At 51.6% G+C, this 70,611-nt stretch overlaps 2 protein-coding genes across 7 annotated transcripts in view; one reads left to right on the top strand and one right to left on the bottom strand.

The window, feature by feature from the left end:
* Positions 1-22,891: 22,891 nt before the first annotated feature.
* LOC127587246 (myeloid cell surface antigen CD33-like) lies at positions 22,892-53,456 on the bottom strand. 6 transcript variants are annotated; one of them, XM_052045520.1, is made up of 7 exons: positions 53,243-53,456; positions 40,960-41,041; positions 38,271-38,633; positions 32,435-32,728; positions 29,399-29,495; positions 26,448-26,520; positions 22,892-23,513 (listed from the first exon to the last, which is right to left on the bottom strand). In XM_052045520.1, the coding sequence occupies exons 2-7, from the start codon at positions 40,997-40,999 to the stop codon at positions 23,334-23,336; spliced, it is 1,047 nt and encodes a 348-aa protein (XP_051901480.1). In that variant the 5' UTR covers positions 41,000-41,041; positions 53,243-53,456; the 3' UTR covers positions 22,892-23,333. The 6 variants fall into 6 exon arrangements, with proteins under 6 accessions (XP_051901480.1, XP_051901481.1, XP_051901479.1 ...); XM_052045521.1 differs by lacking the exon at positions 53,243-53,456 and adding an exon at positions 51,487-51,605; XM_052045519.1 differs by lacking the exon at positions 53,243-53,456 and adding an exon at positions 46,070-46,394.
* A 3,900-nt stretch (positions 53,457-57,356) lies between these two features.
* LOC127587159 (serine/threonine-protein phosphatase 2A 65 kDa regulatory subunit A alpha isoform-like) overlaps positions 57,357-70,611 on the top strand; it is a 20,643-nt gene continuing 7,388 nt past the window's right edge. The window contains exons 1-6 of the mRNA XM_052045353.1: positions 57,357-57,472; positions 60,254-60,344; positions 61,629-61,729; positions 64,194-64,426; positions 65,342-65,489; positions 67,982-68,137. Coding sequence (XP_051901313.1) covers positions 57,389-57,472; positions 60,254-60,344; positions 61,629-61,729; positions 64,194-64,426; positions 65,342-65,489; positions 67,982-68,137 — 813 coding nt within the window. The 5' untranslated portion in view covers positions 57,357-57,388. The remainder of the gene's footprint in view (positions 57,473-60,253; positions 60,345-61,628; positions 61,730-64,193; positions 64,427-65,341; positions 65,490-67,981; positions 68,138-70,611) is intronic.

Genomic DNA, 70,611 nt, shown 5'->3' on the forward strand with positions numbered 1-70,611 from the left:
TACACAGAAACAAACATAGGAACATGTGCTCACCCCGTACTCAACACTGACACACACTTGCACACTGACAAAATACTCACAAAAATCACACTCACACATGTAGAAACACTGGCATCACACCCACCACCGTGTTCATCCTCAACAGTACAATCAGGATCGACCCTGCAGCCACACATTGTCTCCTCAGTGCTGTTCTCCTTGTCGTGCTACACTGCATCGATCCAGCCAAGCCCTCAATGCGCCGCTCCCACGTCAATACACTGCTGACAGTGTGGAAACCATCAGAGCTGCCACCTTGAGAGTGGCACTCCCTCAGCGCTGCCCCTCTGAGAGTGGTGTCCCCTCAGTGCTGCCCCTCTGAGTGCGGGCCACTCCCTCAGCGCTGCCCCTCTGAGAGTGGGCACTCCCTCAGCGCTGCCTGTCTGAGTGCGGGCCACTCCCTCAGCGCTGCCCCTCTGAGAGTGGGCACTCCCTCAGCGCTGCCTGTCTGAGAGTGGGCACTCCCTCAGCGCTGCCTGTCTGAGTGCGGGCCACTCCCTCAGCGCTGCCCCTCTCGCACTGCTGTGCTCCATCCCCACTGTCCCTTCTGACAGTGATGCGCCTCCTTCGCAATGCCCCTCCCCTTGTCCACAGTCACCCGGTGCTGGCACAGGGTTGGTTTGATCTTGTGCTGGGGCCTCTGCAGTGGGACTTGAACTACAGTCTGCTGACTCAGAGCCTTCCCGCTGTGCCACAGCTGACTCTGCACCAGCCCGGGACACCGGCTGGAGTGAAGCTCCATTGCACCGGCACAGATACGTTTGTGCAGTGCAGGGTCCCAGAAACATCACTGTCAGATGTTTTCCATTTGTGATTCTCTCTGAAGGACAATTACTGGCTTCCAGTGCAGTGGGAGAGACCTCCCCTCACAGGCCTGAGTGAGGGTGAAGAACACTAACCTTGTTTGCCTGTGTCCCCTTAAACTGAAGGACCAGGTGTCCAGTCTGACCCTTCCACTGATCGGACGCTGGCACCGCCCAGTGATTGAGACTGTAGATGGTCCACTCTGCTACCCATTATGTGTGTTCAGCCCTGAACCTACCTGAGTCAGGTAAAACCAGCCAAAGCCCAGAGAACAATTTACAACATTGAAACTAATAAGCACTACTACTAATCTGGGGTAAGTATCCACAGATCCCTGAAAGGTGCCTCACAGGTGGATAGTGTAGTTAAGAAAGCTTATATGATGCTAGCTTTCATAAGTCGAGGGATCGAGTTTAAGAGCCGCGAGGTAATGATGCAGCTCTACAAAACTCTGGTTAGACCGCACTTGGAGCACTGTGTCCAGTTCTGGTCGCCTCATTATAGGAAGGATGTGGAGGCGTTGGAAATGGTGCAGAGGAGATTTACCAGGATGCTGCCTGGTTTAGAGAGGATGCATTATGAGGAGAGACTAAGGGAGCTGGGGCTTTACTCTTTGGAGAGGAGGAGGATGAGAGGAGACATGATAGAGGTGTACAAAATATTAAGAGGAATAGATAGAGTGGACAGCCAGCGCCTCTTTCCCAGGGCACCAATGCTCAATACAAGAGGACATGGCTTTAAAGTAATGGGTGGGAAGTTCAAGGGAGGTTTTTTACCCAGAGAGTGGTTGGGGCATGGAATGCGCTGCCTGGGACGGTGCTGGAGGCAGGTACATTGGTCAAATTCAGGAGATTACTAGATAAGCATATGGAGGAATTTAAAATAGAGGGATATGTGGGAGGAAGGGGTTAGACAGTCTTAGGCGAGGTTTAAAGGTCGGCACAACATTGTGGGCCGAAGGGCCTGTATGGTGCTGTACTGTTCTATGTTCCATGTTCTAATATCATGTAAAATACAACAAGCAATGTCACATGAAATATTACAAGCAGCGAGAGAAGACTTGCACGATGTAGGTTTCCATGGTGGACACCCACGCGGACACGGGGAGAACGTACAAACGCCTGACAGACAGCGGCTGGGATTGAACCCGGGTCGCTGGCGCTGTAATAGCGTTACGCTAACGGCTGTACCACCGTGCCTGCATTCTACCGTGATTCCATTTTCAAGTCCTGATGGAGGGTCTAGATCTGAAACGTCGACCATCCTTCTGCCTCCACAGATGCTGCCCGACCCGCTGAGTTCCTCCAGTAATTTGTTGTATACTCCAGATTACAGTCTCTTGTGCCTCCAGTTATTCAGTCTGTCTATAAACCAACCTCTACCAACGTATTGCCATTTCAATACTGTTCTGAACAGTAAGGACGTGGCGACTGTTTTATAGTTCCAGTGTATCAACGAACCAGAAAATCCTTTGTGCTGACTTTCAGAGATAATTGCATCTTGGAGCAACTTTCAGTGCCGTTCTTTACAAATACTGCTGTAGTCAGTGTAACAATCCTCGTTCTGGGTGCAGTCATCAGAACACCAACAACAATTTTCTCTTAAGCGCTTCTCTCCACAGTGAAAACGACTACACGTCCAGGAGTCATCTGGTCTAAAATGACATGATCGGAGCCCAAGTCCAAGACCCAATCCAAAGAGTAGAATTAACAACAATGCCAACAGCACATAGTTTGTTCAAAACAGGTGCACGATTCTTCCACTTAAAAAAAGAATCACCTCGAAATCTGTCCAGTGAAAGCAAGATGACAGGAGGCTGAGTAAACCCTGCTGGACAGTGGGGTGTGGCAACACCTTCACTATCTTCCTGAAGCCAGGGCTATTCACAGCGCCAGCAATCCGGGTCCAATACCAGCTGCTGTCTGTAAGGAGTTTGTACATTCTCGCCGTGACCGCGTGGTGCTCCGGTTTCCTCCCACATTCCAAAGACGTATGGGTCAGTAGGTTGAAAACAATAGAACCATAGAACAGTACAGCACAATACAGGCCCTTTGGCCCACAATGTTGTGCCGACCTTTAAACCTCGCCGAAGACTATCTAACCCCTTCCTCCCACATATCCCTCTATTTTAAATTCCTCCATATGCTGATCTAGCAATCTCTTGAATTTGACCAATGTACCTGCCTCCACCACCGTCCCAGGCAGCGCATTCCACGCCCCAACCACTCTCTGGGTAAAAAACCTCCCTTGAACTTCCCACCCATTACTTTAAAGCCATGCCCTCTTGTATTGAGCGTTGGTGCCCTGGGAAAGAGGCGCTGGCTGTCCACTCTATCTATTCCTCTTAATATTTTGTACACCTCTATCATGTCTCCCCTCATCCTCCTCCTCTCCAAAGAGTGAAGCCCCAGCTCCCTTAGTCTCTCCTCATAATGCATCCTCTCTAAACCAGGCAGCATCCTGGTAAATCTCCTCTGCACCCTTTCCAACACCTCCACATCCTTCCTATAATGAGGCGACCGGAACTGGACACAGTGCTCCAAGTGTGGTCTAACCAGAGTTTTGTAGAGCTGCATCATTACTTCGCGGCTCTTACACTCGATCCCTCGACTTACGAATGCTAACATCTCGTAAGCTTTCTTAACTACCCTATCCACCTGTGGGTGTAATTGAGCAACGCGGGCTCATTGGGCCGGAAGGGCCTGTTACCGTGCTGAACAAAGAAAGTTTAAAGTTTACTTCCTCTGGCAGCTCGTTCCATGAAGAAGTTGGCCCTCTGGTCTGCTTTTTCCCCTCTCACCTTAAATCTATGCCCTCTAGTTTTGGACTCCCTTACCCTGAGGAAAAGACTGTGGCTCTTCATTTAATCCATACTCCTCATGAATTTATAAGGTCACCTCTCAACCTCCCTCACATCAGGAAAAACTGTCCTGTCTTCTAACTTAAGCCTTCCAGTCACGGCAACATCCCTGTGAACCTTTTCCGCATCTCTGCAGCTTATGCCCTCCAGTTTTTGATTGCCTTTCCCTCAGAAGAAGATTGTGTGCACTCACCCGATCTGCGTCCCTCGATTTATGACTCTTATGTAATTACCCCTAAGTCCGATTCCAGTTGAAACTCACCCTAGTCCCATCTGTACATGTTGATTGGACCCGTCTGCAGTTTCTCTGCAGAAAACGTCCAGATCCCCCTGTTAAAATACAAAAAGATCACAGCCATGACAATCAACTGACAGAGAGCCCTCTGTTTGGGACTGTCCCTTCCGTGCCCAGCTGGCAACTCCATGCACCCAACCCATTTTTTTCCTGTGTCATCAATTTTCAGTGAAGGATTGGAGGCGCGAGAGACTGCAGATGCAGATGCAGAGTAAACTGTTGGAGCAACTCGGCGGGTCTTGACTTGGTTGCCTCATTATAGGAAGGATGTGGAGGTGTTGGAAAGGGCGCAGAGGAGATTTACCAGGATGCTGCCTGGTTTAGAGAGGATGCATTATGAGGAGAGACTAAGGGATCTGGGGCTTCACTCTTTGGAGAGGAGGAGGATGAGAGGAGACATGATAGAGGTGTACAAAATGTTATGAGGAATAGATAGAGTGGACAGCCAGCGCCTCTTTCCCAGGGCACCAATGCTCAATACAAGAGGGCATGGTTTAAAGTAATGGGTGGGAAGTTCAAGGGAGATATCAGAGGAAGGTTTTTTACCCAGAGAGTGGTTGGGGCGTGGAATGCGCTGCCTGGGACGGTGCTGGAGGCAGGTACATTGGTCAAATTCAAGGGATTACTAGATAAGCATATGGAGGAATTTGATATAGAGGGATATGTGGGAGGAAGGGGTTAGATAGTCTTAGGCGAGGTTTAAAGGTCGGCACAACATTGTGGGCCGAAGGGCCTGTATTGTGCTGTACTGTTCTATGATTCTTTGAAACGTCGACCATCCCTTTGCCTTCTCAGTTGCTGCTTGACCCGCTGAGTCCCTTCAGCAGTTTATTCTTTGCTTCAATGAAGGGTTGTTAAGGCCAGAAAGAACACGGAATGTATTGGCACCTGGACAAAATGTTGCTCCTCCATGAACAGTTACAGAATCAGACTGTAACTACCTTTATGGGGAAAATAGATGTTGTGTTTTTATTAATTGTCCTTGTTTTTGAAAGTGAAAACACTTTTCCCCATTTCTTATTTAATTTACACTCTAATTTTATTTGAAGTTTCTCATCTCTCATGGCATGCTGGGTAGCTATTTGGTCAATGTGTGAAAGTCGATCCACACTGTAATAAAGCAAACAACAGTAGAACCAGGGAGCGTAGAATTAATGCTTTGTTAGTTTAACGCTGGCGGGAGTGAGGGATACAGAGAAAGAGTAAACACTGTAACCCGAGCTCTGTACTGATTCCCACTCGGAGATTTACTGGTCAGTGTCCCTCCTTTTATACCCACTTCATGGCAGACCTCCGTGGGAAGTTGCACTCACTAAGGCAGTTGCTTACAGCAAGCTTGTAGCAACACAAAATATGTCTTAAACATTTCTTTGTTTCTCATCAACACTCGCAAACTTGTAGCCTTGACTATAGTCACCCCATGGTGGTTGAAGCAATGTCACACCATGGGAAGATTAGCTGCACACCATTAACCCTTATATTTCCAGTTGTTAACCCTTACATTCCCAGTTATCTTTTACAAATGTTGGTCAATTAAATGCACGTCTTCCAGAAGGATGCTGCCAAAGAGGGGTGGGTCTTTTTCAGGATGAGCCTGCGCTTTATGGAACGGTGAACACCATCGCTAATAACCATCTCTTTGATCTTAGGGCAAAGTTTAATAGTCACCCCATTGACAGCTGCTGCAGTTGTTGTGTTCCTGATCATTGCATCGGCTGTGATTGGCGTCATTGTCATGACCCGACGGAGAATGGGCAGGTGGGTGCCCGAACAATGTCCCAGTCACTGTGACCTCAAGTCCCAGCGAACCTCTTCTCTCCTTCAATTCCAGCTTCTCCATTGTGAACAGCTATTCAATTCTCCATCATTGGTGACTCTGCCTTCAGCATCATAAATCCCATCCGGATCACTGAAGCTCTTCATGGAAGAAAATCACCTGTCCTTTCCCAGTCTGTGAAGGTATCTAACTCCAGGTCCACAGTGTGGTCGTCTCTGAACTGCCTCATCATTTCGGGGGCAATTAGGGATGAACACAGGTGCTGCCAGTAACGTCCACATCCCCTGAGCAAACAAAGATATCTGCCCCCAACAATTCCTCATGTGACTCAGAGATAAATTTGCTTCATTGACATTCCTGTGAAGTTCCTGGAGATGTTTTACTGCATAAGTGGTGTGTATAAGTTCAAGTCGTTGTTGAAATATGAGCCCAGACAACAAAGAACATCGAGCCTGTGAAAGGCGCTCAGGGTCTGCACTCTACGTCCTTGATAATTAAAATTGGACACAGGAACTTCCTTGTAACTGTGTGTGAGAACGTTGCCTCCTTCTCTGCTCTCAGACCCCCAGAGGACGCATCAAGACCTGCCTCAGAGGAGGAATCTACAATGGTGTCATGGAGAACAAGACAGAAGCAGGTGACTGTTATAAAACCCACCACACACAGTCCGAAACAGTCCAGGCAACAACTGTCTGTGTCACAATTATTCCTTTCTCACTGGTCAGTCAAACACAAACTAAAGCAAGGCGGACAAGGGTACAGCAGCGTTCGCACTCTTCTGGATACAGTTCCAGTGACCACACATTAAAGGATCACAATCACACCAACACAGCCTGGGATCAACAGCCCATCCAGCAGTGTGCACACCCTCAGTAATGCCCCTGCCACACAGCAGCAGTCCCTCAGTACTGCACTGGGAGAATTGCCTTGTCTTTTGCGCTTAGGACAAGGCAGGTGGGTCTTGAACCAAGGCACCCCTCTCTGAGGGCCGGGAGTGTGCTCCCCTGTGAGGCCAGCTGTCACCCACAGTCTGGTATCATATCCTCAAACCCACCCCTGATTAATAATCAACAGTATCAATAGTGGGCAGAATTTTCTCCTGGGTCGCAAACCAAATCCTGATTAGTATTGGTTTGTTATTGTCACTTGTACCGAGGTCCAGTGAAAAACTTGTCTTGCAAACCGATCGTACAGGTCAATTCATTACACAGTGCAGTTACATTGAGTTAGTACAGAGTGCATTGAGGTAGTACAGGTAAAAACAATAACAATACAGAGTAAAGTGTCACAGCTACAGAGAGAGTGCAGTGCAATAAGGTGCAAGGTCACAACAAGGTAGATCGTGAGGTCAGAGTCCATCTCATCGTATAAGGGAACCGTTCAATAGTCTTATCACAGTGGGGTAGAAGCTGTCCTTAAGTCTGGTGGTACGTGCCCTCAGGCTCCTGTATCTTCTACTTGATGGAAGAGGCGAGAAGAGAGAATGTTCCGGGTGGGTGGGATCTTTGATTATGCCGGCTGCTTCACCAAGACAGCAAGACTCTTAAGGAGAGGAGGCAGGTTTCCGTGACGCACTGGGCTGTGTCCACAACTCTCTGCAGTTTCTTGTGGTCCCGGGCAGAACAGTTGCCGTAGCAAGCTGGGATACATCCAGATAGGATGCTTCTGTGGTGCATCAGTAAAAGTTGGTGAGAGTCAAAGGGGACATACCAAATCTCTTTAGCCTCCTGAGGAATTAGAGGCGCTGGTGAGCTTTCTTGGCCGTGGCATCTACATGATTTGACCAGGACAGGCTGTTGGTGATGTTCACTCCCAGGAACTTGAAACTCTCAACCCTTTTGACCTCTAATTGTCCTGCTAGTTGTCACTCTGTTAATTTCCATTCCTATTACAGGGGAAAGGACAGAAGTATCCAGAACCCACATCCAATATGACTCAATCTCAAGATAATGATACTTATGTAAACTGCCAGCCTGATGAGAATTCCATATATGCAAATGTATAATCAGATGAGGAATGGACCATACACACTCTGGGAAGAGCACAGGACAGGAATGCTTGAAATTCCAATTTATGTTCTCAGAAACCACAGGAATTCACCCCCCAAATCGATTTCAAAATCTCCTTGACAGAAGCTGAGGCCCATCCCCAAAGCTCACCTTATGGAGTGATGATCTGGGCCAAACTCATTCTCACTGTGTTTAATTTCATTCGTCTGGCTTCAGGACTGTCCCTCACTGTTGGAAACAACCTCCTCTCGTGCCCAGTCATTAGTGTCTGCAGGTATCATTGGATTGTCCAGCAGGTCAGACCACCAGCGTATATTGCTGTGTGTGTGTGTGTGTGTGTGTGTGTGTGTGTGTGTGTGTGTGTGTGTGTGTGTGTGTGTGTGTGTGTGTGTGTGTGTGTGTGTGTGTGTGTGTGTGTGTGTGTGTGTGTGAGGGGTTTGAGTCAACTTTCATTTTGTAATTCACGTTGCAGTCTCTGAACATTTACGGATTGGTCATTGAGTCCAGACATCAGGAGAAGGAGGGTTAGAGGACAAGTGGACTAGGGGAGATGGCGATAATTTGCTTGATGGGTTACATACTGACAGTGTCCAGCATATTTCCATGTAAAATTCTTTGTTTATCCAGCCAAATTGCACTGGATTCAGCCCTTGTCTCGAGTTCTCACGGATGCCCATGGTTGCACTTTCTGTAGCCACCCAGCTCCCGATATCCCGCTGCAGTCACTCCATGAGGAGGGTCTATGAGTGGGATGAGGCTACAGGTGGGAAATAAGGCCCCACTCACAGCCTTAACGACCTTCTGACAGCTGAAAGACCTATTCACTTGTCTCCAAATGTCTCTGATTCATCAGAGCTTCAGAAGAACATTTCAATGAACAAAAAACATAAATACATCTATAATAAAGCCTCTTAAAACCAGATTCAACTCAGATAAATTATATTAAATTATCAATAAGAATTAAAGTGAAAAACCAAACTACTGACCTGAACTTACCATTTTAATGGAGGTTGATGATCCCATTCATTGAACTTGGCTGCACCAGCATAGCTGAGATAGAAAGTAGTGTGGCAGTGTAGGGGAGCCGAGGGATCTGGGGGGTTCATATCCACAGATCCCTGAAAGTTGCCTCACAGGTGGATAGGGTTGTTAAGAAAGCTTATGAGATGTTAGCTTTCATAAGTCGTGGGATTGAGTTTAAGAGCCACGAGGTAATGATGCAGCTCTACAAAACTCTGGTTAGACCACACTTGGAGTGTTGTGTCCAGTTCTGGTCGCCTCATTATAGGAAGGATGTGGAGGCGTTGGAAAGGGCGCAGATTTACCAGGATGCTGCCTGGTTTAGAGAGGATGGATTATGAGGAGAGACTAAGGGAGCTGGGGCTTTACTCTTTGGAGAGGAGGAGGATGAGAGGAGACATGATAGAGGTGTACAAAATATTAAGAGGAATAGATAGAGTGGACAGCCAGCGCCTCTTTCCCAGGGCACCAATGCTCAATACAAGAGGGCATGGCTTTAAAGTAATGGGTGGGAAGTTCAAGGGGGATATCAGAGGGAGGTTTTTTACCCAGAGAGTGGTTGGGGCATGGAATGCGCTGCCTGGGGTGGTGCTGGAGGCAGGTACATTGGTCAAATTCAAGAGATTACTAGATAAGCATATGGAGGAATTTAAAATAGAGGGATATGTGGAAGGAAGGGGTTAGGTAGTCTTCGGCGAGGTTTAAAGGTCGGCACAACATTGTGGGCTGAAGGGCCTGTATTGTGCTGTACTGTTCTATGTTCTGAAGTCTATCTGCCTTTCGGGTCAGTACATCATAGAACACCTCCAGACCATTGGGATGTACACACAGTCTTTGAAAGAGAAGAGCTTGGGCCCATTGTGAGTGTGTACAGCTCGAGTGAATGGAAAGGATTTGGGTCCACTGGGATTGCGTGGAGATGTTATGGGAGGGGACTGGATCTGGTGGCAAGTTCAGGAATAGAATGGAAGGTCAGATGTGCCGAAGCAGTTACACAGGTGCACATCCAGATTGTGCTGTCATGCGCACTTCCGTTGATCGGGAAAACTTGACTGAACAGCCAGCAATTAGCTCTTTATCATAGATGGATTGGGTTGGGGAGCATGCCTCATCAAAACAGGTTGAGTGAACTTGGCTTTTTCTCCTTGGAGCAACGGAGGATGAGGGGGGCCTGATAGAGGTGTATAAGATGATGAGAGGCATTGATCGTGTGGATAGTCAGAGGCTTTTCCCCAGGGCTGAAATGGTGGCCACAAGAGGACACAGGTTTAAGGTGCTGGGGAGTAGGTACAGAGGAGATGTCAGGGGTAAGTTTTTTACTCAGAGAGTGGCGAGTGCGGGGAATGGGCTGCCGGCAACGGTGCTGGAGGCGGATATGATAGGGTCTTTGAAGAGACTTTTGGATAGGTACATGGAGCTGAGAAAAATATGGGTAAGCCTAGTAATTTCTAAGGTAGGGACATGTTCGGCACAGCTTTGTGGGCCAAAGGTCCTGAATTGTGCTGTAGGTTTTCTATGCTTCTATGATGGCAAATTAACAGTGGGCTGGGGAGTTGGGATACAGATTGGGTCGGCGCACCCTATGAACTCATGGGATAGTTAAGAATCAAACAGATTGGTGGGTCTGGAGTCATACATAGGGCAGACCAGATAAGGATGGCAGATTTCTTTACATGAGGGATATTAGTGAACTGTGGGGCTTTTCACAATTCACCAGATGCTAATGTCCTAGCTCCCTTAGTCTCTCATAATACATAGTCTCTAAGCCAGGCAGCATCCCGGTAAATCTCCTCTGCACCCTTTCCAACACCTTCACATCCTTCCTATAATGATGGTACAGTTCTCGTAAATGCTGTGATTGCTTCTAGTTTAGGCGGTCAGTCTGACAACACACAGAGAAGATGATCTCATCTCCAGCAATGGCCTGCACTCCAGCACTGACCGGGGGGCAGCCCTGAGTCAAACATCACCGAGAGGCCATAACACTCACACTAGCTACCTGGCCCCAGCCCTGCAGGCAGGCCGAGGGTCACTCTGGACCGAGCCATGTGCCAAATGCCCATTCCCACCGCAGCTAACTTTTATAGATAACAGGAAGTTCACTTGACCACACTTGGATCAAGTCAGAAGAGGGAAATAAGATAAGTATCACTTCTGCAAAGTGGTGTCTAAATTAGGAGAGCTGTCCCACATGTGATTCAAGCAGCAGCTAGACATAATCATCCTCGGAGCCTTCCAGGCAACATGCCAGACTCCTCCAACCCTGAGTATCTCCCCTCTCACAGCTCTGCACTGAGTGGATGGCACAGTGGTGCCAGGGAGTAGTCCTCAGAATCCTCACTATTGGCTGCAGATCTCGTGGAAGCTCATGGCATTCTCAAATACAGGCAATAACCATTGACCAACTCCGCTGACGAATTAGTGCTCCTCCCTGTGGACATTCAGGAATGGGTTAGTAAATGGCAAGTGACATTTGTGTCACTGGAGTGCCGGTGATCATCACCACCAAAAGAGTCTTACCATTCACTCTTTGCAAACAGCAGAGTCAGCGTGAAATAGACAGCTAAGCAATCTCACAACCAAGAGATCAGATCAAGGCATTGGAGACCTGCCTCATCCAGTTGTTAATGGTGGTGGACAATTAAACAGCCAACAGGGAGGACGCCAACACAGTCAGCACAGCCAATACAGACTCCAAGATCATCTCCAACCTCAGTGATGGCTGGCACTATATTTGAGTGCTAAACTGTTACGAGCCAGGTTGTTATTTGGTGAATGTCCCTTTAAGGCACCTGGACAGTAGGGTAGTTGTGTGTGTGTGTGTGTGTGTGTGTGTGTGTGTGTGTGTGTGTGTGTGTGTGTGTGTGTGTGTGTGTGTGTGTGTGTGTATGTGGTGTTATCAAGACAGCAAGGTAACAACGTGCTGGCTGTTTTGCTCAGTGAGTCGAAGTGAGTCGAAGAGAGAGAGAGAGAGAGAGAGACATTGCCGGTCTGTATCGATGGATGAAGAACAATAGTTGTGTCTGTCACTACAATCCACGTGTGGATTTTTGGAGCAAACAAGTGGAGTCCACTTTGTCGTTAACCTGTAGTGGGAAACAGGTATTTCTGTGGGTGGCCATGTCTCGAATGCCTTCGGGGCGGCAGATACATCAGAACAAAGCAGTGGAGGTCATCGGTGATTGAGGTGTCGTGTGGGTTCCATCGTGGATTTTGTCATTTCTCTCTGCATTCTCTCTACATTTCCTCTTCAGTCAGTGGTGGATTTTGCAAAAGCCTTTGCTCACGTTTCACCTGATGACTTGCTGAACTGAATTTCGTGAACTATTCCTGGGCTTGGAGTTTGGGAGTCTGCCACACACACACTTTGAGTTTATTAGATTTGGGGTTAATGTTTGACATCTAACATTCTTGCTTTTCTTATTATTGCAAGTAGTCACCAATAAAACAGGTTCTAACACTTATACATGACTCGGTGTGTTTCTATAGTTGCCGGTACGTAACAAAACACATTTGTAATCACATTCAGCCATCTCACACAGTTCGGCTCTGCCCAGAGTTTCCCATCATTTCAAACCAGTTTTCAGCCAAATGGATTCACTCCACATGTTACCCAGATGTGGATGAGAACACTGGATGCAGTGAAGTCTATGGGACCAGAAAACATCCTGTATAGTGTTGGAGACACACTCCAGAACAAGCTCCATCCCTCGCCAAGCTGATGGATGAGGTTTCAAATTCTTTTTGATGAAGGCGCCAGCTGCCCATCCTGGTGAATGTACAAAAAATGCTGAGAACATTCCTTCAAAAAAGAGCAAGGGGTTCTCACCGGTCCTGCAATTTTCCTTCAGTTGGGAGTTTGTTGTATGTAAATTGGACCATGCTTTTCTACATTGCAATACTGACCAACTTCATCCTGTGTCCAGTTCTGGGCGCCTCATTATAGGAAGGATGTGGAGGCGTTCGAAAGGGTGCAGAGGAGATTTACCAGGATGCTGCCTGGTTTAGAGAGGATGCATTATGAGGAGGGACTAAGGGAGCTGGGGCTTTACTCTTTGGGGAGAAGGAGGATGAGAGGAGACATGATAGAGGTGTACAAAATATTAAGAGGAATAGATAGAGTGGACAGCCAGCGCCTCTTTCCCAGGGCACCAATGCTCAATACAAGAGGGCATGGCTTTAAAGTAATGGGTGGGAAGTTCAAGGGAGATGTCAGAGGAAGGTTTTTCACCCAGAGAGTGGTTGGGGCATGGAATGTGCTGCCTGGGGCAGTGGTGGAGGCAGGTACATTGGTCAAATTCAAGAGATTACTGGATAAGCATATGGAGGAACTTAAAATAGAGGGATATGTGGGAGGAAGGGGTTAGATAGTCTTAGGCGAGGTTTAAAGGTCGGCACAACATGGTGGGCCGAAGGGCCTGTATTGTGCTGTACTGTTCTACGTTCATTGGATGCAGTGTTTTGGAATGTCCAGAAAAGGATGCAAAAGGAGGTATCTTCAAGCATCCAATCGTACCCAGAGGGCTCACTTGAAGATGAGAGATCGCCATGGGAGTGTAGAGATGGTCTTACATGAAGGCAGCAGAAGCAGGAGGTGAAGGTTTCAGCTGCTGGTGAGCTGAGGCAAAGCCAGGCTCAGGTTAAATGACAGATGGGGAGCAGGTGGATGACGAAGCAGGGACAGTGGGTTGAAGCTCAGCTCGTGGTCTGATAGGACTCTAAATGATGGCAGAATATAGTATTAATGGTAGGACTCTCGGCAGTGCGGAGGATCAGAGGGATCTTGGGGTCCGAGTCCATAGGACGCTCAAAGCAGCTGCACAGGTTGACCCTGTGGTGAAGAAGGCATATGGTGTATTGTCCTTCATCAATCGGGGATATAATTTAGGAGCCGAGAGGTATTGTTGCAGCTACATAGGTCCCTGGTCAGACCCCACTTGGAGTACTGTGCTCAGTTCTGGTCGCATCACTACAGGAAGGATGTGGAAGCCATAGAGAGGGTGCAGAGGAGATTTACAAGGATGTTGCCTGGATTGGGGAGCATGCCTTATGAGAACAGGTCGAGGGAACTCGGCCTTTTCTCCTTGGAGCAATGGAGGATGAGGGGGGACCTGATAGAGGTGTATGAGATGATGAGAGGCATTGATCGTGTGGATAGTCAGAGGCTTTTCCCCAGGGCTGAAATGGTGGCCACAAGAGGACACAGGTTTAAGGTGCTGGCGAGCAGGTACAGAGGAGATGTCAGGGGTAAGTTTTTTACTCAGAGAGTGGTGAGTGCGGGGAACGGGCTGCCGGCAACGGTGGTGGAGGCGGATACGATAGAGTCTTTTAAGAGACTGTTGGATAGGTACAGGGAGCAGAGAAAAATAGAGGGCTATGGGTAAGCCTAGTAATTTCCAGGGTAGGGACATGTTCAGCACAGCTTTGTGGGCCGAATGGCCTGTATTGTGCTGTAGGTTTTCTATGTTTCTATGACAACCACAGAGGGAATAACCTTTACAGGTTACAGACCTGGGAGGGCTCACAGTCCTGCTGAACTTTGAGCACAGTGACAGCAACAGTGCCCAAGGTCAGGCTGCAGAGGCAGCTCAAGCAGTGAGACAACGGGTGTGAGCTGCAGAGATCTACGCAGCTGGCCCATCTCAGCAAATCATTATCAGCTGGGCTGCAGTCTCCTGCAGTTAGGGTTAGCACAGAGGGCAGAGCCAGTGTGTTGATCGGTTTGAGAGCCATAGACTCTTCATATGGGAAAGTGCTTGACCCACAAGAACTGATTTACAGTCTCGGTCAGTGACTCTTGGAAAGTTTGCTACGTGTGTCTGTGCAGCGGGGAGACAGAAATAGTCTGTGATTGAAAAAAAACAGCTTCCACAATCTTTCAACAGATGGGCAGCCGCTGTACTAAATAAGGGCAAAGAAACATCACCTCAAAGTTATCCATTTCCCACTTCAACCCACACCCGGATTCAGAACCCCTCAAACACAGATCAGCAATGTTCTTCAGTATCCCCTCACGACTGACTACAGTCGAAAGGGAAAAGCTGGTTGCATGTAATCCTGTTCAAATCAACACCACCCAAATGAGAACCACACCCCGGAGGGGAACGACCAACTGCTCGTCCGGCAATTCTCCTGGGATTCTCCAGTCAGTAGAAAAGGGATGGATTCATTGATGGCACTGTCCTTGGTTCTGAAATATATTCCTGCATCGGTGAGAACGTGCGTGAGAAGGTGTGTGAGATAGAGAGAGATAGAGAGAGTGAGAGAGAGATAGAGAGAGAGACTGACAGTTGTTAGTGAGGTGTGTGTGTGTGTGTGTGTGTGTGTGTGTGTGTGTGTGTGTGTGTGTGTGTGTGTGTGTGTGTGTGTGAGTGAGAGGGACGTTGTGGCTTGGATCAGCAATCTTCCAGCGAATATGTTTGTGGATGTGAATGAGTAGAGCACAGAGCTGGTGTTGCAGAAGACAATCGGGGTTTTTGTTTGGAGACACAGGAGGCTCCTGATGCAGACATCGACAATGTTCTGCAACTTGCAGCCTGCAGGGGAGGTGGAAACAGAACCGTTCAGACCTTCAAAGGGGACTTCCATAGACACTTGGGAAGTAGGAAGATCTATAGGAATCCAGCACAGACTTGATGGGCTGAATGGTTTCCTTCTCTGCTGTAACATTTCTACAATATTTATATTTGTTTACGGTTCCCAAGTGTTTTTGGATGCTTGAGGATGTCAGAGACATCTTTGACAGTCAGTGGGTGTGGGGGGCTCCCCACCTGTCAAAACCACTGTGAGTGCATGAAGTCACTGAACACTGGGAGAGGCACTGGGATGTCCCGGGACACTGAGCTGTGAGCCGGCCTCCCAGATGGAGACTGCACCCAGGACAACTCTGGAAGACAGAGCAGGGTCCAACCCCAGACAGCTGCAGTCTCAGTGTCAGTGGGAGATTGGCCCCACTGTCCAACAGCAGCTTGAATCTCTCAAGAGCTGCCCGGCAGGAGGAGAGGTCTCATTAACTCTTCTCTCTTTCAGACCCAGAGAGCAGGAAACCGACAGAACATCTGGGATCAGACAATGATCGGGAAATTGTACTTCTTTCTATCACTTCTCCAAGGTATGTCAGCAGCAGCCTGGACATATTTACTACTGGCAGTCTGTGTACAAGATCATTCTCAGTGAGCTCTGATGGGGACTGAATTCAGCAGAGACCCAGTGAACTAACTCACACCATCCCTGCTCCATCATGGGATGTATGGTATGGGATCCAGGGAAACTTGGATGTGTGGATTCAGCATTGGCTCGCCCATAGAAGACAGAGGGTGGTGGTAGATGGAGCGTATTCTGCCTGGAGGTCGGTGACCAGTGGTGTTCTGCAGGGATCTGTTCTGGGACCCTTGTTCTTAGTGATTTTTATAAATGACTTGGATGAAGATGTGGAAGGGTGGGTTAGTAAGTTTGCTGATGATACAAAGGTTGGATGGTGTAGAAGGTTGCTGTAGATTACAACAAGATATTGATAGGATGCAGAGCTGGGCTGAGAAGTGGCAGATGGAGTTCAACTCGGATAAGTGTGAAGTGATACACTTCGGGTGATCGAATTTGGCAGAATACAAGGTTAATGGCAGGACTCGGCAGTGTGGAGGAACAAAGGGATCTTGGGGTCCACGTGCATAGATCCCTCAAGGTGGCAGCGCAGGTCGATAGGTTTGTTAAGAAGGCACATGGTGTGTTGGCCTTCATTAGTCAGGGGATTGAGTTCGAGAGCCATGAGGTGACGTTGCAGCTCTATAGAACTCTGGTCAGACCACACTTGGAGTATTGTGTTCAGCTCTGGTCATCTCATTATAGGAAGGATGTGGAAGCTTTAGAGAGGGTGCAGAGGAGATTTACCAGGATGCTGCCTGGATTGGAGAGCATGTCTTATGAGGATAGGTTGAGTGAGCTGGGGCTTTTCTCTTTGGAGAGAAGGAGGGTGAGAGGTGACTTGATAGAGGTGTACAAGATGATAAGAGGCATAGATCGAGTGGATGGTCAGAGACTTCTTCATAGGGCAACAATGGCTAACATGAGGGGACATAATTTGAAGGTGATTGGAGGAAGGTATAAGGGGGATGTCAGGGGTAAGTTCTTTACACAGGGAGTGGTGGGTGTGTGGAATGCACTGCCAGCAGAGGTTGTGGGGACAGATACGTTAAGGATATTTAAGAGATTCTTAGAGAGACACATGAATGATAGAGAAATGAGGGGCTATGTGGGAGGGGAGGGTTAGATAGATCGTAGAGCAGGATAAAATGTCGGCACAACATTGTGGGCTGAAGGGCCTGTACTGTGCGTAGTGTCCTATGTTCTGTGTTCTAAAGCCTAGTATCAGCTGACGCAGTGAGTGACACAGGATCTGCCCATCGTGAAATGTGAAGATTGGGTCCTAATACTATGAAAGGGGAGTGAACCATGATATGGATATATAAAAGCAAGGTCAGCCTAATTCCACAGTTTTCTTTTTCTGTGACATCCAATCTGGTGGTAGCTCCATACACAGCGTAGACAATGCCCGGGTTCCAATTCCTACAGAACTGAGTCCAGGGATACCAGAACCTACAGTCTCGTGTCTTCAGAGCCACACATTGTTCCTTCTCTCCTCAGCTGTCGTGTCGGAAGAGTGGGGAGCTGACACTCCACCAGACGTGACGGCGCGGAGGGGTCTGTGCGCCCGGATTCTGTGCCACTGCACCTATCCATCACATCTGGACAATAATCCACGGGTTGGACTCTGGATTAATGATGAGAATCACAACCTTCAGTCTATAGCCTTTCACTCCAGGGATCGCAGTCAGGAATCTCAGAGGTTTCACCGTCGAACCCAGCTGTCTGGAGACCTCAAAGACGGCAACTGTTCCCTGGTAATAAATGGCATCACGCAGGAAGATGAAGGCCCTTACTATTTCAGGATTGAATCCAACAACAGGGAGCCATCCTGTAACACAGCTCCACATTTCTGGTAAGTGCACTGTACAATAACTGAGGTTCAGCAGGGAAATAAGATAAACCTGTGCTGGGTATCTGTCCGAACGAACCACAGATTAGTGTTACACTGGGTCTGACTATCAAAGCCTGGCTTTTGACACCATGGCAGTGCCTCCCAATCCAATCACACTGAAACATCTGATATTCCTCTCTTTATCATTGATCACATTGACCACATTCCCGGAACGTTTCAGGTTACCAGCCCCGAAATATCTCACTAATCATACTTCAGTGCCACGTATGTGAAAGGCGACCCGCGCTGTAATAAATCAGACAACAGCAGAACCAAGGAACTTACGATTAGTGCTTTATTATTTTAATACTAGCGGGAGTGAGGGATACAGAGGAAGATTAAACAGTGTAACCCGAGCTCTGTACTGATCCCGACTCGGAGATTTACTGGTTAGTGTCCTGGCTTGGTACGGCAACTGCTCTACCCAGGACCGCAAGAAACTGCAGAGAGTTGTGGACACAGCCCAGTGCATCACGGACACCAGACTCCCCTCCTTGGACTCTGTCTTTACCTCTCGTTGTCTTGGTGAAGCAACCAGCATAATCAAGGACCCCACCCACCCAGGACATTCTTCTCTCCTCTTCCATCAGGCAGAAGATACAGGAGCCTGAGGGCACGTACCACCAGACTTAAGGCAGCTTCTACCCCACTGTGATAAGACTATTGAACGGTTCCCTTATACAATGAGATGGACTCTGACCTCACGATCTACCTTGTTGTGACCTTGCACCTTATTGCACTGCACTTTCTCTGTAGCTGTGACACTTTACTCTGTACTGTTATTGTTTTTACCTGTACTACATCAATGCACTCTGTACTAACTCAATGTAACTGCACTGTGTAATGAATTGACCTGTATGATCGGTGTGCAAGACAAGCTTTTCACTGTACCTCGGTACAAGTGACAATAATGAACCAATACCAATACTTTTAGACCCAATTCGTGGGAAACCTCTGTGGGAAGCTGCACTCACTGAGGCAGTTGCTCACAGAAAGCTTTCAGCAAAACAAGACATGTCTCAAAACCTTCTTTCTTCCTCACCAGCACCTGGACACTCTACAGTCACAACTAGAGTCACCCCATGGTTGAGGCAACATCACCCCATGGGAAGAATCGCTGCACCCTTACATTTCCAGTTGTTAACCCTTGCATTTCCAGTTGGAAATCAGATCACTTCTGTGCCTACAACTCCATGACTAAGCACAAGCTCAGGCTGTTACAAAGTGCTTCACTGCCAATAAGGAATTGACGGAATACTCTCCAGTCACCTGGATGAGAACAACTTCCGAGAGGCTGTACACCACCTACCACCCCAATCACTGACTCCCTGCTCTGCCTGCCCACTGTGACCATCCGTAGAATGCACCGCAGTTACTCGCCTGGGCTACTCCCAACTCCACACTCTCAACCACTAAGACGGACAATGAGGCACGGTGGTGTAGCGGTTAGCGTGACGCTATTACAGAGCCAGCGACCAAGGTTCAATTCCGGCCGCTGTCTGTAAGGAGTTTGTACGTTCTCCCCGTGTGTCTGTGTGGGTTTCCTCCGGGTGCTCCGGTTTCCTCCCACGTTCCAAAGACGTACGGGTTAGGAAGTTGCAGGCGTGCTATGTTGGCGCCGGAAGTGTGGCGACACTTGCGGGCTGTCCCCAGAACACTGAGCAAAAGGTGCATTTCACTGTGTGTTTCCATGTACGAGTGACTAATAAATCTTGTCTCACCTCTCTCTTCGATGTAAAGCAACACCACCGCCTGCAGGATCATCTCCAAACTGCACACTTTTCTGACTTGGAAATATCGTCATCACTGGGTCTAAATCCCAGAACTCTTCCTCATAGCACTGCATCGTCCGGTCCCAGCAAGCTTTAGGACAGTTGCTCATGGTGTTGACCGAGATTGATTCAAATCCTCCTGATCTTAAATTAACTCTTAAGTGGGGGTTAATTTAAGATCAGGCACAGTCTCTGAAGGAGCGACAGGTCACTGAGTTCTGAGCTGTGACTCGTTCTGATACCGTGGATCAGAAAAGTGGCAAATGGAGTTTAATCCGTGAGGACTCCTCCCGCCCCTCACTGTCTCCCCCATCAACACAGCCTTCGATTCCCTGCTCCTTTGTACGTTTACACAGCTTCCCCTTAAACCCACCTCCACGACTGACTGAGACCACTTCCTTTCTCCTGCTCTCCAGGTAAAAGTCTCCCTGCTGAATTCCTGATCAGATTTCTCAGAGACTCTTGTTATATTAATGGCCCTTGGTCCCCTTCAGTGTTGGAAAATTCATTTCTACATCAACCCTATTAAACCTCTTCCCTTTTATAGCAAGGTCCAGCCTGTTCACCCTTCCCTGACCGTTGTACCCTCCCTGTTCAGGGATCATCCTGTAAACATCCTTTCTCTTGTGGGACTGGGATTTCTATCCGAACTGATGCATTGGTGATTTATCTGAAAGGATCCATTTCTCTGTGTGTTGGATTCCACAGATAAACCACCATTACGATGTGGTGGCCATTATGGAGACTTGGATGGCTCAGGGACTGGAATGGTTACTTCAAGTGCCGGGTTTTAGATGTTTCAGAAAGGACAGGGAGGGGAGGCAAGAGAGGTGGGGGAGTGGCACTGCTGATCCGAGATAGTGTCACGGCTGACTCGTCGTTTGGACTCTTGCTTTTTTCTCCGCAGTTGTTGCCTGACCTGCTGCGGTTTTGAGTTCATTTTTCTGAAGGTGTCTCCTGAAGTGGATGTGGTTAACTTTCCCGTCTCGTGTTCTGCCAATGGCCTCAGGGTGTGCAGGGGGCCGGGAGGAGGGGGCGGCCCCAACCGTGGTGGCCACGGGATCTCCCCCCCCCCTCCCTGGTCTGATCTTCCTCCGTGTGTTGCATCAGGTGAAACACTGAGGTGGGGTCTGATCGCCTTCCCATCCCTTCCTCGTGTAGAGGTGACAAATCCCACAGCGGTCCTCTGGGGAAATTTAATCACCGTTTTAGAACCATCATGAAAGATATTATTTCACTAGGGAAGGTCCTCTCGAATGGTCCTGGGTATAGAGGGAGTATTCTTCGAGGAAAGGGATTCCACTCATTGGAGGTTAGAAAAATAGAGGCAATCTTATTAAAGTATCAGATTTTTGGACGGGGTAATTGCCATGAGACGTCTCCTCTCATAGGAGAGTATGGAACCAGAAGGTATGACTTCACAAGGTCACAAGACAAAGAGCAGAAGTAGGCCATTCAGTCCATTGACTCTGCTCCGCTACCTCACCATGAGCTAAACTATTCTCCCATCTAGACCCAATTCCCAGCCTTTTCCCCATATCCCTTGATACCCTGACTAATTAGATACCTATCAATCTCCTCCTTAAATGCCCCCAGTGATCGGGCCTCCACAGCTGTATGTGGCAACGAATTCCATAAATCCACGACCCTCTGGCTAAAGAAATTTCTCCTCATTTCTGTTCTAAATGGGTACTCTCTAATTCTAAGACTGTGCCCTCTAGTCCTGGACTCACCCACCAAGGGAAACAGCTGAGGCACATCTACTCTGTCCAGTCCTTTCAACATTCTAAATACTTCTTTGAGGTCCCCTCTCATTCTTTTGTACTCTAGTGAGCACAGTCCAAGAGCCGACAAATGCTCATCATGTATCACCCCTTTTATTCCGGGAATCATCTTCGTAAATCTTCTCTGAACCCTCTCCAGCATCAGCACATCCTTCCTAAGATAAAGGGCCCAAAACTGTGCACAGTATTCCAAATGAGGCCTCACTAGTGCCCTGTAGAGCCTCATCAACACTTCCTTACTTTTATACACTATACCTCTCGAAATGAATGCCAACATAACATTCACTTTTCTTACCACCGATCTGACCTGGTGGTTAACCTTTAGGGTATCCTGCACGAGGACCCCCAAGTCCCTTTGTGCTTCTGTACTTTGAATTTTCTCTCCTTCTAGATAATAATCTGCCCATTTATTTCTGTTTCCAAAGTGTACAACTGCACATTTCTCAACGTTGAATCTCATCTGCCATTTCTTTGCCCATTCTCCTAAACTGTCTGTTATCTAAGTCTCTCCGCAACTCCTAAACTATCTGTCTCTCTGCAATGCTCCTAAACTATCCAAGTCTCTCTGCAATGCTCCTAAACTATCTAAGTCTCTCTGCAATGCTCCTAAACTATCCAAGTCTCTCTGAAATGCTCCTAAACTATCCAAGTCTCTCTGCAATGCTCCTAAACTATCTAAGTCTCTCTGCAATGCTCCTAAACTATCCAAGTCTCTCTGCAACACTTCTAAACTATCTAAGTCTCTCTGCAACAGAAGAGTCCAGAACCTACTTCACACAGAAGTGAGGAAGGATTTCTTCTCTCTGAGGATTGAGAGCCTTTGAGGGCAGAGAACTGTTGCAGGGAGATATTTCTGCTCAGTGAGGGTTGTGGGACACAACACCACAACATAGGGGCAGCAGGAGGCCACCGAAGCGTCGTCTCGTTGTTCAGTATGATGGCAACTGACCTAATCCAGGCGTCTTCCCTGCCAGTTCCCCATCGCCCTCAATTCAGCGGAACAGACAGGGAAATAGTCAAGGAATGTCGGATTGGCCATGATCCTGTTGAACGGAGGAGCAGATTCCGGCTGCTGTATGGCCACACTCGTTTCTAATTCCCCCAGTCTAACCCCCTCTTGGCAAGTGTTGGGCAATTCAGGGCTGTTATGTTTGATCTTCACACACCGGGAAGATATTTGTTTGCTGCTGATGCTCTGTCTCCAGCAGTCAGCAAGACAGAAAAGAGAGACCAACAGGTTCATGCAGATATACAGGCTGATGTTGACATGATAGTCACCTCTCTTCCAGTATCTCCGGACAGATGTTATGTTTGCTCTTCATAAAGAGACAAGCTTCCCGTGCGTTTAATATCTGAACATTTTTATTAACCGACACCAGGCTTTCCACAGCCACTTCCTGCTCCCCAATGTGACCCTTGCATTGCCTACCGGGAACTGTAGTTCCTTATTATACCTACATAATAACACATAATAACACAAGAGCTGGCAACTTTTATTGGTTTCAACAATGATATTTATTGCTGGGTGTCCTATCCTGTGAGTTAATACACTGGGACTATGGTATAGTCGTCCCACTGAGCAGCCTCATACTCTCTCCCCGACTACCGTCCACTTCAAACCCTCGACGACTCCACCTCTCCCTTCCCCTCCCCGGCGGAGTGCCGTTCCTTCTGGGGGGACCCTCCCTCTCCGTGGGCCGCCCACGCAAGAGCCGTGGGGCTTCCTCTCGGGGGGAGCTGTGTGTTGGCGGTGAAGAGGTCACCAGCTCTGTGAGCAGGAAGTCAGTCTGGTGATCTGGCCAACCGCCACCCAGGAGACAAGGAAGACAGAGATGCCCCCCCCTCTGTTAAACCACGCCTCGTTTCCCTCCTGGACCTGTTGCTCCTCTTTGCAATAGATACAACTCGCCTCCCCCCTCCGGTCTCCCGCTCCCCGGGTTCACTGGAATCGGATGGACGCGTACTCCGTGGCCTCGACCTTGGGGACGGATGCACCTCTGCAGGGCAGCTCCTGCAGCTGGGCGTACAGAGGGCCCTCATGTCTGTAGCCTTCTTCCTGTCCGGCGCTGGCCCCTGTCGGGACTTGGGGTGGGCTCAGCGGAGTTCTGCTGCCCGCGTCCTGAAGACGGAAGACAATCCCGAAAGATTCACTCGGTCAGAAAGGGCAAAGAGTTGCAGAAACGTCTGGGTGATAACGCACCTCGGTGGTGCATGGCCTCTCCTCTCTAGCTAAGGCACTCTCCTTGTTTCCCTCCTCCTCTATCTCACTGAGGCTCACCCTTTTGGCCTCTGCTGTCGCTCGTGATGGATCCCCTCAGTTTTTCTGTCCCTCTCACCCTCTCACTGTCCTGTCCCTCTGTTGTTCTCTCTCCCGCACTCTCTTTCTCTGAGGAATTCTCCCACTGTTTCCTTCCCCCCCCCCGACACACACACACACACACATAGGATTTCTTTATTAGTCACGTGTACATCGAAACACACAGTGAAATGCACCTTTTGCGTCGAGTGCTCTGGGGGAAGCCGGCAAGTGTCGCCACGCTTCCGGCGCCAACACAGCACACCCACAACTTCCTAACCCGTACGTCTTTGGAATGTGGGAGGAAACCGGAGCACCCGGAGGAAACCCACACAGACACGGGGAGAACGTACAAACTCCTGACAGACAGCAGCCGGAATTGAACCCGGGTCGCTGGCGCTGTAAAGCATTACACTAACCGCTGCGCTACTGTGCCTGCCCCGCTCTCTCTTTTCCTTTCTCTCTGAGGTTCTCTCATTGTCTCGGTTGCATTCTCTTGATGTCCTTCGGTCTTTCTGCCACTCACCCTCCCACTGCCACTGTATTCTCCCACTCTCGTTAGCGACCCGGGTTCAATTCCGGCCGCTGTCTGTAAGATAGTTTGTACGTCCTCCCCCGTGTGTCTGCGTGGGTTTCCTTCAGGTGCTCCGGTTTCCTCTCACATTCCAAAAGACATACGGGTTAGGAAGCTGTGGGCGTACTATGTTGGCGCCAGAAGCATGGCGACACTTGCGGGCTGTTCCCAGAACACTGTACACAGAAGATGCATCTCACTGTGTGTTTCGATGTACGTGTGACTAATAAAGAAATCTTCTGTGTCGTTCTCACTCTCTATATCCCTGCCCCTCTCTATTGTAACTCTCGCCATCACCACCCACTCTCACTGCATCTCCCGTGCCTCCCTCTCTTCACACACTCACCCTCTCCTCCTCTCACCCCTTCGTTCCTCTCCCCCTCCCCTACCCTGTCCTGGGTGCTGTTGTACCGAGAAGGAATCGCGGCTCCCAGTTTCGACCGTGTGGACTCCCACAGGCAGCTTGTGCTCATGATGACGTTGTCTGTATGTTGGTGGGGGACAAATCTTGGACCCCGGATCCTGGGGAGAACCTTGCTGCTCCTCTCTGAGAGGAGTTCTCTGTTAAGTATTTTGTTCGACAGGAAGGCCCCCTCAGCGGGGAGCAGGGAAATTCTCCCCAGAATCTGGGGTCCAAGGTTTTCTGCACTCCCTCCATCCTCCCCCTCCTGCGGTGCGGCACTCCCACTGCGCTGTTCCTCCAACAGTACGGCGATACCTCGGTACTGCCCCTGCATTAGTGTATCACCTGCCCTTCTTCAGTACTCAAACAGCGATGAGTCGGGGTACAGGAAGGAGATAGAGAGCTTAGTGACATGGTGTCATGACAACAACCTTTCCCTCAATGTCAGCAAAACAAAAGAGCTGGTCATTGACTTCAGGAAAGGGAGCAGTGTACATGTTCCTGTCCACATCAATGGTGCTGAGGTCAAGAGGGTTGAGAGCTTCAAGTTCCTGGGAGTGAACATCACCAAGAGCCTGTCCTGGTCAAATCGCGTAGATGCCACGGCCAAGAAAGCTCACCAGTGCCTCTACTTCCTCAGCAGGCTAAAGAAATTTGGTTTGTCCCCTTTGACACTCACCAACTTTTACCGATGCACCACAGAAAGCATCATATCCGGATGCATCATGGCTTGGGACGGTAACTGCTCTGCGCAGGACCACGAGACTGCAGAGTTGTGGACACAGCCCAGCGCATCACGGACACCAGCCTCCCCTCCTTGGACTCTGTCTTTACCTCTCATTTGTCTTGGTGAAGCAGCCAGCATAATCAAAGACCCCACCCACCCGGGTCATTCTCTCTTCTCTCCTCTTCCATCGGGTAGAAGATACAGGAGCCTGAGGGCACGTACCACCAGGCTCAAGGACAGCTTCTACCCCACTGTGATAAGACTATTGAACGGTTCCCTTATACGATGAGATGGACTCTGACCTCACGATCTACCTTGTTGTGACCTTGCACCTTATTGCACTGCACTCTCTCTGTAGCTGTGACACTTTACTCTGTATTGTTATTGTTTTTACCTGTACTACCTCAATGCACTCTGTACTAACTCAATGTAACTGCACTGTGTAATGAATTGACCTGTACGATCGGTTTGCAAGACAAGTTTTTCACTGGATCTCGGTACAAGTGACAATAATAAACCAACATCAATACTGCCCCTGTGACAGTGCTGCACTCCCTCACACCTGGAATGGGGGACGTCCGCGTACGGGAACCGTTGCACCTTCCTCTAACTTGGTCGGAGGGGGGCGGAGAGACAGAGGACTCCCTGACACCCCCTGTCACGACTAACCCGTGGTACAGCAGTGCAGTGGGTACAGGATCCAGTGCTCCTGACCTCCGGCTGGGGAGTTTGCATGTTCCACCTGAGCTTCCCCTGGGCGCCCCCATTCCATCCCGCGCCCCAGAGCTGTGTGGGGTTGGTGGGTTAATTGCCCTAGTTTGTAGGTGAGTGGTATAACCTGGAGGGAGTGAATGGAAAGGTAGGGAAAAGAGCTCACAAGGAGAATTGGCGGAATTCCTCCGTGGGCTGGTATAGATCAAAGGACCAAATGGCCTCCCGGGCCATAAGGAAACAAAATACGGAAACCCCTTACTGCAGGTTGGTGGGAATCCCATCTGGGACTTTGAACGTGCATAAAGGAAGGCTTCAGGATAAGTAGAAGTGTTCCTGTACCTGATGCATCACGGAAGTTGGACTGTAGCTGATGGCAGGGTCCTTGTTTCCTGAAGCCCTCTTTGCTTTTCTCCTGAAACAACAGAACATTGCACTGGGTTTATTGCGCATCAGAGAGTATTGGCAAAGCCCTGACATTGACAGATCTAATACCTTCATGCTTTCCAAACTGTTCTCACATCTTTGGTATTGGAATTGGTTTATTATTGTCACTTGTACCGAGGTACAGTGAAAAACTTGTCTTGCAAACCGATCGTACAGGTCAATTCATTACACAGTGCAGTTACATTGAGTTAGTACAGAGTGCATTGAGGTAGTACAGGTAAAAACAATAACAGTACAGAGTAAAGTGTCACAGCTACAGAGAAAGTGCAGTGCAATAAGGTGCAAGGTCACAACAAGGTAGATCATGAGGTCAGAGTCCATCTCATCATCTAAGGGAACCGTTCAATAGTCTTATCACAGTGGGGTAGAAGCTGTCCTTAAGTCTGCTGGTACGTGCCCTCAGGCTCCTGTATCTTCTACCCGATGGAAGAGGAGAGAAGGGAGAATGTCCCGGGTGGGTGGGGTCTTTGATTATGCCGGCTGCTTCACCAACACAGCAAGAGGTAAAGGCGGTCCATGGAGGGGAGCCTGGTGTCCGTGACGCACTGGGCTGTGTCGACAACTCTCTGCAGTTTGTTGCAGTCCTGGGCAGAGCAGTTGCCGTACCAAGCTGGGATGCATCCAGATAGGATGCTTTCTATGGTGCAGCGATAAAAGTTTTTGTCCACTGTTATAGAATCACACAGCACAATAGGAGATGTCAGCCCCTCTCTCCGCTTTCTTCTTCCTTATGTGTTTATTAGTCTTCTGTTTAAACCTTGCTCTGTCTTGTTTCTTCCTCAACTGCTGGGCGGGAGCGAGTTCTGCTTCCCCGCTGCTCAGGGGTTTCCGTGAGTTCCTGGTGACATTTATCAGTGACTGCCTTGCTTTGGTGGCCTCTGGTTCTAGTCTCCCACAGCAACACACCTTCCCCACATTACCCTCAGCAAACGCCTTCATCTTCTTCAAATCCTCGATCTGGTCACCTGGAAAATGGGGACCCAGTCCAATTTGTCCTGGTAACTGTAACCTCTCATTCCCAGGATCAATGTTGCGAAGCTCGGTAGTGTAGCGGTTAGCGTAACACTTTACAGCACCAGCAACCTGGGTTCAATTCCTGCCGCTCTCTGTCAGGAGTTTGTACGGTCTCCCCGTGTCTGCGTGGGTTTCCTCTGGGTGCTCCGGTTTCCTCCCACATTCCAAAGACGGTTCGGAAAAAACACGACGATGCTGGAGGAACTCAGCAGGCCAGGGGACCATCCGTGGAGAAAAGCTGGCGGTCAACGTTTCTCCAGTCCTGAAGAAAGGGTCCTGACCCGAAATGTTGACCGCCTGCTTTTCTCCACAGATGCTGCCTGGCCTGCTGAGTTCCTCCAACATCATTGTGTTTTTCATCTGGATTCCAGTATCTGTGTTTCTCTAGTACGGCTTAGGAAATTGCAGACATGCTATGTTGGTGCCGGAAGCGTGGCGACACTTGCGGGCTGCCCCCAGAACACTACGCAAAAGATGCATTTCACCGTGCGTTTCGATGTGCATCATTCTACCACAAGATTCACCATACTCTACAGGGGTACCATTGAGAGTGCCCTGACCAGCTGCATCTCTGCCTTGTACAGTAACTGTATCACTTCAGACTGCAAGACTCTGCAGAGAATTGCGAGCGCAGCTGGAAAGATCATTGGAGCACCTCTTCCCTCCATCCTGGGTATCTACAACACACGATGGACATGCAAGGTCTGCAGAATCATAGATAGAACCATAGAACATAGAACAGTACAGCACAATACAGGCCCTACGGCCCACCATGTTGTGCCGACCTTTAAACCTCGCCTAAGACTACCTAACCCCTTCCTCCCACATATCCCTCTATTTAAATTCATCCATATGCTTATCTAGTAATCTCTTGAATTTGACCAATGTACCTGCCTCCAGCACCGCCCCAGGCAGCGCATTCCATGCCCCAACCACTCTCTGGGTGAAAAACCTCCCTCTGATATCTCCCCACACATTACTTTAAAGCCATGCCCTCATTCCTCCATGCGTTTATATAGCATATGGGTGAACTTGAACTTAATAAAGACATTTTATTTCATCTGATCTTATCTAAGCCGAAGAGAAAGATGGTGGAACAATGGACTGTAGGTGCTGGATTCTAGATGACTAACACAATGGTGCTGGAGGAACTCAGCGGAAAGATGTCCAGTGATTTATCTGTTACATCTGCGGTGGAAGATTGGTTATCAAGACGTTAGGGCTGGGATGTGAAGCCACAGCGTGAACAGTGTGATACAACAGCCAGAGAACTCTGGCTTTCCCTTATCATTCACCTCAACATTGTAAAAGTCGACCCGCACTGTAATAAGGCAGACAACAGCGGAACCAAGGAGAGTACAACTAATGCTTTATTATTTAATGCTGGCGGGAGTGAGGGATACAGGGAAAGAGTAAACAGTGCAACCCAAGCTCTGTACTGATCCCCACTGGGAGAATTCCATGTTTGTGTCCTTCCTTTTATACTTAATCTAACGATGCCCACATGCAGAGTTGCACATCCTTGGGAGTTGCTTACAGCAAACTTTAGCAAAACAAGATATGCCTTAAGCACTTTGTTTTTTCACCCAAGCACCTGCACACCTTGCAGTCACAACTGTAGTCACGCCATGGTTGAAGCACTAACAGCTTCACATCATTACCCCTTACATTTCCAGTTACCCTTTTACAACATGAACAAAGAAGGGCTTATGCCAGTTAGTCAGGGATGTGAGGACCAGTTGCCAGGAGCTGGCCTTGATGGAAGCAGTTCTGAATTAAAGGGATATCTGAAGTAAGGATTTTATTTTAAAACAAACCAAATTCACACTGACCTTTGGATGTATCTGTAGATGAAGAACCCAGCCAGTGCAATGCAGAAAATGATCCCTGCTGTGATCAACACTACTTTCCAAATGCTGGAGCTTCCATCTGTTAAAACAAAACAACCAGCAGTTCAGCTTTACCACAGCGCCACTGAGTATCTCCAGAAATAAACCCCAGTGGTCAATGCTCGCCAGCATTGGATTTCTAGGGCGTCCTTCATTTCCTTTGGGCTGAGGGTTCACAAGGCCGTTTCGCAGAGCGATTGAGAGTTCACCGTGTTGGAGAGGGGTTGGAGTCACCTTTTGACTAAAAACAACATGATGCTGGAGGAGAAACACAGGGCTGCAGATGCTGGTATCCAGATTGGTGTTGGGATTGGTTTATTATTGTCACTTGTACTGAGGTCCAGTGAAAAACTTGTCTTGCACACTGATCATACAGGTCAATTCATTACACAGTGCAGTTACATTGGGTTAGTACAGAGTGCATTGAGGTAGTTCAGGTAAAAACAATAACAGTACAGAGTAAAGTGTCACAGCTACAGAGAAAGTGCAGTGCAATAAGGTGCAAGGTCAAACAAGGTTGATTGTGAGGTCAAGAGTCCATCTCATCGTATAAGGGAACCGTTCAATAGTCTTAACACAGTGGGGTAGAAGCTGTCCTTGAGCCTGGTGGGACGTGCCCTCAGGCTCCTGTATCTTCTACCCGATGGAAGAGGAGAGAAGAGAGAATGACCCGGGTGGGTGGGGTCTTTGATTATGCTGGCTGCTTCACCAAGACAGTGAGAGGTAAAGACAAGAGTGCAAGGAGGGGAGGCTGATGTCTGTGATGTGCTGAGCTGTAACACGCTGATATAAACCATGACGATGCTGGGGGAGCTCAGCAGGCCAGGCAGCATCCGTGGAGAGAAGCAGGCGGTCAACGTTTCGGGTCAGGACCCTTCGTCAGGACTGAAGATAGGAAAAGGGGAAGCCTGATATATAGGAGGGAAAAGCAGAGCAGTGATAGGTGGGCAACAGAGGGGAGGTCGGGTGGGCACAGGGTGGCGATAGGTAGATGCAGGTAAGAGACAGTGATGGGCAGGTGCGGGGGAGGAGGGGAGAGCAGATCCACCGGGGGACGGGTCACAGGTAAGGAGAGAGAGAGGGTGAGGATTACCTAAAGTGGGAGAATTCAATGTTCATGCTGTTAGGCTGCAAGGTTCCAACCCTCTTGTCCGGACTGGGTAAGGACAACAAACTGTCTTCCCTGATGATTCAGTGAATCATTTGGTTCTTCGTAAACTCTGGTGGACTTCAAAGCCACCGTTAACGCTGCGCCCTGAAACCACATTAGTCCAACACCACCTCTTCAGACAGAGTTCCGGACTCCCACCGCCATCTGGGGGCAGCTCCGCATGGGCGGGAAAGTGGCAAATGAAGTTTAGTCTGCAGAAGGTGGAGGTGATGGCTTTGGGGAGGTGCAAGGCAGTGCGCAGCAACTGTGGGACACTGGAGAGGTAGAGACAGACAGGAGGAGCCCTGGGGCATCGGTCTGCAGATCCTAGAGGGAGCAGGGCAGGTCAGCAGAGCCGTTACAAAAGGCATCAGGAAGCTTCATCCGCCAAGGCGTTATATGAGAGCGAGGAGGTTCTGATGAAATGTAGGCAACACTAGCTAGACTACAGGCAGGGTGTGAAAGAGGGTTAGGGAGAAACGGTAATGAGGGCACACACACACACACACACACACACACACACACACACACACACACACACACACACACACACAAACACGCGCGCACACGCACATGCACACACATGCACACGCATGAGCAGACACACACACACACACACACACACACACACACACACACACACGAGGAGAGAATGTAATAATGTTGTCCTTCGCACCGGGACGGTCTGTAATAGAACCACGCTGGAAGGGACTGTAATGTGGGGGTGTTACGAGGGGGTGCTACACAAAAGGAGACAATGGATAGTGCGCTGCACACAAGGGGGTGGGGGGAACAGTAGGGAAGGTGCCCCACGCACTAGAATAGAACAAAGGTAACATGGTCTGTAATGAGCATGTACTATAACTCAGAGGAACTGCAATGAAGGAATTCTACCCTGTAATGAACCCTCTCGAATAGAACAAAGGCGACATGCACAAGAGTAATGAGGGTGCACTGTGCAATCAGGGGAACTGTAATGAGGGTACATCACACCCCAGAAAGGACAGCAGTCAGATGCACAACACTGTCAGTCGGGGGAAGCACTGAGAGAGTGCTGCACTGTCAGAGGTACAGCGCTGAGGGAATGCCACGTTGTCAGAGGAGCACTGTCAGTGAAGCAGTGCTGAGGGATCCCTGCATTGCTGGAGGGATAATGCTGAGGGAGCCCTGCGTTGCTGTAATGCTGAGGGATCCCTGCGTTGCTGGAGGGGTAATGCTGAGGGAGCCCTGCGTTGCTGTAATGCTGAGGGAGCCCTGCGTTGCTGGAGGGGTAATGCTGAGGGAGCCCTGCGTTGCTGGAGGGGTAATGCTGAGGGAGCCCTGCGTTGCTGGAGGGGTAATGCTGAGGGAGCCCTGCGTTGCTGTAATGCTGAGGGAGCCCTGCGTTGCTGGAGGGGTAATGCTGAGGGGGTGCTGCACTGTGGGAGAGGCAGCACTGAGGGGAGCAAGGCGCTATGGTGAGAGAGCACTGCGCCGTTCAGAGAAGCCATCCTGAGGGAGGGAAGGAGCCCTGCACTGTCAGAGGGCCAGTGCTCACCACACACTGTGCAGTTGGAGGGTCAGTAACTGCCAGTGGAGGGGCAAAGCTCAGCAAGTGTGGCGCTGTGGAAAGATGGTACAGAGCAGAGACTACATGGCTCCTGTCCCGTGGACGCAGCAGTGAACTGAGGTCCAACCCTGCCCTCTTTCTTTCCGGGGAGAGAAAAACTGCAACTCTCTCCAAAGAAGAGTTTCCCTGGATATTCATTCATCAAAGAGGCCTTGCTGCCAACACAGCATTGTTTAATTTTAGGATCTTGCTGTGTACAATGAATGGTCTCCGTACTTACTCTGCAAAGTCAGTGTGAGGGTCTGCTCCGATGAAACAGATGGGTACCTCACTCTGCAGGTGAGATTGTGCCCGTGATGTTTGAGCTCTGGGGTCAGGGTCAGAACAGAAGTATAGATCAGAGTGTCGCCCCGCTGAGTTATGCTGCTTGAGTTTGATGACAAGACATCAGTGGGGATGTCCCAAGTTAATCTGGGCACCGATTCATCGCACGTGGTTTCGAAGGTGCACCTTATGTTCACGGGCTTTCCCACAACCACTTCAGCAGGGAATATCGAGGGTTTATCTGTGAAATCTAACACACAGAGAAATGAATCCTTTCAGATAAACATCAATGCATCTGTTCGGATAGAAATCCCAGTCCCACAAGAGAAAGGATGTTTGCAGGATGATCCCTGAACAGGGAGGGTACAACAGTCAGGGAGGATTGAACAGGCTGGGGCTCATTAATGTTCTGAAGGCCATTGATGGGATGGACGGGGAACAGAGTTCTCCACTGAGGGCCACAGGTTTCAGACAGTCACTGACCTCCCCAGCACCAAGGACATCCTCAAGAAGGTGGCATCTGTCACTTGAGGACCCTCACCACCCGGGACATGCCCTCTTCTCGTTACTACGATCAGGGAGGAGGTACAGGAGCCTGAAAACCCACACTCAACGATTCAGGAACAGCTCCTTCCCCTCCGCCATCAGATTCCTGAACGGTCCATGAACCCATGAACAATGCCTCGTTATTCCTATTTTGCACTATTTGTTGGTAACGTAGTAATCTTTCTATCTCGTACCGTACTGCTGTCACAAAGCAACACATTTCACGTCATATGTCACATCCTAGATGCACTTTACTTTCACAGGCTTTCCCACAACTATTTCAGCAGGGAACATCGAGGGTCTATCTGTGAAATCTAAAACACAAAGAAACGGATCCTTTTAGACAAATGTCACCAGGTGCATCAGTTTGGATAGAAATCCCAGACCCACAAGAGAAAGGGTGTTTTCAGAGACAATGCAACGGTCAGGGAAAGTGATGCAGGCCACGGTTCATTGGAAAAAGGCCTTAACGTGAAAGGATAAGGTAAGATAAGGTTTCTTTATTAATCACATGTACATCAAAGCACATAGTGAAATGCACCTTTTGCGTAGCGTGGGGGCAGCCCGCAAGTGTCGCCACGCTTCCGGCGCCAACATAGCACGCCCACAACTTCCTAACCCGTACGTCTTTGGAATGTGGGAGGAAACCGGAGCACCTGGAGGAAACCCACGCAGACACGGGGAGAACGTACAAACTCCTCGCAGGCAGCGGCAGGAATTGAACCCGGGTCGCTGGCGCTGTAATAGCATCACGCTAACCGCTACGCCACCGTGCCTGCCCCATTCGACTTCGGATTGTTCCACTCCGGAAAAGTCCTGGACTGTCGACACAATAGGGTAAGGGAACTCTATCTGACGGGGAATTCGGGAGGCTCTCTTTTCTCGGAGAGCAGTGGCGGGGGTGGGGGGTGGGGAGTGGGACTTGGTCCGACGAGGGGACCAGGTTCTGGGGAAGGGTGGATGAACACGCGAGAGGGAGGGATGGAGGCCACGGAGGTGGGAGGGGGCGGGGGTTGGGGGGGTGGGGAGAGATGGAGAGGAGTGGTGCAGAGGGGCCGAATGGTCGACTTCTCTTTTGCAGACACTGTGGGTCAAAGACGCCGCGATTTTGCGCTTGGCGGAGATCGTCAGCGTGCTTAACAGCTTGAACAGATCCAACTGAGTCCCTGAACCATCCAATCAGCAAAGCTTTACAGTGGAGCAGGCCATTGGTCCTACTGTGTTTTTTCTCATTCTAAAATAAACTTTATTCATCATAAAAAATAAACTATCTACAACAATAAAACAGTGCAAACCTTTACATTCGTGCACAGATCAATCATTAGTGTTACTCTTTACAAAAACCACAGCACCGATGCCACTCATGTGGCTCCCTGGGTGATGCCCCAATCCTGTATTTACAATATTTAAGGGGCTTCCTCGCCTGACACCCCCCCCTCTCCTGTGGCAGAAGAACCCTAAACTGTCGTCCTTCCCCACCGAGCCCTTGCGTTGGCTGCGCCCGGCTTCAGTGCGTCCCTCAGCACGTACTCCTGCAGCCTGGAATGTGCCGGTCGGCAGCATTCCCCTACGGACATCTCCCAGTGCTGGGGGACCAGTCGGAACACCACCCCCAGGGCGACTGTCCCCGGGAGGACTGCGCTGGAGACGAGACGGTCACCCACCTCTTTGCAGGCTGTGGGTTTGCGAGGAGGGTGTGGCGAAAGATGCGAGGGTCCTTGTCACGTTTCATCCCCAGCAGCTGCGTTCTCTGACCTACAGGCTGTTCCCAGGGACACACACGGAGACGAGCATCAACTGCTGCTGGAAGGTCATCAACTTGGTCCCATTGTGGTTGTACCGACCAGACCGACCCCCTCTGTCCAATATTCTACCTGCAGCTCACTACACACCCATGCACTGCTCGGTGAGATGAGGGCGTCTGACCCCCTCCAGTAGTAAATTCCAGATCCCCCGCCCCAGGGATGATAACGTCTCATCTCCCCTTCTATTCCGTCTGCCAATTGTTTTAAATCTGCGGTCCCTGGCTTCTGATTTTACCCTGTGGTGCCTCATCCTAACTTTATCCCCATTGTTTCAGCCTCCTCCACTGTAAACATAGAACCATAGAAGAGCACAGCACAATACAGGCCCTTCGGCCCACAATGTTGTGCTGACCTTTAAACCTCACCTAAGACTATCTAACCCATTCCTCCCACATACCCCTCTATTTTAAATTCCTCCATATGCTTATCTAGTAATCTCTTGAATTTGACCAATGTACCTGCCTCCACCACCACCCCAGGCAGCATGTTCCATGCCCCAACCACTCTCTGGGTAAAAAACCTCCCTCTGATATCTCCCTTGAACTTCCCACCCACTACTTTAAAGCCATGCCCTCTTGTATTGAGCATTGGTGCCCTGGGAAAGAGGCGCTGGCTGTCCACTTATTCCTCTTAACATTTTGTACACCTCTATCATGTCTCCTCTCATCCTCCTCCTCTCCAAAGAGTAAAGCCCTAGCTCCCTTAGTCTCTCTTAGTCTTAATAAAGAAACAACCTTTGCAAATCATTCCCCACAGCTACAATCTTCCCCGCCTAGCAACACCTGTGTAAATCTCCGCACCCTCTCTGATGTAGTCACACTTTTCCTGTAAAGTGGTGACCAGAACTGTACACAGTAATAAAAGCTGTGGCATCCGTATCTGTGGTACATATTCTAAGCATAACCTCCCCGCTCCTATATTCTACGCACGACTCTCTGACCTATGGACTGTTGACGGAGACATGTCTGAAATGAACGGCATGGTGGTGTAGCAGTTAGCATAATGCTATTACAGCGCCAACGACCCGGATCAATTCCCGCCATTGTCTGTAAGGAGTTTGTACGTTCTCCCCGTGTCTGCGTGGGTTTCCTCCGGGTGCTCCGGTTTCCTCCCACATATCAAAGACATACGGGTTAGGAAGTTGTGGGCGTGCTGTGTTGGTGCCAGAAGCGTGGCGACACTTGAGTGCTGCCCCCAGGACACTCTACGCAAAAGATGCATTTTGCTGTGTGTTTCAATGTACACGTGACTAATAAAGATATCTTATCTTTTATCTTAAGTGCTGCTGGAAGTTCATCAACTTGGTGAAAGACACTCTCCGGTTTGATCGAAGCTTGCTGGACTTCCGTGACAGATAAGGAGAATCCTAAGAAATTCTATGAGCATAAGAGCGAAAGGATAACTAGAGAGAGAATAGGTACCCTGAAGGGTCAATGTGGTTGTCCAGGTGTGGACAGGAGAGATCTGGGGCCTGAAATGATCTTTTTTCCTCATCTGTAACTACCATGGAGAAGCTAAGGAATTAAGGGAAATGAATAGCAAATGCCTTGGAGCATGTACACATTGCAAAAGAGGAGGTGCTGGTGGTTTAAATGCATGGTGAATAAATCCCTGGGACCTGATCAACTATATCCTTGGACATTGTGGGAAACTAGGGAAGAGATTGATGGGGTTCTGGCAGAGATATTTGCATCATCTTTAGCCTGGGGTTAGGTTCTGGAAGGCCAGAGACCAGCTAAGGTTGTGAATTTATTTAAGAAGGGCTGCAGGGAACTACAGGCTGGTGAACCTAACATCACTTTGTGGGAAAATTACTGGAGGGGTTTCTGAGGGATGGGATCTACCGGCATTTGGAAAGGCAAGGTCGGATTCAGAATAATCCAGCTTGGTTTTGTGGGTGGGAAATCGCGACTCACAAATTTGAGTTTTTTTGAGTAGGTGACAAAGGGGATGAACAAGGATGGGGTAGTAGATGTCGTCTACATGAACTTTAGCAAGGCCTTTGACAAGGTGCCACATGGTCGGCTGGTCCAGAAGATTAGATCACAGGGTGGGCTAGCCAATTGGATTCAACATTGGCTTGGTGGTGGGAGGCAGAGGGTGGCAGTGGAGAGGTGTTTCTCAGACTGGAGGCCTGTGACCAGTGGTGTGCCGCAGGGATCGGTGCTGAACCCTCTGCTGTCTGCCGGCTGTGTTAACGATGTGGACGAGAACGTAGGCGGCAGGGTGAGTGAGTTTGCGGACGTCACCAACATCGGGGGTGTGGTGGGCAGTGGGGAAGGTTGGCGAAGGTTACAGCAGGGTCTGTGGATCAACTGGGGAAGTGGACCGAGGACCAGCAGCTGGAGTTTAACTTGGACAAAGGCGAGGGGATGAATTTTGGGAACCAGGACAGAACTTAGACAGTAAATGGTTGGGCCCCAGGGAGTGTTATAGAACAGAGACCTGGTGGCACGGTTACATGATTCCCTGAAGTGGAGACACAGGTAGACAGGGCGGTGAAGAAGGCGTTTGGCACGCTGGCCTTCATCAGTCAGCGCACTGAGTACAGGAGGCGGGACGTCCCGTCACAGCTGTACAAGGCGTCAGTGAGGCCGCACCTGGAGTACTGTGTGCGGTTCTGGTCGTCCAGCTATAGGAAGGGTGTCACTGAGCTGGAGAGAGGGCAGGAAAGGTTCACGGGGACGTTCCCGGGACTGGAGGGACTGAGTTATAAGGAGAGGCCGGACCGGCCGGGACTGTTTTCCCTGGGGCGAAGGAGGGGTGACCTTATGGAGGTTTGTAAAACCACGAGGTACATAGATGAAGTGGACGGTCACAGTCCTTTCCCCAGGGTGGGGGAGTCTAAAACCAGAGGGCACAGGTTTAAGGTGAGAGGGGAGAGATTTACAGGGGCAAGTTTTTCACCCAGAGGGCAGTGGGTGTGTGGAATGAGCTGCCAGTGGTACAGTTATAATACTTAAAAGTCATTTGGACAGGTACATGGACAGGAGAGGTTTCGGGCAATATGGGCCCAACACAGGCAAATGGGACTAGCTCATTGTTTAGCATAGACGAGTTGGGCTGAAGAGCCTGTTTCTGTGCTGTGTAACTCCATGGACCACCCCATGCAGTAAGGAAATGCTGCCAACTGCAGGACTTTGTGTAGTCTCAAGCTCTGCATCTCACTGCCAACTACACGGCCAATTATTGTACCACCTACAAACGTCTTGCGGTGTCTCTACATTTACGTTTGAGTCTGGAGAATCCCAGTGGACGAAGCCCTCCAAGTTGTGAAAACGTCTGCCAACCATCGCCCTTCGCTTTTGCCGCTGAGTCAGCTTTGGTTCTCGTTCACCCCTCTCAAGCTGTGATTTATGCGAACTGAGAACCAGCAGTGTTCTTATTATTTCCCACTGACCGCTGAACGTCAGCCGTCAAGCGATCACGCGCAGGACTCACCGGAAACGTGGAGCCGTGTGACAGGCAAGTAGCTGTGAGAATCCTTGCCCTTGAACTCAACTCTGAAAAAGTAAGGACCTTCGTCTTTCTGCATGACGTTGTCTATAACCAGGGAACAGTCGCCATCTTTCAGATCCCCAGACAGCCGTGTCCGATGACGGAAGTGCAAGGACACCTGGTGAACCTTGGAGCTAAAGGCTATGGACTGAGACTTCCAGTTCTCATCATTAATCCAGATTCCAGTCCGTGGTTTGTTGGCCAGACGTGATGGATAGGTGTAGCGGCAGGGGATCCGGGCGCACAGGCCCCTCTGCGCAGTCACATCTGGTGGAGTGTCCGCTCTCCACTCTTCCGACACCACAGCTGAGGAGAGAAGGAACAATGTTTGGCACTGGATGGCTTGAAGGTCCACCAGACTCCATTGCGTAAGAATTGGACCCCTGGGCATTGTTGGTGGCTGTACACTGACCCAGGGGAAGTGGGCCACACTCCTAAAGAGTTCCCTCCATGACGGCTTGCGAGAATGAAGCCTTGACAGCTGCTGCTGAATATTTTATACATTCAGTGCAACACACCGAGGTCTGTATTTTCTTCGTCCAACTAAAATGTTCGGGTCTTCAGGAGTTGAGTTACAGGGAAAGATTGAACAGGTTAGGACTTTATTCCTTGGAGCGGAGAAGAATGAGGGGAGATTTGATAGAGGTTTACAAAATGATGAGGAGCATAGACAGAGTTAATGCAAGTAGGCTCTTTCCACCTAGATTAGGAGAGAGGACATGGATTTAGGGTAAAAGGGGAAAGGTTTAGGGGGAACCACTCAGAGAGTGGTGGGAGTGTGGAACGGGCTGCCATCCGACGTGGTAAATGCGGGCTCACTCTTAAGTTTTAAGAATAAATTGGATAGATACATGGACGGGAGAGGTCTGGAGGGTTATGGACTGGGTACAGGTCAATGGGACTAGCGGAATAAAGTTTTGGCACAAATTTGAAGGGCCGAATGGCCTTCCATGCTGTAGTGTTCTATCGTTCTAACTCAGTTTTGCATTAACCCTGCACTAACTTTGTATCCTGTATATACCGCTTTTTGCACTCTTTGTGCTTGCACAGTTTTTCTGTCTGTGTTTATTGTCTGTCCTCTGTTGTGTGAGTCTGGGGGAAAGGGCATTTCATTCCTCTATGTGTTTTACAGCATGTGGATGAATGACAATTAAGTATGTGACGGGTCAGGTTGCTATTTGGTGAATGTCCCTCGAAGGCACCTGGACAGTAGGGTAGTAGCGTGTGTGTGTGTGGTGCCATCAAGACAGCAAGATAACAACGTGCTGGCTGTGTTGCTCAGTGAGTCGGAGGAGACAAGCAGAGAGAGAGAGAGAGAGAGAGAGAGAGAGAGGGGGGGGGAGAGAGAGGGAGAGGGAGAGAGAGAGGGTGAGGGAGAGAGGGAGAGAGAGGGAGAGAGGGAGAGAGAGAGACACTGACTGCTGGTCTCTGTATCGACGGATGAAGAACAATAGTTGTGTCTGTCACTACAATCCACGTGTGGATTTTTGGAGCAAACAAGTGAAGTCCACTTGTCGTTAACCTGTAGAGGGAAACAGGTATTTCTGTTACAGTGGGCGGCCACGTATCGAACGCCTTCGGGGTGGTAGATACTTTGGAACAAAGCAGTGGAGATCATCTGTGATTGAGGTGTCGTGTGGGTTCCATTGTGGATTTTGTAAATTCTCTCTACATTCTCTCTACATTTTCCCTTCAGTCAACGGTGGTTTTGCAAAAGCCTTTGCTCACGTTTCAGCTGATGACTTGAACCTATATGGGGGCAGGGGGTAAACGGTGGTAACAGTAATAAACCTCCTGGGGAGGGTGAGAACCCAACCCGGCAACGGGGTGGCCCCCACGGTGCTCTGTGGCCACAGGACAGTCCCACCCCTCCCCTGGATAGGCAGGAGTCTCACAGATGGTCTCACAGATTCAGGAGGTCTGGGAACAATAGGCACCCAGTTCACACACCTCCTCGTCCAGCGCAGGTCTCACTGATCAACGTCTCGCGGTGGTTTGCAGTGTAACCCGGACAAGAGTAACTCTGGACTGAAAACTGGTTTAGGGAGTGGCAGTGAAAGGTTATGTTGGGACTGGGGAGAAGGGAAGGAAGATGCCCAGGGATTGGCACCTGGACCACAGCTTCTCCCCATCTGTATCACTGACCTGGACAATGCAAAGCCTGGGGGTTGGGGCTGCAATGAACGGTGAGGAACTGAGTGGATCCCTGCAAAGGAGATATCAACAGAGGGAGTGGGGTGGGCAGTGAGGCAGCAGATGAAGTTTAGTCTTGAGAACTGTGAAGTGAAAGGGAGAATGTTGGGGCCAGAGGGAGGGGGTCAGAGACGGGGAGGGGTGTAGGGGAGGGATGGGGGTCACAGAGACGGGAGGGGTGTAGGGGAGGGAAGGGGGTCACAGAGACGGGGAGGGGTGTGGGGGAGGGAGGGGGTCACAGAGACGGGGAGGGGTGTAGGGGTGGGAGGGGGGTCACAGAGACGGGGAGGGGTGTAGGGGAGGGAGGGGTTCACAGAGATGGGGAGCGGTGTAGGGGAGGGAGGGGTTCACAGAGACGGGGAGCGGTGTAGGGGAGGGAGGGGTTCACAGAGGGGGAGCGGTGTAGGGGAGGGCAGATCTGAGCTGCTGCTGACGGTACCTTGGAGAAATGCCAGGAGGAAGCACAATTTCCCGATCATTGTCCGATCCCAGCTATTCCGTCAGCTTCCCGCTCCCAGGGTCTGGAAGAGAGAAAAGCTGATGAGACCTCTCCTCCTGCCTGGCAGCTCTGGAGAGATTCTGACTGCTGTTGGACAGCGTGGGTCGGCCCTGAGACCGCAGCTGTCTGAGGTTGGCCACCCACCCCCCAGGGTGGTCCCGGGACAGTGTCCCAGCAGGAGACCGGCCCCTAGCCCAGTTATGGGACCTCTCCCTGTGTTCAGTGGCTGCCTGCACTCACAGAATGGCATGGCCCCACTGTCTCTGACATTCATGAAGCTGGAACTGCAATTAAAAATATTCTTGAAATTATCATTGTATTAGAATTGTAGTGGGTGCTGAAGGCTATTCTTCTCCTGGCTGTTCCCAACACAACATAGAACATAGAAAACCTACAGCGCAATTCAGGCCCTTCGGCCCACAAATCTGTGCCGAACATGTCCCTACCTTAGAGACCCATCGCCCTCTATTTTACTCAGCTCCATGTACCCATCCAAAATTCTCTTCAAAGACCCTATCGTATCCGCCTCCACCACCGTTGCCGGCAGCCCAATCTCTGAGTAAAAAACTTACCCCTGACATCTCCTCTGTACCTACTCCCCAGCACCTTAAACCTGTGTCCTCTTGTGGCCACCATTTCAGCCCTGGGGAGAAGCCTCTGACTATCTACTCTATCAATACCTCTCATCATCTTATACACCTCTATCAGGTCCCCCCTCATCCTCCGTCGCTCCAAGGAGAAAAGGTCTTTTTGAAAAAAATGTCTCTTTGCATCACGTAGAGTGTTCTGGGGGCAGCCCACAAGTGTCGCCACGCTTCCGGCGCCAACACAGCACGCCCACAACTTCCTAACCTGTACGTCCTCGGAACGTGGGAGGAAACCGGAGCACCCAGAGGAAACCCACGCAGACACACGGGGAGAACGTACAAACTCCTCACGGGCAGCGGCCGGGAATCGAACCCGGGTCGCTGGCGCCGATGATAGCGTCGTGCTAACCACTACACCGCCGTCTCTGTCCCTTCAGTCCCTGCCTGTTCATGCGCCCGTGTCAATGCCTGTTAAACGCTGCTACCTTATCTGATTCCAGCACTTCCCCTGACAGCCCGTTCCAGTCCACCCGCTGTGTAAACAAAATTTCCTGTAAACTCCCCCCGATCCCAAACCTCTGCCCTCTGGCATTTGAAGTACCCACCCTGGGGAACAAGACTGGTTATACACCCAGTTTATGCCTATTTTACAAAGCTTGCCCTGCATTTATCTCCTCTTGAGCTGGAGCAGTGAACGTCTGGCTGGTAGAATGTAAAATCAACAGGGAAGCCACAGAGGGTGCTTCCCAGTTCCTGACCAACCAGAACACAGAGAAACTGTGGGGAGACTTTTCCCTCTGGGGGGGAAATCATGGTTTCGATGAGCTGAACTAGCCTTGCTCAGTTCTTCACTACTTGTTCAATCTCAGCCTGTGAGTCGAACTGACCAGGCCGGCATCGATCGCATCTCCCTCACCCTGCTCCCCCCCCCCACCCCCACCCGCCTCGAAATGTGTGTCGGGGAGGGGGCAGGGATGAACCGCCCCCTCGAGCCGCCGCAGTCCGTGTGGGGAAGGGGCTCCCACGGTGCTGTCAGGGGGGAGAGGGTGTCCCGGGGGTTCAGACCCAGGGGCCGTTAAAGGACGGTGCTGCATTTTCAAGTCGGAATGGCGTGCCGCTGGGAGAGGGAAACAGGGATGCAGCCGATACCCCCGCGGATCCGGTGAAACGGGTTGGATCCTGACCCCGGGTGCAGTCTGCGTGGGTCTGCCCCCCACCCCAGGCGCTCCCAGGTCCCAAAGAGGTGTGGGTCAGTAGGCAAGAGTCACGGCTGTCAATGGTGGGTGGCTGGTGGATTGTAGGCAGCGCCCCTCCAGCGGCGCTCCCTCCTCACCGCCCCTCCCACAGCGCGGGGCTCCCTCCTCACCGCCCCTCCCACAGCACGGCGCTCCCTCCTCACCGCCCCTCCCACAGCGTGGCACTCCCTCCTCACCGCCCCTCCCACAGCACGGCGCTCCCTCCTCACCGCCCCTCCCACAGCGCGGCGCTCCCTCCTCACTGCCCCTCCCACAGCGCGGCGCTCCCTCCTCACTTGCTAAGGGAATGTTGCCCTGTAGTTAGGAGTCACGAGCCCAGGGTTCAGCACCAAGCGATAACCTTTGATGTGGCTCAGTGAATGGAATCCCACACAGCAGCCTGTGGGTGGGAGCAGTGAACCGCCCCCAGGGTGCTGCCTACCTGGGGCATGTCCTCTGTCCCCCTGCTCAGTCACAGCCAACAGCCCGTGCACGGATCACTGGGCTCCGTATCTCGCCAGTGCCCGTGAGCAATGTCCACGGCAACAGAGCATGAATCAGGAAAGGGAAATGAAATAAGGGAGCGTCACTTTATCCTTGGCAGGCAAACCGTTAACCCTTATAATCCCATTCTGACTGAGGAGAGTGCACCGTGCTGCGGAAGGGGCGGTGAGGAGGGAGTGCTGCGCTGCGGGAGGGGCGGTGAGGAGGGAGCACCGTGCTGCGGAAGGGGCGGTGAGGAGGGAGTGCTGCGCTGTGGAAGGGGCGGTGAGGAGGGAGTGCTGCGCTGCGGGAGGGGCGGTGAGGAGGGAGCACCGTGCTGCGGGAGGGGCGGTGAGGAGGGAGTGCTGCGCTGCGGGAGGGGTGGTGAGGAGGGAGCACCGTGCTGCGGAAGGGGCGGTGAGGAGGGAGTGCTGCACTGCGGGAGGGGCAGTGAGGAGGGAGCACCATGCTGCGGAAGGGGCGGTGAGGAGGGAGTGCTGCGCTGCGGGAGGGGCGGTGAGGAGGGAGTGCTGCGCTGCGGGAGGGGCGGTGAGGAGGGAGCACCGTGCTGCGGAAGGGGCGGTGAGGAGGGAGTGCTGCGCTGTGGAAGGGGCGGTGAGGAGGGAGTGCTGCGCTGCGGGAGGGGCGGTGAGGAGGGAGCACCGTGCTGCGGGAGGGGCGGTGAGGAGGGAGTGCTGCGCTGCGGGAGGGGTGGTGAGGAGGGAGCACTGTGCTGCGGAAGGGGCGGTGAGGAGGGAGTGCTGCACTGCGGGAGGGGCAGTGAGGAGGGAGCACCATGCTGCGGAAGGGGCGGTGAGGAGGGAGTGCTGCGCTGCGGGAGGGGCGGTGAGGAGGGAGTGCTGCGCTGCGGGAGGGGCGGTGAGGAGGGAGCACCGTGCTGCGGAAGGGGCGGTGAGGAGGGAGTGCTGCGGAAGGGGCGGTGAGGAGGGAGCGCTGCGCTGCGGGAGGGGCGGTGAGGAGGGAGTGCTGAGCTGCGGGAGGGGCGGTGAGGAGGGAGCACTGCGCTGCGGGAGGGGCGGTGAGGAGGGTGCACCGTGCTGCGGAAGGGGCGGTGAGGAGGGAGCGCCGCGCTGCGGGAGGGGCAGTGAGGAGGGAGCACCGTGCTGCGGAAGGGGCGGTGAGGAGGGAGCACCGTGCTGCGGGAGGGGCGGTGAGGAGGGAGCGCTGCGCTGCGGGAGGGGCGGTGAGGAGGGAGCACCGTGCTGCGGGAGGGGCGGTGAGGAGGGAGCACCATGCTGCGGGAGGGGCGGTGAGGAGGGAGCACCGTACTGCAGGAGGGGCGGTGAGGAGGGAGTGCTGCGCCGCGGGAGGGGCGGTGAGGAGGGAGCGCCGCGCTGCGGGTGGGGCGGTGAGGAGGGAGCACCGTGCTGCGGGAGGGGCGGTGAGGAGGGAGCACCGCGCTGCGGGAGGGGCGGTGAGGAGGGAGCACCGCGCTGCGGGAGGGGCGGTGAGGAGGGAGCGCCGCGCTGCGGGAGGGGCGGTGAGGAGGGAGCGCCGCGCTGCGGGAGGGGCGGTGAGGAGGGAGTGCTGCGCTGCGCGAGGGGCAGTGAGGAGGGAGCACCGTGCTGCGGGAGGGGCGGTGAGGAGGGAGCGCCGTGCAGCGCTGCAGGAGATAAGTTTACACATTCTCCCCGTGACCCCGAGGGTTCCCCCGGGTGCTCCAGTTTCCTCCCACCTCCCAAGTACGAGCGGGTCAGCGGCTTACCCCCGAAGTGAGTGTGTGGGGGATAGAATCTGGGGGCAGTTAATGGGAATGCGGGAGTGTTGCCGACTAAATGCAGCGCTCAGTAAAACCACAGTCTTTGCCCCGTTACTGCACTTCATTCATCAGAACCAGAACGAGGTTTCTTCCCACTGACACACATTGTGAAACATGTTATTTTGCAGCAACAGTACAGAGCAAGACGTGAAAATTACCAGTTCAAATAACTCATTCACTCTCTGGTCCAAACAAAGCTCATTAACCGTTTAGTTACTTAACTCCTTCCGTTTCACAATATTTTCACAACTTCCAAAACTGACCACCTGTGTCCATAGAACCATAGAACAGTACAGCACAATACAGGCCCTTCGGCCCACAATGTTGTGCCGACCTTTAAACCTCACCTAAGACTATCTAACCCCTTCCTCCCACATATCCCTCCATTTTAAATTCCTCCATATGCTTATCTAGTAATCTCTTGAATTTGACCAATGTACCTGCCTCCACCACCACCCCAGGCAGCGCATTCCATGCCCCAACCACTCTCTGGGTGAAAAACCTCCCTCTGATATCTCCCTTGAACTTCCCACCCATTACTTTAAAGCCATGCCCTCTTGTATTGAGCATTGGTGCCCTGGGAAAGAGGCGCTGGCTGTCCACTCTATCTATTCCTCCTAATATTTTGTACACCTCTATCATGTCTCCTCTCATCCTCCTCCTCTCCAAAGAGTAAAGCCCCAGCTCCCTTAGTCTCTCCTCATAATGCATCCTCTCTAAACCAGGCAGCATCCTGGTAAATCTCCTCTGCGCCCTTTCCAACGCCTCCACATCCTTCCTATAATGAGGCGACCAGAACTGGACACAGTACTCCAAGTGTGGTCTACCCATTCAGCTGAGCGTGGTCAGGGATCGATGCGGTGGGTTTTTTCACCGAGTCGGGGACGTGGGCTCTCCTGACCCTGCTGGTCTCCGGAGTTATTGCAGTCCGTCGCCTGGTGAGGCACCCCCTTCACATTTCTTACCTGCCTTCCACACCTCGCTTTGACTTTACGGCCAATGGGCTGGAGGTACGTCCGTCACTTCCCGGGTACGTCCTCCTTTCTTTCAATCCTTTGAAATTCCCGCCGGCTTCCATAATCCAGTCCGCAGTTATCGCAGCCTGTGCTTGTACAAGTCACCGGACTGTCCCTGGTACACGGTTTCCCAGAACGCTGGTGCACGTCAGAACATCCTGATGTGTTTTGCTCTGTGTTCAGGGACAGTGGGACATTCCTGGGGCCGGAAAACTGCAGCAGCTCAAAAGCTGCCTCAGCCCAGCCCCCAGACTGACACGGACCAGATGTGGAAATGTCAGCATGACCCCACTTCACACAGCCCCACTTCTGGCTCACCAGGTCTCTTGTTTCCAGTTCTAATTAACTCTTTCAACCTCTCTCTGTCTCCGTGTCTCTCTCTTAACCCTTTCAATCTCTCTCTGTCTCTGTGTCTCTTAATCCTTTCAATCTCTCTCTGTGTGTCTCTCTCTGGCTCTCTCTCTGTCTCTCTCTATCTCTCTTTCTGTCTGGCTCTCTGTCTCTCTGTCTCTCTCTGTCTCTCTCTGTCTCTCCCTTTCTCTCTCTGTCACTCTCTGTCTCTGTCTGTCTGTCTGTCTGTCTCTCTCTCATTGCAGAAGGAAAGTGCCATTTCAGAAGACAGCCTTGTGTTTACCAACATCGACTAAATCAATGAGGCCAACACAGGTTGGGAATTGGGGAGTGGACGGGTAACATTACAGGCGAGGGAAGGGTAGGGAGAGGGCAGAAACAGATGTCCTAAGGCAATGTTCGCCCTTGCTTTGTGAGCTACTCGATCGCTAAAGTTTAAATTGCGAACTTCCATAGTGCAGTTACCTGTGCCACTCGGAGCAGAAACCACAAAGGGCAGAGCTGTGGGGCGGTTGGGACATTAGTCAGTGGAGAGGGACAAACCCATGGGACGTTGTTCAGTGACAGGGAGAGCGTCCCGTCCCCACGGATTACACCAGGTGCTTATCAACCAGGGAGACATTATAACCTACTATTGGCGTAAGGTGGGTGGGAAGGAACAAGCAAGACCTGACCGCTGGCGGCAGTGGATGCGCCAGCACAATAACCAGCCTTGGGTAACCTTGCAGAGTTGTCACAAGGGGAACGTCTGCTGGACGCTGGGTGAGAGAAAGAACAAATAGTATTGGTTATCCACGTGGGAACCAAACCTTGTCCGGTCCATTGTAAACTCCAGCATCCGGGACCCATACATGTCAACCCAGTGTACATTCCTCGGCAGAACAAGCAGGCAGAGGCCATTGCCCTGGCATTGCGAACATGTTCTGCTATATTAATGTTGGCGTCACTGTTAGTATTATTGAGGTGGATTTTATCACCGAAAGATGAGAAGGAAGGATTCATAACTTGCTGTCTAACATAGATGCGATCGACACAAAGTGCTGGAGGAATTCAGCAGGTCAGGCAGCATCTATGGAGGGAAATAACCAGTACTTCTCTCCATAGACCGAAACGTTGACTGTTCCTTTCCCTCTGTAGATGCTGCCTGACCCGCTGAGTTCCTCCAGCACATTGTGTGTGTTGCTCCAGATTCCCGTATCTGCAGAATCTCTTGTGTCTACACAGATACTGTCACGAGGAAGGCGTGCCAGCAACTTTACTTTCTTGGCAGGCACGGTAGTGTAGCGGTTAGCGAACGCTATTACGGCGCCAGCAACCCGGGTTCAATTCCGGCCGCTGTCTGTGAGGAGTTTGTACGTTCTCCCCCCGTGTGTCTGCGTGGGTTTCCTCCGGGTGCTCCGGTTTCCTCCCACATTCCAAGGACATACAGGTTAGGAAGTTGTGGGCATGTTATGTTGGCGCCGGAAGCGTGGCGACACTTGCAGGCTGCCCCCAGAACGCTATGCAAAAGATGCATTTCACTGTGTGTTTCGATGTATGTGTGACTAATAAAGAAATCTTAGCTTATCTTAAGGAGGTTCGGCTTATCACCAGACACGCTAACAAACTTCTACAGGTGTGCTGTTGGAAGTCTCCTGACCAGTTGCATCACAGTCTGGGACGGCAATTTGAATGCGCAGGAATGTAAGAAGCTGCAGAGAGCAGTGGACTCAGCCCAATACATCACGGGCACATCCCTCCCCACCATCGGGAGTATCTACAGGAGGCGCTGCCTCAAGAAGGCAACATCTGTCATCAAAGATCCCCCCACCATCCGGGCCATGCCATCTTCTCGCAGCTCCCATCGGGCAGCAGGTACAGAAGCTTGAAGTCCCCAAACCACCAGGTTCAGGACTTCCCTTCAACCATTTGGTTCTTGAACCGACCGGCACAACCCTAATCACCGCAGGTTAGCAACCCCCTGACCACTTGGCACTAAAGTGGACCTTGCTTTTGTTTTGTTCTAATTCTTTCTTGTAAAACATTGCGTAGAATTTATGATTAATTGACGTTTTTCTTCTGAATGTTTTGCATCTGATGCTATGTGTCTGTGATGCTCTGCAAGTTTTTCATTGCACCCGTGCACACATGGACGTGTGTCTCACAGTAAACTCCACTTTGACTACTGAATCTAAGTGCAGAGACCAGCCCTATAAACTGTAACCATGGAGGCAAAGAGGACCCCCCCCTCCCCCCATGAAGTTGAAACAGAGAAGACGGTTCTCGTAAAAGTAAGTTAGTAACTAGATCCTCCAAAGAATGTCAAAGGGTTACTAATCAGGAAGGAGAATAGACAAAATGTTCTCGAGCACTGGGATTAATTTGTGGCGTCAAACTTTGGTCACCAGGGAAAATACCGTCTACTGATTAATTCAGGGGGGATGTGTGTGAGTACCTGTACCATTACACAACAGTAATTAGTTTCATTAAGAAGTATAATAGAAATAAAGTCACCCTTAACAAGAATGGAAAAGTTAATAACTCCCAGCTATAAAACTACATCTGTTGAGGCAGAACACAAAGTGTAAAGTCATTGAGGTGAAGACCGGTTCTGTGAGAATAGTGAGCTGAGTGGTGAAACCAGGAACCAGAGATCGATGTAAGTGAACATTGTGATCCCACTGAAAAGGAAACAAAAAGTCTTACGTCTCCTCTTATGCACAGTTCAAAACTAAAACTAAATCAGAGGGAGAGGTGAGATGAAGTGTCTGTTACTTCTGAGACTGAGGGAACACAGGACTGTACATCAATACGTCAAAACACGGACACCAGCCGCCCCTCCTTGGACTCTTGGTGAAGCAGCCAGCATAATCAAAGACCCCACCCACCCAGGACATTCTCTCTTCTCGCCTCTTCCATCGGGTAGAAGATACAGGAGCCTGAGGGCACGTACCACCAGGCTCAAGGACAGCTTCTATCCCACTGTGATAAGACTACTGAACGGTTCCCCTATACGATGAAATGGACTCTGACCTCACGATTTACCTTGTTGTGACCTTGCACCTTATTGCACTGCACTTTCTCTGTAGCTGTGACACTTTACTCTGTACTGTTATTGTTTTTACCTGTACTACATCAGTGCACCCTGTACTAACCCAACGTAACTGCACTGTGTAATGAATTGACCTGTACGATCGGTATGTAAGACAAGTTTTTCACTGTACCTCGGTACAAGTGATAATAATAAGCCAATACCAATACAAGTTTTCCAATAGGAACTCCAAAGCTCAACATCAGTACGTCAAAAACATCCCATGGATGGAGACATCAAACATCTTCTAACCTTCTGAAACAAAGCATTACTGTTACCAACTGCAGCTTTTCAGATTACTCCCCAAAATACCCACTCCCAATTCCCAACATGAATCCCCTCTCTCCCTCTCCCCCCCCCCTGCTCTCCTTCCCATCAAGGGAAACACACAAACTCAACACTTCGGAAAAATAAAAAAAATTCATGCTCTTAAAACGCAGCTGAATGAAAGCAAGTAATCATCAGTTTTACATCCCCCCTGCCATTCAACCCTCGCAGCACGCTCAGCTTGGGGTGAGCATCAAATAACTCAGGTGGATTTTGGTGTGACTCAGCGACAGAGCTTTCCTTTGCTCTCTCCACCAGCTGTGTGACTGAAAGTGGGGTCTCGTAATGCGCTGCTCCTTCTTGGTCAGAGAGTCACAGAGCGACACAGCGCGGATACAGGCCCTTTGGCCCAATCAGTCCCTGCTGACCACGGTGCCCACCCAGCTAGTCCCAATTTCCTGCGTTCGGCCCATATCCCTCCAAGCCCCGTCCCTCCATGTACCTGTCCAAGTGCTTCTTAAATGACACTATTGTACCTGCCTCACGCACTTCCTCTGGCAGCCCGTTCCATATACTTACCCCCTCTGTGTGAAAAAGTTACCCCTCACGTCCCTTTTAGACCTTTCCCCTCTCACCTTAAACCTGACGTATCAGTGATAGTGTGGGAGGGGGAGTTGAAGTCACCGGCGACGGGGAGATGCAGGTCGCGGGTACGGACGGAGCGCGGGTGTTCTGCGGAACGGTCACCTTGCTCTAAACCCCACCCCCTCCAACCATGCCTCATCTTCCCTTCCCTTTCCCAGCCGAGCTCTCTTTATTCTACCCATTTTCTCTCCTTACTTGTGACCCGTCCCCCGGTGGATCTGCTCTCCCCTCCTCCCCCGCACCTGCCCATCACTATCTCTTACCTGCATCTACCTATCACCACCCTGTGCCCACCCCGCCTCCCCTCTGTTGTCCACCTATCACTGCTCTGCTTTTCCCTCCTATACATTGGGCTTCCCCTTTTCCTATCTTCAGTCCTGGAGAAGGGTCCTGACCCGAAATGTTGACCGCCTGCTTTTCTCCACGGATGTTGCCTGGCCTGCTGAGTTCCTCCAGCATCGTCATGGTTTTCATCTATGAAAGTCGCCCCTCATCCTCCTTTGTTCCAAGAGAATGATGACCTAACCTGGCCAACCTCTCCCTGTAACTCGGGTCCTCGAGCCCTGGCAATGCCCACATATATCTTTGTGCTCTTTCCCGTTCAACCACGTCCTTCCTCTAACAGGGTGACCAGAACTGAACAGAGTGCTCCCAATGCGGTCTCACCAACGACTTGTACAACTGCAACATCACGTCCCAACTCCTGTACTCAAGTGCCCTGACCAATGAAGGCCAGTGTGCCGAGCGCCTTGTTCACCGCCTGCGACGCCGCTTTCAGGGAACTATTGGGAGGTGGGAAGTGTCCTGGTCGTCTCCCGGGATTCATCGATAGCTTCAGGCATCCATAATCCTCATCCCACAGATGAAACAATCTGGCAAAGCACAGTCTGCACTTTCCCCGTCCTCACCGCGCCCTGCCTTTGTGTACGGGCAAACAGAAACGCCCTCTGAACGCTGAGCTGCCATTTTAGGACTTCAATTTCCCGATGACATTTGGAATGATCAAGCCCTCTCTGTCTCTTGACCTGATTACCTTCATGGAGAACTGCTGGCCATGAGTTAGCACACTTTTGCTCCTCTTTTTCCGTTTTTTTGCACTCTAATACCCGATTATTTTTTTTGAGATTCAGCCTGAAACTGACTCACATCCATTTCCCCTCCTCCTGCTTCTCCCAGCAGGATTTATACTTTGAACTCTCATTCTGATTTTTTTCCTCTCAAACTTTTCTGCCCTCTTCCGTTTTAGCTTCTAATTCCCGTCACGCACATGTAGCCTCGAAGGATTGGCTGTAATTTTTTTCTTTGGCTTGTTTTCCCTCTCCAGCTTCTCTGGGGATCCTGTCCTTGGCTGGTCTTCCTTAACCAGTGCTTCTACTCGTTTGTGACACTTTTTATTGAAACAGTTCCACAGGATGGTCGACCACAGTCCCTTGTCTTCTGCCATTATCTGATGCTTGTGACTGTAACATGACCACCGAACCACAACGTATCTAAACTACACAATTCCAGTGGCTGTAATGCAACCCCTGGGGTGTGTAGCTGTGGTACAACTAACCCAGCCTTTAGTACAAAATAATTTACACAAGCGGTTCAGCTCCGGATGACTTAAAATCTCCTCTCACTAAACATTGCCATTTAAGTACAGCACGCAATAAATCACGCCAATGATTTTGTCTAATGACTACGTCTCTTTGTTAATCACAGTTAGCTCAAACAACTCAAGCATTCAGAATCAGGTTTATTATCGCTTATGTATGACGTGAAATTTGTTGTGTTGCGGCAGCAGTACAGCATAAGATGTAAAAATTACTACGTTACCAAAAAATAGTGCCAAAGAGGAATAACGGGGTGGCGTTCATGGGTTCATGGACCGTTCAGGAATCTGGTGGCGGAGGGGAAGAAGCTTTTCCTGAATCGTTGATAAGATATCTTTATTAGTCACATGTACATCGAAACACACAGTGAAATGCGTCTCTTTGCGTGGAGTGTTCTGGGGGCAGCCCGCAAGTGTCACCACGCTCCCGGTGCCAACGTAGCACATCCACAACTTCCTAACCCGTACGTCTTTGGAAGGTGGGAGCACCTGGAGGAAACCCACACAGACACGCGGGGAGAACATACAAACTCCTTATGGGCAGTGCCTGAAATTGAACCCGGGTCGCTGGCGCTGTAAAGCGTTACGCTAACCGCTCCACCCTTCAGGCTCCTGTACCTCCTCCCTGATGGTAGTAACGAGAAGAGGGCATGTCCCGGGTGGTGAGGGTCCTCAGTCACGGAAGCCGCCTTCTTGAGGCACCGCCTCGTGAAGATGTCCTCGGTGGCAGGGAGGGTTGTGCCCGTGATGGAGCTGGCTGAGTCTACAACCCTCTGCAGCCTCTTGCGATCCTGCACGTTGGAGCCTCCGTACCAGGCGGTGATGCAACCAGTCAGGATGCTCTCCGCTGTACTTCTGGAGAAATTTGGAGGAGTCCTCGGTGACGTACTGAATCTCCTCAAACTCCTAATGAAGTAGAGCCACTGGCGTGCCTTCTTTGTCACTATGTAATTCAAACAAAGCTGGTTAACCCTTTAGTTACTGAACATTTTTAGTTAGTTACACAGTTCTTTACTTTCACAACTTCCGAAACCGACCGCCTGTGTCCAGATGTTACCCATTCAGCTGAGCGTGGTCAGGGATCGATGCGGTGGGTCTTTTCACCAAGTTGGGGATGTGGGCTGTCTTGACCCTGCTGGTCCCCGGAGTTATTGCAGTCTGTCACCTGGTGAGGCACCCCCTTCACATTTCTTACCTGCCTTCCACACCTCGCTTTGACTTTACGGCCAATGGGCTGGAGGTACGTCCGTCACTTCCCGGGTACGTCCTCCTTTCTTTCAATCCTTTGAAATTCCCGCCGGCTTCCATAATCCAGTCTGCAGTTATCGCAGCCTGTGCTTGTACAAGTCACCGGACTGTCCCTGGTACACGGTTTCCCAGAACGCTGGTGCACGTCAGAACATCCTGATGTGTTTTGCTCTGTGTTCAGGGACAGTGGGACGTTCCCGGGGCTGGAAAACTGCAGCAGCTCAAAAGCTGCCTCAGCCCAGCCCCCAGACTGACACGGACCAGATGTGGAAATGTCAGCATGACCCCACTTCACACAGTCCCACTTCTGGCTCACCAGGTCTCTTGTTTCCAGTTCTAATTAACTCTTTCAACCTCTCTCTGTCTCCGTGTCTCTCTCTTAACCCTTTCAATCTCTCTCTGTCTCTGTGTCTCTGTCTTAACTCTTTCTAACTCTTTCAATCTCTCTCAGCTGTCTGCAGTAGGATAAAATGGGATTGGTCAATTGGTTTATTATTGTCACACGTACCGAGGTACAGTGAAAAACTTTGCTTTGCATGCTGTCCATACAGATCATTTCATTACAACAGTGCATTGAGGTAGTACAAGGGAAAACAATACCAGAATGCAGAATAAAGTGTCACAGTTACAGAGAAAGTGCAGTGCAGGCAGACAGTAAGATGCAAGGGCCACGATCAGGTAGATTGTGAGGTCATCTTATCATACGAGGGGACCGTTCAATAGTCTTATCAGCGGGATAGAAGCTGTCCTTGAGCCTGGTGGTACGTGCTTTCAGGCTTTTGTATCTTCTGCCCGATGGGAGGGGGGAGAAGAGAGAATGTCCGGGGTGGGTGGGGTCTTTGATTATGTCGGCTGCTTTACCGAGACAGTGAGATTAGTGTGAACGGGTGGTCAGCACAGAGTTAAGAGGGCGAAGGGCCTAGTTCCATGCTGTACCTCTCCAGTGAGCATGTCCATCTTCAAAAAAGGAAACAAACCGGACTGTGCTAACTACAGGGGGGGAGAGGGTCAGTCTGCTGTTGGCCACAGGGAAGGTCACCCTCAGGGTCCTGCCCTCAACTGCTGCCTGAAGCACAGTGTAGAGTCACAGCATCACACAGCACGGAGACAGGCCCTTCGGCCCAACTCGTCCATGCTGACCAAGATTCCCATCCAATGCATTCCCATTTGTCTGTGTTTGGCCCATATCCCTCTAAACCCCTCCCATCCATGGACCTGTCTAAGTGACTTCCAAACGTTGTTAATGTACCTGCCTCACCCTCTGGCAGCTCGTTCCATGTACAGACCACCCTCTGGATGAAGAAGTTGCTCCTCAGGTCCCTATTAAGTCTCTCCCCTCTCACCTTAAACCTGTGGCCTCTGGTTCTTGATTCCCTGACCCTGGGGAAAAGACTGTGTGCATTCACCCTATCGATGGCCCTCGTGGTTTTATACACCTCTATAAAATCATCCCCCATTCTCCTACACTCCAATGAATAGAATCCCAGCCTGCTCGACCTCTCTCCATAGCTTAGTCCCTCGAGTCCCGGCAAAATCTCCTCAGCACATTTTCCAGCTTAATGGCATCTTTCCTATAGCAGGGAGACCAAAACTAAACACAACACTCCAAGTGCGGTCTCACCAACGTCCTGTACAACTGCAACATCACCTCCCAACTCCTGTACTCAGTGCCCTGACCGATGAAGGCCAGCGTGCCGACCACCTTCTTCACCGCCCTGTCTACCTGTGACACTGCTTTCAGGGAACCACGTACTTGTACCCCCAGGTCTCTCTGTTCTACAACACTCCCTGTACAAGAACGTAGATTCTGATCTTCTCAATGTATCATGATCTTCAACCCAAGGGAAATGTATGCAGCAGTACCCGTCACTTCACTCTCCCCATATCCTCCCCGTACTTGGCTGCTTGCAGAACTTCATCAGCACTGGTCAACAGCCACAGCAAGCTTGCACCGGCCCCTTCACAAAGTCACAAGTGGAGGTGGAGGTTATTGTCAGATGCACAAGTCCATGTGTGCACGGGTGCAATGAAAAACTTCCTTGCAGCAGCATCACAGGCACAGAGCGTCAGTTAAGCAGCATTCACAATGAAAACGTAAATTAGTCATAAATTATACAGAGTTTTTACAAGAACGAACACAATTAAAAACAAAAAAAAAGTCCACTGTAGTGCAAAGTGGTCAAAGTGTTGCTGCACTGAGGCAGTGATCAGGGTTGCGCCGGTTGGTTCAAGAACTGAATGGTTGAAGGGAAGTCGCTGTTCCTGAACCTGGTGGTGTGGGGACTTCAGGCTTCTGTACCTCCTGCCCGATGGGAGCTGTGAGAAGATGGCACGGCCCGGATGGTGGGGATCTTTGATGACAGACGTTGCCTTCTTGAGGCAGCGCCTCCTGTAGATATTCCCGATGGTGGGGAGGGATGTGCCCGTAATATATTGGGCTGAGTTCACCACTCTCTGCAGCTTCTTACATTCCTGCACATTCGAATTGCCGTCCCAGACCGTGATGCAACCAGTCAGAACACTTCCAACAGCACATCTGTAGAAGCCCATCGGAGGGGATACCGGGCAACTTAGAAACTCAGGGGGTTTTCTAAAGGACATGGGAGAGGGTGGAGAGGTTTAAACAGGCTATTCCCAGTGGTGGAGTGATGGAAGTCAGGGATTGCTTGAGCACGTTCTTGTCTTTATTTCAGATTTCCAGCATCTGCAGGGGATTTTTGTTTGTTTGTTTGTTTGTTTGTTTCCGATTATAGCCGGGTTTCCTCCGGGTGCTCCGGTTTCCTCCCACATTCCAAAGACGTACGGGTTGGGAAGTTGCGGTCGTGCTACGTTGGCACCGGAAGCGTGGCGACACCTGAGGGCTGCCCCCAGAACACTCCACGCAAAAGATACATTTCACTGTGTGTTTCGATGTACATGTGACTAATAAAGATATCTTATCTTATCTTATCTTCTCTGCAGAGAGAGGAACACCGAGATGGGATCACAGGTTGCTGCCCTTTCATGAGAATTAGTTATAAAATGGATGGAGTGCTCGTGTTAATTCCTGAGGGTTGTTCCCATCTGGTCTAATGGAGCTGTTCCTGGAGTCAGTCAGCCTTACTGAAGGGGGTTCACTCTGGACAGAGGCTCACCAAGAACTTTTGTAACTGTAACGTCGGTGGGGGGGGGGGGGGGCTCATTCAAAAACAGTGTGTTTTGACCTTTCTTGACTGGCAGTGAGAAGGGCCCTCCCAGTCAGATCCTTCCTGCATGGTTGAAACATCAGTCCCGGCGAGCGCTGCCCCCGGGAGGACTGCGCTGGGGACGAGACGGTCGCCCACATCTTTGCGGGCTCTGGGTTTGTGAGGAGGGTGTGGCGAAAGATGTGCAAGGGTTCTCGTCATGGTTCATCCCCAGCAGCTGCATAACAGAGGATTCTCTGATCTACGGGCTGTTCCCGGGGACACACACAGAGACGGGCATCAACGGCTGCTGGAAGGTCATCAACTCGGTGAAAGACGCCCTTTGGTCTGCCCGAAACTTGTTGGTCTCCCAGCACTGCGAGATGTCCGTAAGGGAATGCTGCCGACTGGCTCTCCAAGATAATGGCTGACACTGCGGAAACTGTTTAAATTATTACTTTACACCGGTTTTCTGTGGTATTTTAATCCAACTCCTTGCATTGATAGTAATTCCGTGGTCCTGGCCATTTAGAAAACACACTAATTTTTTTTTGGTCTTTCTTGGACCAAAAGCACCTGAGATCTCATCCTCCCATACTACTAAACTGCATCTGCCACTAGTTTGCCCTTTAACGTCTAACTGTAACCTTCTCCAGGTTATAATGGATTATTTTGTAGTCCCCAGCCAATGTTGCAGAAAGCAGGATCCGGGGGGTGGGGGGCGAATGGTTAAGGTCCAGGAGAGAGTTGTCCAACCCCAGAACTTGGGGCTTGACCAGAACCAGCAATGGTGAGTGAGCAGGAAGGCAGTGCGCATGCGGTGCTCGCCCGATCGCTGCCGGCTGCCGGCGATGGTTGCCGGCGCCGCGGTGTGCGCAGGCGCGGGGGGTGCCGGCTGCCGGCGGCGTGCGCAGGCGCGCGGTGGGGAGATGGCGGCGACGTCGGGGGACGGGGACGACTCTCTGTACCCGATCGCGGTGCTGATCGACGAGCTGAGGAATGACGACGTGCAGGTGAGGGGGGAGTGAGGGGGGGGTGAGGGGGGAGTGAGGGGGGGGTGAGGGGGGAGTGAGGGGGGGAGGTGAGGGAGGGGGAGTGGGTGGGGGAGGGAGGGGGAGTGGGTGGGGGAGGGAGGGGGAGGGGGGAGTGGGTGGGGGGGAGAGGAGGAGGAGGGAGAGGGAGAGGAGGAGGAGGGAGAGGGGGAGGGGGGTGAGGGGAGGGGGGTGAGGGGAGTGGGGGAGGGAGGAGGTCTGAGGGGAGGGGAAAGGGAGGAGGAGGGAGGGTGAGGGGGGAGGGGGAGGGTGAGGGGGGTGAGGGGGAGGGGGGAGGGAGAGGAAGAGGGGGGAGGGAGAGAGGGGGGGGAGGGAGAGGGGGAGGGAGGGAGGGAGGGGGAGAGGGGCAGGGGGAGGAGGGAGGGGAGGGGGGAGGAGAGGGGCAGGGGGGAGGGAGGCTGAGGGGGGTGAGGGGAGTGGGGGATGGAGGAGGTCTGAGGGGAGGGGAAAGGGAGGAGGAGGGAGGGTGAGGTGTGGTGAGGGGAGTGGGGAGGGAGGAGCTGAGGAGGGGAGGAGGGAGGGGGAGGGATGGAGCAGGAGGAGATGGAGTCTGGGGGGAGGAGGAGGGAGGAGGGGGAGGGAGGAGGAGGGGGGAAGGGAGGAGAGGGAGGAGGGGGGAAGGGAGGGGGAGGGAGGAGGGGGGGGAAGGGAGGGGGAGGGAGGAGGGGGGAGGAAGGGAGGAGGAGGAGGAGGGAAGGGGAGGGTCTGAGGGGGAGGAGGGGGGTCTGAGGAGGGGAGGAAGAAGAGGGAGGGGGAGGGTCTGAGGAAGGAGGAGGGGGTCTGAGGGGAGGGAGGAGGAGGAGGGCGGTCTGGGAGGGAGGAGGAGGGGGAGAGGGTTGGAGGAGGGGGAGGGTCTGAGAGGGGGAGGGGGGAGGGTCTGAGGGGGAGGAGGGGGTTAGGGTCGGAGGGGAGGAAGGGAAGGGTCTGAGGAGAGAAGGGGGGGCCTGAGGGGGAGGAAGGGTCTGAGGGGGTGGAGGGGAGGTACTGAGGGGGTAGGGTCTGAGGGGGAGGAGGGGGTTTTGAGGGGGGAGGGTCTGAGGGAGGGGGTGGAGGTCTGAGGGGAGAGGAGGGGTAGGGAGGGTCTGGGGGAGAGGAGGGGCAGAGGGAGGTTCTGAGGGGAAGGAGAGGGAGGGAGGGTCTGTGGGGGGAAGGACGGGAAGGGAGGGGGAAGGAGAAGAGGGTTGATGGAGGAGGTTCAGTGGGGAAGAGAAGGAGGAGGGGGAAGGGGTGAGGCGGAGGAGGGTCTGAGGGGGAGGAGGAGGGAGGTCTGAGGGGAGGAGGTCGGGGGAGGTGGAGGAGGATGGTCTGAGGGGAGGTGAGGGAAGAGGATGGTCTGAGGGGGAAGAGGGTTTGAGGTGGAGCAGAGGAGGAGGAATAGGAGGGTCTGAGGTGGAGGAGAGGAGGAAGAGGAGGGTTTGAGGGGGACGAGAGGGGGAGGGAGGAGGAGGATCCGAGAAGGAGGAAGAGGGTCCAAGGAGGGAGGAGGAGGAGAAGGATCTGAGTGGAGGGGGGAGGTGGTGGAGTGGCATCTGAGGGGAGGGGGAGGAGGAAGATGCTCTGAGGGAAGGGCCACGCGGATCTGAGGGGACGAGGAGGAAGGTGAGGCAGGGAGGAGCTGGAGGGGAGGGTGTGGACCACAGCCTGAGCTGAGGTCAGCTGCAGGAACCATCTCCATGGTGGGGCAGCTCTGGGATGTGCCCTGTAACCGCCCTGACCTGGTATTGGTGTTGGTTTATTATTGTCAGTTGTACCGAGGTACAGTGAAAAACTTGTCTTGCACACCGATCATACAGGTCAATTCATTACACAGTGCAGTTACATTGGGTTAGTACAGAGTGCATTGAGGTAGTACAGGTAAAAACAATAACAGTACAGAGTAAAGTGTCACAGCTACAGAGAAAGTGCAGTGCAATAAGGTGCAAGGTCACAACCAGGTAGATCATGAGGTCAGAGTCCATCTCATCGTATAAGGGAACCGTTCAATAGTCTTATCACAGTGGGGTAGAAGTTGTCCTTGAGCCTGGTGGTACGTGCCCTCAGGCTCCTGTATCTTCTACCTGATGGAAGAGGGGAGAAGAGAGAATGACCCGGGTGGGTGGGGTCTTTGATTATGCCGGCTGCTTCACCAAGGCAGCGAAAGGTAAAGACAGAATCCAAGGAGGGGAGGCTGGTGTCAGTGATGCGCTGGGCTGTCCCCACAACTCTCTGCAGTTTCTTGCGGTCCTGGACAGAGCAGTTGCCGTACCAAGCCGTGATGCATCCAGATAGGATGCTTCCTATGGTGCATCGGTAGAGAGTCAAAGGGGACAAACCAAATTTCTTTAGCCTCCTGAGGAAGTAGAGGCACTGGTGAGCTTTCTTGGCTGTGACATCTACGTGATTTGACCAGGACAGGCTGTTGATGATGTTCATTCCCAGGAACTTGAAGCTCTCAACCCTCTCGACCTCAGCACCATTGATGTTGACAGGTGCTGCAGGGACAGGGATCAAGTGCCGGAGCCTGGGACTGGGCAGGATACTCCATTCCAACTGGCCCTGATGCAGGGCGCTGACTATCGTATGTTCATCGTATGTACGACAGACTGTATGGGCCAGAGGTCTCCTGCATTTCTGTTATCTTTACTGTCTCTACTTCTCTTGAATCTGAATCCAATTGAACCTAGCGCTGCGCGTGGGATTAGACAGAGCAGTTGCAGCATAGAAAGTGGACGTTTGGTTCCATCACGTTCTCCTCTGTTCCAGCTCCGTCTCAATAGCATCAAGAAGCTGTCCACCATTGCACTGGCTCTGGGCGTGGAGAGAACACGCAATGAACTGCTGCCCTTCTTAACAGGTGAGCGCCGGGGGAGGCAGTGGGTGCACGCTGGGGCTCCTTTTGCCCAGTCAGTTCCCATCATTGGTGACGTTTTCAGGGAGCCACGGACAGATAGCTGCTAAGTATAATGTGGCTGCCACCAGCACCAGTGGCAGACGTTCTCCACAACAGGGTCAAGCAAGAGTTGGGGTGAAAGACACAAATTGCGTTGAATAAATGAGAATGGGTTCCCTGAGGGAGCAAGTTCCAGGTGCTCGCCGCTCCCAGAATAAGGAGCTTCCCCATCAAGTCAAGTCAAGTTTGTTGTCGTGTGCACGTACGGTGAGGAATGGAAACCTTGCCTGCAGCAATGTCACAGACACAGAGGTACAGACGAGGTAAGTTCATTGGAGACATGTCCAAGGCTCCAGATCTGGTCTCCCCGACAGGTGAAAACAACTTCTCTGGATCTACCTTGTGCATCTGTTTGATGATTCTTGAGTTCTCCACCCTGTCACCCATCACCCCTTGGAGAGAAAGGAACCCCAGCCTATTTAATCATTCTGGATGGGTCACCTTCACGGCTGTAGTTGGCTGGGTTTGTTGTGGCTTGGCTGACAAGGTGGTGAATGGTAGCTGAAACCCTTGTAACACTGCTGGTTCAATCCAGTGAATACTGTCACAGTCTTGCATATTGTTTCTGTATTCTTGCAGTGATAGGGAGATAAGAACTGTGCTCCCGGTGTGGGTCTGACCCAGGGATACGGAGACTGGAACTGTGCACGGTGCTCCTGGTGTGGGTCTGACCCAGGGATACGGAGACCGGAACTGTGCACGGTACTCCTGGTGTGGGTCTGACCCAGGGATATGGAGACCGGAACTGTGCACGGTACTCCTGGTGTGGGTCTGACCCAGGGATATGGAGACCGGAACTGTGCACGGTGCTCCCGGTGTGGGTCTGACCCAGGGATACGGAGACTGGAACTGTGCACGGTACTCCTGGTGTGGGTCTGACCCAGGGATACGGAGACTGGAACTGTGCACGGTGCTCCCGGTGTGGTCTGACCCAGGGTAACGGAGACTGGAACTGTGCACGGTGCTGCCGGTGTGGTCTGACCCAGGGATACGGAGACCGGAACTGTGCACGGTGCTCCCAGTGTGGTCTGACCCAGGGATACGGAGACCGGAACTGTGCACGGTGCTCCCGGTGTGCTTTCTAACCGGGTTTTTGTACAAGTTTGGTCCCTTTTCACTTCATTTCCTCTGGAAGCAAATGGACTACAAGTAATGAATGAACAAGAGCTAACTTCTTCTGTGTTTCAGATACCATCTACGATGAAGACGAGGTGCTGCTTGCCCTGGCTGAGCAGCTGGGATCGTTCACCACCCTGGTGGGAGGCCCAGCGCACGTCCACTGCCTGCTGGTACGTGGCATTAAGCCCCTCTTCCTGTAGGAGCTGTAGTGCACTCAGCCCTGCTCCTATACCCTTGGGGAGCAGTTGCTGGTGATGGGAGAGGTTGTCACTGGATCCCCACTGTCTCAGCAGTTGTGCTTGGGTTGTGGGTTGGCTGAGGTCGTTGTTTTGTGCTGACATCTTTGTAACAATCAAATCTGCGCGATGAGAAGTCAGCACGTTCTGCTCTTAAATTGGAGACACGAGAGACTGCAGATCTGGAGCAACACACAAGATGCTGGTGGAACTCAGCGGGTCAGGACGAGAGTCTCGATGCAAAACATCGACTGTCCGTTTCCCTCCACAGATGCTGCCTGACCCACTGAGTTCCTCCAGTGCTTTGTGTGTTGCTCCTGCACTTGAACTTCCCGAGTTACCCTCTGTATTTGAAAACTTGAGTTGGGGTCTTTATTCCTTTGAACTAAGGAGAATGAGGGGTGACCTTATAGAAGTGTTTAAAACCACGAGAAGCATAGATAAGGTGGACGTTAACAGTCTTGTCCCCAGGGTAGGGGAGTCCAAAACTAGGGGCATAGATTCAGGGGGAGAGGGGAAAAATTTAAAAGGGACGTGAGGGGCAACTTTTTCACGCAGAGGGTGGTGAGTATATGCAACGAGCTGCCAGAGGAAGTGGGTGAGGCAGGTACAACAGTGTCATTTGAGAAGCACTTGGATGGGTACATGGAAGGACGGGGCTTGGAGGGATATGGGCCGAACGCAGGAAATTGGGACTAGCTGTGTGGGCACCGTGGTCAGCAGGGACTGGTTGGGCCGGAGGGCCTGTATCCATGGCTATATGACACAATGAGGGTATAGTTTTGGAATAAGGCTCTGTCCTTTTAAGATGGAGATGAGGGGGAATAGTTTGAGATTATGAATCTTCGGAGGAGAGCTGTGGAGGTCGACATGGAACAGTACAGCACAGAACAGAACAGGCCCTTCGGCCCACAATGTTGTGCCGACATAGCTAATCCCTCCTACCTACAGAATGCCCACATCCCTCCATTTTCCTCTCATTCATGTGCCCATCGAAACCCCTCTTAAAAGCCCCCAGTGAATTTGCCTCCACCACCCTATAAGGCAACACATTCCAGGCATCCACCACTCTGAGTAGAAAACATACCCCTCACACCTCTTCTGAACCTACCCCGTCACCTAAATGCACGCCCTCTGGCACTGGATCGCTCAATAATGGGAAAAAGATATTGCTTGTCCACCCTATCTATGCCCCTCATAATTTTTGGAGAGGTTTTGGTGAATGAGAGTCGTCGAGGGTTCCCGGGAACACACTGGAGGTGAGGCCATGATGATATAGGTGCTGCAGGCACAATGGGCTGAATGTCTGTCCCCTGCTTTTCAGGGGAAGGGTGAGGGGGCAACCTGGTGGAGGTCTTGGGGGCTCAATGGAGCAGATGCGGCAATGTTTCCACGGAGCGAGGCCTCGCCACCGCAAGCTGGTGGCTTGCAATTCCAGCAGGGAATTCAGAGCAACGTCATTATGCGAAGTGAGGGAATGATTGAGGTGACAGCAGTGATGGGGGTCATGGGCCAGGCTTGGAAAGCACGTACAGGAACAATGAACGGATGTGGATGGGGCGGATGGGTAGGGGAGGAGACTCCTAGACAGCATCGTCTCGTTGAATCCCATAACGTTCCAGGAGGGATGAAAGAGTGGATGTCAGGAGGCTGTTTTTCCCTGTGCATTGAAGCCTGGAACTAGACAGCAAGGTCACCGAATGAGAGGTTGTCCCTTTGGGACTCCGTACTCCTTTGATGTACGGAGGGATCTTGGGGTCCAAGTCCACAGCTCCCTGAAAGTGGCCGCACAGGTCAACAGGGCAGTGAGGAAGGCGTTCGGCACGCTTGCCTTTATTAGTCGAGGCATCTAGTTCAAGTCAGGAAGTTCTGTTGCAGCTGTATAAAACTCTGGTCAGTCCACATCTGGAATATTGCATTCAATTCTGGTCGCCCTGTTACAGGAAGGGTGTGGGGCCTTTGGAGAGGGTGCGGGAGAGGTTCACCAGGACGCTGCCTGGATTAGAGGGCGTGAGCTATAAGGAGAGGTTGGACAAACTTGGGTTGTTTTCTCTGGAGCGGCAGAGGCTGAGTGGAGACCTGATGGAGGTTTATAAGATTATGAGGGGCACAGATAGAGTAGACAGCCAGGATCTTCTCCCAGGATCAAGATGCCTAATACTTGAGGCCGTGCATTTAAGGTGAGAGGGGGAAAGTTCACAGATGTGCGGGGGCAAGTATTTATTACGCAGAGAGCCTAGAATGTGCTGCCAGGGGTGGGGGTGGAGGCAGACAGGTACATGGACGTGCAGGGAATGGAGGGATATGGACCATATGCAGGCAGAAGGGATGCCTGCCCATTCGTGACGTCTCTTCCCCCCCCCCTCTCTCTCCCTCTCTCCCCCTCCCCCCTCCTCAGCCCCCGCTGGAGAGCCTGGCCACAGTGGAAGAGACGGTGGTGCGGGAGAAGGCAGTAGAATCGCTGCGCGCCATCTCGAAGGAGCACTCTCCCTCGGACCTGGAGCGCCACTTCGTGCCTCTGGTCAAGCGCCTCGCCAGTGGCGACTGGTTCACCTCCCGGACCTCAGCCTGCGGGCTCTTCAGTGTGTGTTACCCGCGGGTCTCCAACACGGTCAAGGCCGACCTCCGGCAGTGAGTATTGTCGGACCCCTGGGGTGCAGGACCGATGGTCCCAGAGGGTGTGTTGCTGCAGGGTTGTGACCCTGGGTAAATGCTGATGGAGTTGTCCAGGCACGAGGATCCAGACCAACTGGTCAGAAACTTACAGTGAGCAGAGAGAGCGCTCAAACTAACGTGCCTTTGAACAAGCTCCCCCACAGGCGCCACAGCAGAGGGAAGTTTTCCCTTCCCGAGTTCCAAACCGTGCACAGTTCCAGTCTCCGTATCCCTGGGTCAGACCACACCGGGAGCACCGTGCACAGTTCCGGTCTCCGTATCCCTGGGTCAGACCACACTGTGAGCACCATGCACAGTTTTGGCCTCCATATCTCTTGAACATGCTGGAGCACTGGGAACAATTATTTTTGAGAAAATGTTCTAAAAAAACAATAGACTGAGTGCAGAAAGATTTGCTAGTTACAAGATTTACTCGGGAGCTTAAACAGGCGGGAGAAGGTTGGGGGTGGGGGGTTGCAGTGACTGGATAAAGATCTCTGAAATGGTTTGATGGAGGAAATATTTCCATTTGTGGGTGAGACCAGAGCTTGGATCCAACGATTCAGGAGAGTCGTTGGTGAATCCGATCGTGGTTGCATGAGGAGCTTCTTTACCCAGACAGCGGAGAGAATATGGAATGGGCTCCCACAGTGAGTGGTTGAGCCAAGGTGGGTGTGGGGAACCTCTGCTGGAGAGTTCGGAGGATGGTGTGGGCTAGAAACTCTGGCATTGACCAGACGGGCTGAATGGCTTGTTTCTGGGGTTAACTGTTTGCTATGTATTTACAACATTTCTTATTTCCTCTTTCTCCCCCTTTAACCTTTCTGTCCTGAAATGTTTGTTCCTGCCCTACCTCTGCCCCCGTTTCCCCTTCCATCCTCCCACCCACAGAAACTTCAAGCATCTCTGCACAGATGACACTCCCATGGTCAGGCGCGCGGCTGCTTCCAAACTGGGCGAGTTTGCAAAAGTCCTGGAGTTGGAGAACATCAAGTCTGAGATCATGCCCATGTTCACCAACCTAGCCACGGACGAGCAGGTACCACCTCATGTTATTTCTCAATCCCTTTGGCTGACCCATGTCCGCGACGTCCAGTGTCAGTATGGTGCTCGGCACCGGAGCCCCCTCTAGAACCAGGATGGGTAAGAACAGCAAGAGGCTACAGAGCATGATGAGACTTGGCCAGTTCCATCACGGGTCCAGCTCTCCCCACCGGGTGAGGACATCTGGGGAAGGCGACATCCATCGTCAGGGACACCTTCCCCAAACCGGGCCATGTCCTCTTCTCGATGCTGCCATCAGGCAGGAGGTACAGCAGCCTGAAGACCCCACACCTCATGGTTCAACAACAGCTTCTTCCCCACTGCTGTCAGATTCTTGAACCTACCTGAAAAGCCCTAACACTAGAACAGAGAACATAGAAAACCTACAGCACACTTCAGGCCCTACATCCCACAAAGCTGTGCCGAACATGTCCCTACCTTAGAAATTACTAGGCTTACCCATAGCCCTCTATTTTTCTCAGCTCCATGTACCTATCCAACAGTCTCTTAAAAGACCCTATCGTATCCGCCTCCACCACTGTTGCCGGCAGCCCATTCCACACATTCACCACTCTCTGAGTAAAAAACTTACCCCTGACATCTCCTCTGTACCTACTCCCCAGCACCTTAAACCTGTATCCTCTTGTGGCAACCATTTCACCCCTGGGAAAAAGCCTCTGAATATCTACACGATCAATGCCTCTCATCATCTTCTACACCTCTATCAGGTCCCCCCTCATCCTCCGTCGCTCCAAGGAGAAAAGGCCAAGTTCACTCAACCTGCTTTCATAAGGCATGCTCCCCAATCCAGGCAACATCCTTGTAAATCTCCTGTGCACCCTTTCTATGGCTTCCACATCCTTCCTGTAGACAGGCGACCAGAACTGAGCACAGTACTCCAAGTGGGGTCTGACCAGGGACCTATATAGCTGCAACATTACCTCTCGGCTCCTAAATTCAATTCCACGATTGATGCAGGACAATACACCATATGCCTTCTTAACCACAGAGTCAACCTGTGCAGCTGCTTTGAGTGTCCTATGGACTCGGACCCCAAGATCCCTCTGATCCTCCACACTGCCGAGAGTCCTACCATTAACACTCGGACTTCTTTCTCTCTCGATATTGCACTGATGTCATTGCTTATTTTGTACACTTGTAAGTTATATTTAATTTATGTTAATTTAAATTCATGTTAACAAGGTTATGCTAATTTATCTTTTGTTGCCATCTTGCAACGTACTTTGCTGCTGCTGCAAAGGGCTAATTCTCATAACACTTATACCCTGGGTATGTCTGCCTATGACAGCCCAGTGGTGCAGTGGGTACAGCCGCTACCTCCCAGCTCCACTGATCTGGGTTCCCGATCTCCGGCGCTGTGTCTGTGTGGAGTTTGCACGTTCTCCCTGTGACCGCGTGCCTTTACCCCCCCCCGGGTGCTCCCAACGATGTGCAAGGCCAGTGGGTTAATCAGCCCCCTAGTGTGTGGGTGAGGGGTAGAACGGGGGGGGGGATTGATAGAAATGTGGGGAGCATCTGTGTAGAATTAGTGTAAATGGGTGCTCCATGGTCAGCACGGACTGGTTGGGCCGAAGGGCCTCTTTCCCTGCTGATGGAAAGAAAAGTCGACTTTATTGTCAGATGCACAAGTCCGTGTGTGCACGGGTGCAATGAAAAACTTCCTTGCAGCAGCATCACAGGCACAGAGTATCAGGTAAGTAGCATTCACAGGAGAAACAAATTAAATATAAATTACACACAATTTTTACAAGAAGGAGCACAATCAGGACAAAACAAAACAAAGTCCATTTTAGTGCAAAGTGATCAAAGTGGTCCCAGTGCTGCTGTACTGAGGCAGTGATCAGGGTTGTGCCGGTCAGTTCAAGAACCGAATGGTTGAAGGGATACCGCTGTCCCTGAACCTGGTGGTGTGGGGACTTCAGGCTTCTGTACCTCCTGCCCGATGGGAGCTGCGAGAAGACGGCACGGCCCGGATGGTGGGGATCTTTGATGACGGACGTTGCCTTCTTGAGGCAGCGCCTCCTGCAGATACTCCCGATGGTGGGGAGGGGTGTGCCCGTGATGTATTGGGCTGAGTTCACCACGCTCTGTAGCTTCTAACGTTCCTGTGCATTCGAATCACCATCCCAGACCGTGATGCAAACCAGGTCTGATGTAGATACTTCTGATGGTGGGGAGGAACGTGCCCGTGATGTATTGGGCTGAGTTCACTACTCTCTGCTTTTCTTAGGTTCTTAAATTGACTCTAAATTGAAGGGTGAATTCTAATCTTTCAATCAGTGAACAATTAGACAGGTGCCAATAAATCCAGAGAAGTAGGAACATGGAACTTGGGCGGGGAACAGCAGACATGGATTTGAATGGTTGCGATGGAGCAGAAAACTGACGTCGACGAGACGAGGGGGTGGGCTCTTCCCGCGGACCCGGGGGCTCCTCGCTGACCCGGGGCTGCTGTCGTTCCCACAGGACTCGGTGCGGCTGCTGGCGGTGGAGGCGTGCGTCAGCATCGCGCAGCTCCTGAAGCGCGATGAGGTGGAGAAGATGGTGATGCCCACCCTGCGCCAGGCCATGGAGGACAAGTCGTGGCGCGTGCGCTACATGGTGGCGGACAAGTTCACCGAGGTAGGCTGGCGGAGGGAGCTCTGGCTCGCCTGTGGGGGGGTGGGGGGGGGATGGTGGACAAACCCCACTCAACAGGTTGCATCTTCAATTGTGGGTCTCTGATTTTCTGCTGGGAGGCCATGCACCCCATCGAGTACCGCTCCCCCACTTGTTTCCCCATGACCTCCTCCTTCCTGTGACTGTCAACGCCACCTCATTCTCCTGGCACCCACTTGCACTGGGGGGGTGCAATTTACAGCAGCCAATTAATCCATCAGCTGGGCAGCCTGTGGGGTGGGGGTGGGGGGGAGCTGCAGCACACGGGGAAACCCACGCAGTCACAGGGAGAAGATGCAAACCACGCGTGCTGTGTGCACACGCGCAGAGCAGCGCTGGAGGTCGGGATCAAACCCAGGGCGCAGGAGCTGTGCGGCAGCAGCGGCACTACCTCCCACACCACCCCTGGGGTAGTCCTTGTGCGGCAGCGGGTCATGGTATTCTTGTCTCTGGGTCAGGAGCAGGAAGCACTCCCGCCTGCTTTTAGCAGCGACTCCATTTTAAGATTCCTGCCCACCGTTTTCCAACCCATCTATGGCCGTCTCAGTAACCGTTTCTACTTCCAGCCTCCCGATTCCCGTCATTCTGCCATCGGCAGCTGCTTGAGCTCCAAAACTCTCTTCCTGTGTCTCCCCGGCTCTCTCGCCGCATCTCCCCAAGCACCCCACTCTCCCTCCAGACACTGAGCTTTGGGTCACCTCTCACAAGTCTGATGGAACCCAGTGACAGTTTTTGTTTCGTAATCACTCCTCCGACGCCCCGGAGACATTTGGCTTTGTCAAAGATATCTTGAGAAAGAAAGCTGTGGTTGGTTTTAACACATCTCTTGGTTACAAACCTTTTCCTTCTCTGGCTAACACCAAGACTTGGGTGGTGCATTCAGAACAGACTTAATCGACGGGCAGAAGAGGAAGCGACCCAGCCTGAGCTTTCAGGACAACTATTGAAAGTCCCGGTCCTTGGTGTTGTGTGTTTTGCCCAGATTCAGAGCACCTCACAATTATCTGACCTCATGGTGCCCCTGTCTCCTCGTGTAAGCTGTGGTACTTGTTCACTATAAACAAAACACCCTGACCCAACTGTTCACAAGCTCTTGGTAGGACAGGCTTTGTTAATACAGGAATTACGTTTCTAGAAAATGGTCGGTATCGCAATTTTCCTGCAATGCGAAGCCGCGTCATCTATGTCAGGAAACGTGAGTTGAAAAAAGTTCACATTTTCTGTTCATTATTCACATAAATTCCGTGATAGCAAATTTTCATTCTGCATCTCGGATATTGTGGTGGTGGTTTGTGAATTCCATAAGGGTGAACCTTCATTACACGAAACGCTGAGTCATGGGGCAAGAAAGCAGAAGATATGCAAAGACTCGGAAGGTGGGGCAGAGTCTGCAAGAGGAGAACCAGAGTTGGTGTTTCAGATCTGCGGAAGGGTCTCAGACCTGAAACGTTAACCGTTTCTCTCTCCACGGCTGCTGCCTGACCTGCTTAGGCTCTGCAGCATTCAGGCAACCCCCTACTCACCCCTAACACTCTCTCCCCCCCGACTCTCTCTCCTCCCCCCCGACTCTCTCTCTCCCCCCCCGACTCTCTTTCTCTCCCCCCCGACTCTCTTTCTCTCCCCCCCGACTCTCTTTCTCTTCCCCCCCGACTCTCTCTCTCCGTCCCCCGACTCTCTCTCTCTCCGTCCCCCGACTCTCTCTCTCTCCCCCCCGACTCTCTCTCTCTCCCCCCCGACTCTCTCTCTCTCCCCCCGACTCTCTCTCTCTCTCCCCCCCGACTCTCTCTCTCTCCCCCCCGACTCTCTCTCTCTCCCCCCCGACTCTCTCTCTCTCCCCCCGACTCTCTCTCTCTCCCCCCGACTCTCTCTCTCTCCCCCCCGACTCTCTTTCTCCCCCCCCGACTCTCTTTCTCTCCCCCCCGACTCTCTTTCTCTCCCCCCCGACTCTCTTTCTCTCCCCCCCGACTCTCTTCTCTCCCCCCCGACTCTCTTTCTCTCCCCCCCGACTCTCTTTCTCTCCCCCCCGACTCTCTTTCTCTCCCCCCCGACTCTCTTTCTCCCCCCCCCGACTCTCTTTCTCTCCCCCCCCGACTCTCTCTCTCTCCCCCCCGACTCTCTCTCTCTCCCCCCGACTCTCTCTCTCTCCCCCCCGACTCTCTCTCTCTCCCCCCGACTCTCTCTCTCTCCCCCCCGACTCTCTCTCTCTCCCCCCCGACTCTCTCTCTCTCCCCCCCCGACTCTCTCTCTCTCCCCCCCGACTCTCTCTCTCTCCCCCCGACTCTCTCTCTCTCCCCCCCGACTCTCTCTCTCCCCCCCCCGACTCTCTCTCTCCCCCCCCGACTCTCTCTCTCTCTCCCCCCCGACTCTCTCTCTCTCCCCCCCGACTCTCTCTCTCCCCCCCCACTCTCTCTCTCTCCCCCCCGACTCTCTCTCTCTCC

This window comes from Pristis pectinata, chromosome 39 (assembly GCF_009764475.1).
Source record: "Pristis pectinata isolate sPriPec2 chromosome 39, sPriPec2.1.pri, whole genome shotgun sequence".
Classification (NCBI taxonomy): Eukaryota; Metazoa; Chordata; class Chondrichthyes; order Rhinopristiformes; family Pristidae; genus Pristis; species Pristis pectinata.

What these genes read in the sequence shown, in the direction of transcription:
- LOC127587246 (XM_052045520.1), bottom strand. Translation starts at nt 40,999, where the DNA reads ATGATCGGGAAATTGTGCTTCCTCCTGGCATTTCTCCAAG. An exon ending in CACACGGCTCCACGTTTCCG is followed by an intron (nt 32,729 to 38,270) that starts GTGAGTCCTGCG and finishes TCTGTGTGTTAG; the next exon opens with ATTTCACAGATAAACCCTCG. An exon ending in ATCTACAGATACATCCAAAG is followed by an intron (nt 26,521 to 29,398) that starts GTCAGTGTGAAT and finishes CTGTTGTTTCAG; the next exon opens with GAGAAAAGCAAAGAGGGCTT.